At 43.1% G+C, this 71,111-nt stretch overlaps 3 protein-coding genes across 3 annotated transcripts; all 3 read left to right on the top strand.

Annotated features, from left to right (window-relative positions):
• The first annotated feature begins 6,064 nt into the window (after positions 1 to 6,064).
• On the top strand, positions 6,065 to 7,743 carry HOXD3 (homeobox D3). The gene is made up of 2 exons (XM_054380997.1): positions 6,065 to 6,560; positions 6,992 to 7,743. Exons 1-2 carry the CDS (start codon positions 6,065 to 6,067, stop codon positions 7,741 to 7,743), a joined length of 1,248 nt encoding a protein of 415 aa, XP_054236972.1.
• An 8,662-nt stretch (positions 7,744 to 16,405) lies between these two features.
• LOC128967175 (homeobox protein Hox-D1-like) lies at positions 16,406 to 17,268 on the top strand. Its single transcript, XM_054381219.1, has 2 exons — positions 16,406 to 16,832; positions 16,997 to 17,268. The coding sequence occupies exons 1-2, from the start codon at positions 16,406 to 16,408 to the stop codon at positions 17,266 to 17,268; spliced, it is 699 nt and encodes a 232-aa protein (XP_054237194.1).
• A 14,249-nt stretch (positions 17,269 to 31,517) lies between these two features.
• On the top strand, positions 31,518 to 65,941 carry MTX2 (metaxin 2). Its single transcript, XM_054381114.1, has 10 exons — positions 31,518 to 31,560; positions 45,196 to 45,245; positions 46,223 to 46,267; positions 57,371 to 57,443; positions 60,421 to 60,497; positions 61,209 to 61,301; positions 62,019 to 62,057; positions 62,414 to 62,539; positions 63,770 to 63,846; positions 65,459 to 65,941. Exons 1-10 carry the CDS (start codon positions 31,521 to 31,523, stop codon positions 65,667 to 65,669), a joined length of 831 nt encoding a protein of 276 aa, XP_054237089.1. The 5' UTR covers positions 31,518 to 31,520; the 3' UTR covers positions 65,670 to 65,941.
• Positions 65,942 to 71,111: the final 5,170 nt, after the last annotated feature.

The raw sequence follows: 71,111 nt of genomic DNA, 5'->3' as shown, positions 1-71,111 counted from the left end.
GGGAAGACGTTTATCCCTAGCCTTTGCCCAGTTTTCGGTGGTTTCAGAAAGGGAATTACAAATAAGCAAAGAAACAAGGGAGAGACAACTTTGCTAGATGCTCCCATTGCCAAAGTAAGATTGAGCATCGCTCTAATGCGTTGCCGTGGATAACCGGGCAGGGGGTAGCCGTGTTGATTTGTAAAGGGTGATTTAAAATAGGCTCATCGGTAATGTAACCCCTACACAGGGTCTCTTAAATATTCCTGCCAAATGCCTTCACGAACCTTTTCCCCTCGCTGTGCATTCGTGTTCCTTAGGGGCTGTTGTTTTCCTCCCACAGTTGTTTCAGTGTTGATATTACCGGTATGCTCATGCCTTCGAGTTACACACGCTGTTTGAAGCACGGTTTGATATTTATCTGCAGAGAAGTTTCTTGCCCTGCATTTGAGCGGTTTGATCAATAAGGCAGTGGAAAGGTGCCTGGGGGGACCGGTGCAGCTCTGGGCGAACTGAGGGGCTGGAAACGGCCACGCAGCCTTCCCACAAACATTTGCAGCTCAGCTCCCTCTTGGGCTGTTTGTACCAGCCCGTCTCTCTCAGGAGCGCCTGTTTACACTGACTTGTGGCCTGTCTGGGGCCCGGGTGAACTCTCGGTTATGTTTGTTAGAGAGCCCCCGCGTAAAGCTCTACTTCGTGCTGGCAAGCAGGAGTGTAGGAACTCTGTCTGCCCCGAGTCACTCGGGCGAGTCCTCAGCGGAGGCCGAGATGCCTCGCAGGAAACGGGACAGGGAGGTGAGGAGGGGAGAGAAAGTCGTCGTGGGATTTTTTTTTTCTTTTTACGTGATGCTCTGCTCGATCAGAAGTTAAAGGCAGCGAACATTTTTCTTAGCCGTATGCCTCCAAGCTGCTGGCCTGCCAAGTTAGTCAGCTGAATCCAATTACTGAAAGCAGCATTTCATTTGGCTCGATGGAAGCAGTCACTTATAACTTCACCTAAAATTTCAATAATACTTATATTGAGCCCATACCTAAATAATTCTAAAGATTTCCCTGGGCTTAGCTTTGGCAACTTCTTTTCGTAGACTGGATCTGCAAGAACGGCACTGGGAACAGAGCACAACCCTGGCGTTCCCGGGTTCCCATCTTTGCAGAAAAAAAAACTTCGGGGTCTATTCCTGTAGTTGTGGAAGTCTGAGTAGTTGACCAAGCTCTCGTCAAGTAAAGCATGTCTAGAGCAAGAAAACTATCGCTTGTGAGGCTGAGGAGCTGCTTCGGAAAGGGACGAGAAGTCGATAATTAATCAGGCACAAAATGAAAACTTACCGTGTTAATCAACATCAGCTAACAATGACTCGGTTTGCAATATTATGATCTCTTCGCTCAGGGGCTAAGGTGCAACCCAATTTACGCTGCCTTCATACACCCTGTAAAGTGCTATTTCTAATGAACTGTCTTTAAAAAAAATAAAGCACTTAAAGTTGACGCACGCCCACGTGAATGTATTATATAAGACGTTACCGGGACAGGCCCGGGCCAAGAACCTGAACGAGCATCATGTGTAATCATGAAGCTCCACTTCCCTGACTCCAGTTTGCCAGCATAAATTAAGATGATTTGGAGGGGGAATGTTGCATCCTACCGGGTTTATGTAGGGAGAAAGAAGACTTGGTGGAAGTTTGTAAGGTCTGTTATGTTGTGAGCTATTGGAGGCGCTTCCGTTGGTTGTTCATTAAGTGGTGAGTTATTGCTGTACGAGCCAAAGGTCATTTCAAAGGCTTATGGTGGCTAGATATCGTCTTTATAATGACCTGGTCTTCTTTGTGGGGGATTTTCTGGCACTATTAAGTTCGTAAAGTCCTGAGCCGACACGTTACATAGCTAAGTGGGAAATACTCATTTCAAGCCGCAATGTTTGCGGCGCAGTTTTAGCAATGGGTTTTCTTCGCTCGTCTTTCTCTCAGTTTGAAATGGGAGATGGGGAGAAGAAGGGAGAAAGGGTCCCGAGCTAGCTCCGTTCTCGTGGGCCGTGAGTGCAGGCGGCGGGTGCGGTGGTCGTGACCGATCGGGGCGACGGCAGCTTCCCTGCAATGGCGGTCTCTCCTCCCGCCCCGTGCGCTGCCTCTGCACGCCTCGGCCTGGGCTGGGCGTTCGGGAAGGCAGGAGCAGCTCCGCGGCCGTGGCCGTTGCGCGGGTTCCGGCAGAGCGGCTGCCTCCGGCCGCCCTGCCCGAATTCACAGCCCCGGACAGGGTGTTTTATTTGCTTGTTTGCTGCCCGCTTCTCTCAAAGAGCTATTAATAAATGAAGAGAAGCTTCTGCCCTTTGTCTGGTAAAAGATCTGACGTGGACGGGGAGACATGGTGAGGGGCTGCAGAGGAGAGGTGCATTTATTAACAAAGTCCTAAAGAAGAAAGTCCAAAACAAAGCAGTTTCCGCTGAGAATTCTCACTTCTGTTGCAGGTCATCCGCGTCCACCGATTTTCCTAAAGAACCTGAAGATCCTACTCACAGAGTTAAAGTCAAAAATCAAGAAAAAACATAAGTGTGGTGAGTTCTCTAAAATTCCTTTTCCATCCACCTTTTTCTTCCTTCGACGCCTGGGCCCTTCACAGGCAGCAAAGGCCCAGGCCCGCGGAGCAAGGAGCGCTGCCCGGCTCCAGCGCCGTGGACACTCGAGGTGCTGCTGCCCTCAACACCAAGTACGTAAAAGCCCGCGCAAAGCCCCTCGATAGCAGCCCGTGGACAGGGGGAGGCGAGACCGACTGGGGAGCAGACAAGCCCTGGACTCAGACGAGAGGAGCGGTTGGATCTCCGTGGGGGGCTCTGTAGCTGATTTACGAGGCCCCACGGCGGACAGCGCTCCGTGACAGAGCCAGCATCCCCTTCCACTCGTCTGTCTGCGGGGCCGTCCGCACTCTCCAGTGCTCTCAGCAGCCCGCCTCGGGAGCAGTCCCCAGGTGTGGTGGGTACCTCGTCTCACTCACGGGACAGAGGTTTCCCGTCGTTTGGCTCCCCTGCCCGGCGTAGCAGCCGGGGCCAGCGACGGCTCCAGCCCTTTCCTTATATACCGGGCTGGTCCGGGTCGGCCGCCAGGAAACGTGCCGAGCCGGGGATTCTTTTGACGGGCTCCCTCCTACGCGCGGCTGCTTTGCACTTCTGAAAGTGCCGGGGCTTGGGAAGTGTTTTCCTTTTCATTCCTGGCCGGAGCGGTTACTGCCACGGCACTAGTAGTCATAAATTTTGTTACAAACCGCAATGACAGGTGCATTGATATGCACCCTGAGAGCTCCGGCTGCTTTAATAACCGCTCCTCTGGCCGCTCTCACCGCCTCTTATTTATTCGGTATCATATTAGATATTGATCCCAAGCAGAATTAAGTGTAGTGGGAAGTTTTAGTAGAGAACTGCTTAATACGAAAGTATCGAGGGAAAAGTGACCGGCAGTGCCTCGGCTCCCGGCTGCTCTCCAGACAGAGCCGTGAGAGGGTCGGAAACCTCCAAAAGCGATGGAAGCAGTGGCAGGACAAAAAGCCCCATTATAGTGTGCAACGCCTAACAGTTCAGATGTGGTTAACCTTTCTGGAGAAGAGGAAGGGAAATCTGAAACACAGACGTGGATACTTTGCAGTTGCTACCCTCGGTGCCTCCAAACCCACCTCCCAATGCTCGGCCTCACCATTTGGATCTCCCTTTTTTTTTTTTTTTTTTCTTTTTCCCCACTTCCCTGGAGTCTGTTGCTGGCCAAACCACCAAGTGTTGAGACCCTGCTTTGGTGTTACCTAGAAAAACATCACCCCGGGCCTTGTACTCGTGGAAAATCAAACCCTGGAAAGCTCTCTCCCTCTTTCTCTCCCTCTCTCTCTCTTTTTTTTTAACATCTAAAGATGAGCCACCAAACAGTTGAGCATTGTCCATGTGATTTATTGCCCGTAGCCTCCTTTTTAGGTTCAAGCAGAGTTCACAAGCAGTTGGTATTTCAGAAAAAGAAATAAGGCTTTTAACAGCTTAACAGCAATATTCTTTCTTAAGATTCTGTGTATTCTTTTGGGAACTATATTTTACAAGGCACATAAAAGCCTACGCTTAAGGCAGTGTTGTGCTAACAAAAGTTTTCAGTCCAAATCATTCCCGAAAAGCTGGATGATAGGAAATGGTAAACGAGTGACAGAATTATTTTGCACAAAAATACTTTAAAAGGCTCGACAAGATTGTCACAGCATATTAAAACTCATCTGAATAGCCATAGTCCATTTCTATAGACATTTTTTAACTAGAATTTTACGGGAGACGAAAACAGATCTTTTCTCACTTCATTCAGATTCGATGATCATCCCAAGCTTTTGTTCAGAAAAGAAAAGGACCCAGGCGGTTTGTGATAGGGAATAAACCTCGAAGAGTGGTCACGGATAGCAGCTCGCTAAGGTTATCCTTAGTTATGCAGACATGTTTCCTGGTGAATTTTAGAAAACAGATCAGCGGCACCTGACGGTACCAATTGTTGAGAGAGAAAGAGCAGTACTCGGGTAGTATTGCTTCAGTATAGGCTGGAGAATGCTCATTATCAGACACTGTTCCAAAACGTCTAGCTACTCTTCTCTGGTACGTTAATGGGCTTGAATAAATACAACGAACTATTGAGATACGTTGAGTTACAGACTGACATTGCCAGGTGAAGTATGTACTAATTCACAAAATTAAAAATGTCGAAGAAAACTCGTATTTGATAAGAAAAATAAGAACATGGAATATTAAAAAGCATCAACAAAATTACAGATCAGTTTATATTTTGCCACAAGTGCAGAGAAGTTCGGGAGAGTAAGGGGAACGGTAACAGCACCCTGACCCAAAACATCTGCCCCAAGGGAATTGTGCTTTTTCAGTGTGAGCCGCCTGACCGGGGAACAAGGGAAGGCGGAGAGGGGAGCACCATGAGTCTCCAGGATGGAAAAATAAGAGAACCCTCTAAAAATCATCTCCAGCGGTTTAGGTTCTTTCTACCGGGGACAAATAACAGGAACGAGAAACGTCGAGCGAGGGAATTTAATTCATCACAGAATTAAAATAGGGGAGCTGACCTGCGACTTCCTTTATAGTGCAAAGTGAAGGGAGTGAATGGCGCCGGTTATATTTTAACTCCGGAGGAATCCAGGGCAAGGAGGAGGCCGGGTTTACAAAGGGGACGGGGTTTTTCTGCCTCTGCCCAGCCGCAGCCTGGGCTCCATCCATCATGTCAGCCTTGCGTAGCCCTGCGCACGCGTGCCGGGTGCGGAACGAGGGGCCGCGGGGGGCTCCCAGCCAGAACAGGCCGATGGGTCCCTGGGGATAGCAGCTAGCGCTGCCTCACTTGCTGAAAGCTCTGGCTTGGAACCGGGAGGGCCGATCCAGCAAAAGGCGTGAGGGAACGGTCCAAAGCCAAAACAAAGAGAAAACGTCCCACAAAACGCATAAAAAAATGCCCCCTGGGAATTCCCGCCAATGTGTCCCTATTTCCCCCAGCACCATCTCTCTCGAGTGGCACCTTCTCTGATGTCCTCCTGTCATACCCTACTGTGCCCTGCTCTCTCCCTGGTGTGCTCCAGTTTGCCCTAGATCATGCCTGGTGACCCTGCTTTTTTTTCTGGTGTCCCTTGCTCTCTTCCTGACAACTCTGGTTCTTCTTTGCTGTCACCTACTCCTTCTCTGATATAGCCTACTCTTTTATTGATATTCCCAGCTCCTTCCTTCTCTGACGTCCCTTGATCTTTTTCTTCTGTGTGTCTCCTGCTCCATCCTAAATGTTCCCTGCTCCTCTGGTATCTCCTGCTCTTTTTTTCTTTGATGTCTCCCGGTCCTTCCTTGGCGTCTCCGAGTCTCCCTCTGGTGCGGCTGTTCCTTCCCTACCGTTCCCTGCTCCCGCCCCGCTGCCCCCGCGTCCATTGGCCCAGCCGAAGCTTGCGGGTGCCGGGTTATGGGGCATGCCGCGCTCGGTCCGGCCGCTCAGCCGACGCCCCCGCACCGAAGGTCTTTATTGTGTCCCCTGTGTCCCCCTCCTTAGGTAGCTACGAGTGGCCCGGGACGACGACGTGAGGCGCGGGGCGGCAGTCAATGTTATTTGAGCGGGGGCCTCTGGCCTCGGCGATCGCAGAGCGGAGGATGCAGAAAGCCGCCTACTACGACAACGCGGGGCTCTTCGGGGGCTACTCCTACAGCAAGGCCGACGCCTACCCCTACGGCGCGGCCCACCAGCCCTACGGCCAGGCCGGTCTGGACGGCGAGTACCCTGGCTCCGCCTGCTCCGTCCAGGGCTCGGCGCCCGGTCGCGCCCCAGCCCACAAGGGCAGCGAGCTGAGCAGCAGCTGTATGCGGACGGCCGGGGGCGGCCCCGGGGGCAGCCAGCCCCCAAGCATCGGCGAGCAGCAGCCCCCGGCGCTGCCGCCCTCATCTCCGCCCAACCCCCCTCCCAGCGCGCCCCCTCCGAAAAAAAACAAAGGGGGCCCCAACTCCGTGGGCTCTGCCACCACCACACTCAGCAAGCAGATATTCCCCTGGATGAAGGAGTCCCGGCAGAACTCCAAGCAGAAAAGCACCTGCGCCCCCTCAGGTAGCCCAACACCGCCGCACCGGGGCCTTGCCCGCCCGGGCAGCCGGGCTGAACTCCGTAGCCCTGCGCCTTGTTCCCTGCTCCTCCAGCTGCCATCGCCCCCATCCCACGCTTGGAGGTCCCAGCCCTGCCGGGCGCTGCAGGTGGGGCTGGCCGGGGGCTTCTGCCCTCATTCCCTGACAGACAAACCAGCGCCGTCGGGCTCTGTTCCGACGGGTCCTGGCAGAGCCTGGACGGGGGGTCGTTGGGGATTCCTGGGGGAAGGCATCTGTGTACGCCGGGCAGGAATGGGTGGGAGGCCACCCCCGAGCCTTCTGCGCCCCGTCCCCACACGCCAACAGAGAGAGAAGGGGTGGCGAGACTTCGGACGACTCTGGGGGGAGGGGGCCTTTCGGGGGGAACCAACGACTTTTTGTGCCTCTTCCCTGCAGGAGAGAGCTGCGAGGACAAGAGCCCCCCCGGGCCGGCCTCCAAGCGGGTGCGCACAGCTTACACTAGCGCGCAGCTGGTGGAGCTAGAGAAGGAGTTTCACTTCAACCGCTACCTGTGCCGGCCACGCCGGGTGGAGATGGCCAACCTGCTCAACCTGACTGAGCGGCAGATCAAGATCTGGTTCCAGAACAGGCGGATGAAGTACAAGAAGGACCAGAAAGCCAAAGGCATCATGCACTCCCCCGTCGGACAGTCCCCGGATCGAAGCCCCCCGCTGAGCGGCCCAAACCACGTCGGCTACTCCAGCCAGCTCCCCAGCGTCAACAGCCTCGGCTATGACGCGCCCTCGCCCACTTCTTTCGCCAAGTCCCAGCAGAGCATGTACGGTCTGGCCGCCTACACGGCGCCGCTAAGCAGCTGCCTGCCGCAGCAGAAGCGCTACGCGGGCACGGAGTATGACCCCCACCCCATGCAGAGCGGCGGCGGAGGCTTCGCCAACCCTAGTCTGCAGGGCAGCCCCGTCTATGTCGGGGGCAACTTCGTGGACTCAATGCCGGCCTCGGGCCCCATGTTCAACCTGGGGCACCTGCAGCACCCCTCCTCCGCCAGCGTGGACTACAGCTGCGCTGCGCAGATCCCCGGCGGCCACCACCACGGACCTTGCGACCCCCACCCCACCTACACGGACCTCTCCTCTCACCACTCCTCTCAGGGACGGATGCAAGAGGCGCCCAAGCTTACGCATCTGTAGCGGGGCGGCGGCCGGCGGGGCCCGGTCTCCTCTCCATTACCTCACTTTTCTGAACGGACAGTGTGACTGTGCTCTCGAGTGCCAACAGTATTAGTGGATTTGTCTCCCCTAGCAGCTCCCTCCCTTCTTTCGCAGCCCCGAGTAGGTCGTGAGCAGGAGCCTTTCTCTTAGAGCTGTTCTAAGCATGGCAGTGCAATATACTGAAAACCGAGGGACTGATAAGCTGGTAATAATGTACTTGAAGGTAAGTCTTAGAGATGCTGTAGTGTTAGCAGCGCGTCATGCTGAGGTGTTTTAGACCAGTCGTGAGCAGTGGGAACTCGCCCGCACGTAAGCTTATTTCAGAGAAGTTAATTTATGAATTCCTCCGTAGCGTAAGGATCGCATCGGACTAAATGATATGTATTTATTATTTTAAGCGAGACATTTTTGTATCACTGATTATTTATCCTCGTCTTAATGTATTTATGTGGGTATTTGTAGAGTTTCTTCACCAATACTTCGGGAGAGCGATTCAGGTCCGTGGTGACTTACATTTCACCTATTTAGTATATTCGGTCTGAACTAGTTGAGAGAGTAGTCTTGAACAGTTGTAACAGTGGCTGGTGTTTGTAGTTTATGTAAGGATTAACTAAGACAGCAAGTCGTAAGTAATTAATAGAGTAAAACAAGCCTGGGCATCACACGAAGCGCCGTTAAAGTTTAGAAAAAAAGAAAACAAAACCATGGAAGTATGTTAAAAATATTTATTTCTAACTATGCTAGCCCTGCTGACGTGCTTGGGTGCCTTGGCTGGCAGTGGGCTTGGCTGAGTGAAGCCACCTTGAGCTGGAAGTGCAGCTGCTTTGAGGAGGTGATCTACAAAGCAGGGCACTTGGCCATCTTGCTTCAGATCAAATCCTGACTACAGAAACCTCGATGAGGTTAACGTGTATTTATTGACTGGGTATCTGTGGCACATATTACTATTTCGGTGGGCTATTTTTTTTTTTCCTATTTGAAATAGGAAAGAAATTAGAAGCTTAGAACACAAAAAACTTCAAACCAAACAAAAACAAAAGAAAACACCCCAACAACAAAAAAACGCAAACAACAACAACAAAACACAACCCCACCAAACCCTCTGGTAGTGCTAATTTCGTTAGGGTCTCCATAGCAATCCATGCAGCAGCTGCCGCCTCCTTTGTTATTCATACCGTTGCCTTTATTCTAACCATAAATCAATTTTTTAGACATCTTTGGAAGCCCGAGCTTTTCCTCTTGTTTTTCATAAAAATAAACTTTGAAAGAAAATTGACAATCAGATGCACATAGCCGAAGGGAGCCGCCGGGACGGGTGCAGGCACCGGCTGGGTGGTGCTGCCGCGCTCTTCCAGCCAGGACGGTAAAAAAAAAAAGGGAAAAAATTAAAAAAGGATGCTCTGAACCCTTGTCTTTCCTCTTCTCTAGATACACAGTTGTGTGAATCCCTCGCTGGAATTACAGAGACACTTCTTTTGTATATGTTGTCATTAAAGTCTCTTTCTGAGGGTACGTGTTGCTCTGAGAAGACTGTTCTTACCTCTTTTTAAAAGCAGCCAGTTAAAGATTAATCTGAACTTCTGTATTCCCCACCAAATCGTCTTGACGAGCCACTTCTCAGACTGACAAACACTGCAGCTCCTACTCCATCCTCTAATGACAAGACCTGGCATTCCTATTGTGTGAAATACTTTAACTCCTCCAATTCTGGTCAACACAGACAAGAGAAAACTTCAATCCCCACATTTTTTTTTTCCCTTCCTTCCTTCCTTCCTTCCTTCCTTCCTTCCTTCCTTCCTTCCTTCCTTCCTTCCTTCCTTCCTTCCTTCCTTCCTTCCTTCCTTCCTTCCTTCCTTCCTTCCTTCCTTCCTTCCTTCCTTCCTTCCTTCCTTCCTTCCTTCCTTCCTTCCTTCCTTCCTTCCTTCCTTCCTTCCTTCCTTCCTTCCTTCCCTCCTTCCTTCCCTCCTTCCTTCCCTCCTTCCTTCCCTCCTTCCTTCCCTCCTTCCTTCCCTCCTTCCTTCCCTCCTTCCTTCCTTCCCTCCGTCCTTCCCTCCTTCCTTCCCTCCTTCCTTTCTTTCTTTCTTTCTTTTTCTTTTTTCCTCCCTCCCTTCTTGCCCTTATTATTTTCTTTGTCCTCCTTGCTTTCTGGTATTTATATTTGGATGGACAGTAATGATTCAAAATACTTAGGATTTTATTTCCCCTCTGTGCGATTTTAACAATGTCGTGCTATATTAAGAAGTGTATCTTTTGTTAAATTTCACTTTTACCCAAGCAAATTTGGATATATGTGTTGTAGATCTGTAAACAAAGCCAGAACAGAATAAACTACTTTGTTTGGAGACATATTTTAACCATTTGGAACTCTAACATTGTTTTCTATGGAAGTTTTCACACAAATTACTTCTTAGAATCTCCATCCAGGAGTAAACAAAACATATAAACAATGCAAAAAGTAAGGCTAAACACTGCACATGAACTATACTTTTACAATATTCCATAAATATATTTATCTCCAAAGTTTTCTGTAATCAATGTACCCCCAACTGACATTGTCTATGTAGGATTTTTTGTGTAGAACATAATATATTTCACATCACCTGCTTGCATCTGTAAAAGGAACCACCATTTCTGCAAGGTATAAATCCAGTGTGTTTTTCCTCAGGTGTTACCCACCTTCATGCTCCGTGAGCTGTTCCTCAAAAAATACCTGATCTTCCTCACACTACTAATCTCCTTCATTAAATCTGTTAAGAAAAAGAAGGCTGTTTATAGATAGCCCTTCTCCAGAGGGTTTCAGAGGAACCCTGACCACAAACACGGTGTTACCGAGGCATATCGCTTTGCATTACTTTCATATTAGAGAAAGACAATGTTTGCAGACTTGCTTTCCAGTGGGGGAGGAGGAGGAACATGTGCAAGGGGGAATCTTCTTGTAAATAAATTCACTTCCTTCTCTGTGACTGTGGCAGAGATGTCTTGTTTGTAACAAGATAGAAGTTCATGACGATAACCTTATTATTAGAAGTAATGTTACTTTAGTGAGATTGCTAGCATTTTGACGATGGTTGTACAAGCATCAGCAATCTAGAGGAGAGACACTTTGGCACAAGCCAGACTTTTTCTTGGCCCATCATTTTAAACCTATAAACAACCCCCTTTCACACTCAGTAGGAACTCAGCTCCTTTGCAACAGTATCTGATGTGCTAAACTCTGTTCACCTATTTAAAACACAACTCATCAGCCAAGGCCAGGCATGGGGCTGATCTCAGACTTGCCTTTCTTTACAAATAGGAGCCGTAGCACCCCTTCCCCTCCTTCCCTGTCCTTTCCATCTGCTTCAGACTCATAAAAGGGTCACTGAACCAGGAGCTCTAAATGCTGGCAGCACCACAGAAGTATTAGGGATAGTGACCTGCCAACAGCAGTTCTCAGGGGTAGACTGAGCCTCAGCAAATCATGGGGCCACAGCAGTTTCCCCGCTGCAAAAAGGAGATGATGCTTTGTATTAGCTCTATAAGGACAGTGCAGGGCTGAGCTGCCCTTTTGCACCTTGTTCTTCTGCACGAGTGCTATCCATGCCCCTCTCTCTAGGGCCTGGTGAGCAGCCTTGGGGCAGGGGGATGTAGGTAGGCACAGTCAGGGGCTCCTAGGGATGCCCCTTGCTGATGCCACTTGTGTGGGGATAGAAAAACAAAGTCAAATGTCTCCTGCTCCATTAGCAAGTGCCAGGCATTAGAACTCCTGTGTTGAGCACTGCAGGCTCCAAACCTTGGTCCATTGGTTTCCAGGGCACCCCACATGGCTGTCACCACGGGACCATGCCTAAGTCATGTGAGACTGCAGACAACCTTATCCATGGGTGAAAGGGAGGCAGCTGGCTGCACTCTCACAGGAGGCAAAGACAGGCAGGGTTGAAGCTGGCTAAGAAACAAGGAGCCCACCAACATCAACTTGAAGCACCCTGACATTCCTGGGGACCAGATGGGTCGTCTGAGCTCCATGGCAAGACATCTGAAGGCAGGATCCACTCATCTGGTGGGTTGTGCAGCCCCCCAGCCCCCCAGAAAGCCCTACAACACAGCCTGAAGGACAGAAGGCACTGCTAGGGAAAAAAGGATAAAGGGGATAGGGCTGCCAGGCTACTCAGTACCTCATTGACAGCTGTTGGCTGGAAAGGGAAGGAAGGAACTACAGGTTGTGACACCATGATTCTACATGCCAGCCCGCTGCGTGTGCCCAGCAGCCACACACAATGGCAGCCCAGTGAAGAGCAGCATGCTGCACATCTGAGAGGCCCAGGCATCCAGCACTGCTGCTGAGGACCTGCCTGGGAACAAAAGCTGGAGCCAGATGGGCAGCACGAAGGGTCTGGTGCTGCTGGGGCAAGTAGGGCTGTGGTGGCTGGCTGGGCACAACGTGGTGTTGTATATTGATGAACTGGCTACCTCTGCTTTTAAAAGGTGGGCCAAACCAGAGCTCTGTTGGCTGCAGCCACTTTCCAGGGACATAGTAGCAGGTTGCTCTGTGAATGGGCAATGGCTCTCCATTCCCATGTGAGCAGAGGCAATGGGTATGTTATGGTCCTCACTGGGAGTGAGGCTGGTAGGGGAGGGAGGGAATTGCCTCTATTAAGGGTTATTAGTCATGTGATGAACACTTTTCACTTGGCTGCTTTGGGATGAACCTCAGAAAGGCTCAGTTGCAATGACCATAAACACCAAGTAGAACAAAAGTATCGTGGGATCTATACTCAGCAGGATGGAAATATTCCAAGTAAAAATACTCCTGAATATACAATTTGAACACCTGGTTCATTTTTCCTTTATTTGCTGATGCGCAGAAGATTTCTTGCAGAAGAAATTTTGAGAGGTAGCAAACAACCCCATGCTGAGTGAGGTGTGTAGCCTTGATCTTTCCTCCAAGGAATCTGGGCCACCTTTTAGAATCTTTGGGAGAAAGAAGGGCTAAGTGAAGCAGGAATCTTGGCTGACACCCCTTTGATACCCCTGTTTTGCACATGGCAGTATGGCCTAACTTGATACCTCTGGGTTATCAATGTGTAGTTTTTCTTTCCTGTCAAATTCACAGCCATGGAACAGGTATTGGAGCTTTACATGGCACAGGTGCCCATGAGGAGTCACTCTTCTGGGGAAATTCTTCACTGTGTTCATGCAGAGGACCTTTGTAGTTAATCTCACATACTGGAAGAGCAGATGCCTGGTGAAACTGTTCCAAGGGTCATCTGGGAAAGGGGAGCTTGTGTCAGGGAAATATCAGTGGTAGGGGGAAATGCACCTTCCTTAGGAAGAACATGAATTGCCCCATCTGCCTAGAAGGGACGTGCTTGTGCTGAAGCTAAGCCTGGCTCACTTGGAGTGGCAAGATGATTTCCCTTCTTTGTCCTGGGGTCTCTGTATATCCCTGGATGTATTCACATTGTACAAAATAAATTCTCCAGAGCTTCTTCTCCTTCTTCTCTGATAGACTTCTTCCCAGAGGCCTTTGATGGTTTACCTGTGTTAACAGGGCCACTGCTTAAATTATCAGTGTTAGCTTACCTTTCTTTGTGATGCCCACCCATACGCTGTCTTTCTCCACACCATGGATGTATATCCCCAAGTACTCCTGAGAACCAGCTCTCCCTGACTGAGAGTGTTGTGGCAGCAGAGTGGCAACGACAAGGTCATGCTTAAACCAGACCTTTCATATAACTATCTTGAGGACCTGGGAGACACCTATTTAATCTCTTGTGTGTTGATTACTGTGAGAAGCACAGAGGGTGAAGGCTTGCTCCAGAGAGGAAAGGGAACATGCCTCATCTCAAAATGGTCCCTGTAGTTTAGGGTCGCCATTGCCTTCAATGTATGTGCTGCTCAAGCAGCCTCCCCAAGGCACTGCTGGTTAAAGGTTTGCACCCCACATAGCTTAGGGTTTTTTGGCTGGGCTTGATCCTACATTGTCTTAATTTCACAGTGTCTGTCTCAGGCTTTGCAGTGGTCCACGTGTTTCCAGAATTGCGGTGGCACAGCCCTTGGTTTGGTCCATTGTTCTCACTGAGGTTTCTGCTGCAGCATTTCTCAACCTCATGCCATCACCACAGTGCTTGCACAGGTGTTCCTAAATCTCCCAGTCATTCTCAAATTGCCTTTGACAGCATCATATTCGTCCCACTCTTGTTTTTAACATTTTTTTTTCTTCATCCTTTAAATTCCAGGGACTCTTTCTTATTAGAATTCTTGACAAAAAGTAACTGTGGTGGTTCAACTTCTTATCACTGGAACACAGCTATTCAAATCTCAACACTGAAATTCAGGAGCATAGAGAATTGCATCTCTCTCAAAGGCCACAGCAGCAAGAGATTCTTTGCCTGTGCTTAGCTACTTATTTCTGCTTTCCTCATCCTTGAACAGTCCTGCAAAAGCAAACAGGTAAAGAACAAAAAACTCAGTAACAGAATCCATCTGGGTGAATAGAAAGATGGTATGTTGGTGTGGACATGGACAGCTCTTCTAGTGTTTAAAACACAGCTTTAGGTGTAATTAAACCGGTTGTGTTCTACAAACAGAAGATCCAAGTAAACAACAGCCCTCCTCTGGAGCCAGGGCTGTTTGTTTCACTGTGGGCAGGAGTGTTCACAGCAGGGGATACTGAAGAGCACAGATGCTTTCCTGCATGGACAGCCTTTCTCTGTTAAAGAGAAAGCCTGGTGTTCCCAGGCTTCCGTTTTTTCAGAAGATGACATTTTCCAAACTGATATGATTGCCATGGGCGTACTGAGCAAGTTTAACCTCTCCCTCAAAATGTATTTTTTTTTGACAAGCTGTATTTGATTTAAACTGTTCTTATATGTGCATACTCTGCAAATGGAAATGTGATACTCACACATCATCACCTACCGCTGCACACCATTATTAGTGAAACAAGTTAGCTCCTCCCAGAAGAGGCGCAAAGTCTGTATCTGGAGAACACCTAACTTTGGGGCTCTAGGTTTACAGCAAGTGATCCCTCTGTAGATTAAGTCCCAAGTACATTAAAGCAGACTACAGCCAGTCTTTGCTTTGTAAGAGTTGCTTTATGGTCTGGATGAGCTGGGGAGAAATTTGGGCTGAGAGGCCACATTGCTGGTCAGAGCCCATATGCAGAAAAGTGCTCCTGTGTCCTTACAGGCTTGTGTCTGCCTGTCCCAGGCATGAGTCCTCCTCATGGCCTCTGCAGGAATGAAAATCAGGCCTGTGCTGAATTGTTGTCTGGGTGTAACTGGGGCAGCTGGGGCCAAGCTGCAGAGCACAAGTCTCCATGGGAAAGGCTCGAGGCTGAGTCAGTGAAATGGTCTGATTGTGTCTCCCCATGGTGCTCCTTCTCTGCCACCATCTCAGCCTTCAGAAATCTGCAATAGACGCAGTGGAATTTTTCCTTCTCTGGGTACCCTTGTTGCCCTTGAGTGGTTAGCACCATGCCTGGGCCTCACAAAATTTGAGGCCTCCTCCTAATTACAGCAAGCAGTGTTCTGACTAAGAGCTTGTAGAGCTCTTTGGGCTGTTGAGTGGAAGGCACTGTATAATGGATGAAAGCATTTAAATTTCATGCTTTTATTTAGAAATAGAATATTTTTCTATAGGGCACCACCCTTGCATTTCCCAGCCGAGTCTACATATACCTCCTAAGACTTGGAAGGTTACATCTAATTGGAAACAGCATGATGTAGCCTTTCTTCATGTTCCTTGTCTGTGCAGTTCCAAGTTGCCAAAGCACAAGCATTCTCTGAACAATGTAGTTTTCTGTTCTGAAATACACTGACACATGGTTATTGGTTGATGAATTGGATGAAACCAATCATTACCCAAATCAAGCACAAGTGTAACTCACACTGGATGGCCAAGTATCTCTTGAAGCCATCGAGGGAAAGAGGATTACTTTCGCATTTCAGGCCTCACATTCTCCTTGTTTCTGGTCCCTGCCATGCCAGGAGGGTGAAAAGTAAGAGACAGTTGGGGGGTTCGGCTGAGCATTGCAACTCACGGCACTCTCTGCCAGCTGCAAATGCACAGCAAACAGTGCCAAATCGTCAAGGGAAAAATGAAAGCCCATTAGCAGGATGAGCCCGGGGAATCACGTTTGAGAGGCTGCAGAGCACTTATCTGATGGACCAAGACCATTAAGCACCGCAAGGTGCAGCAACCCGCCCCCTCGCACCGAGTGCGGACATGGGGGTGTCTGCCCAGCCCGCCGTGCACGCGGCTGCTCCGCTGGTCTGCGGGGGCTCCTGTGGGAACCTCCGGGGGCCTGGTTGGCAGCAGAGCAAGAGGAGGGGGCAGAGCTACCCTCGGACGGGAGCCCTGGCAGCGGGAAAACGTCGGCCCACCCACCCTCCAAACTTGCGGCAAGTGGCTTCGGCGAGCTGAGAACGAGTGTCCTGTCCTGGGGAGTCCCGACAGCACCTGCCCACCCGCAGGCCCGCACCGGCCCTGGGCAGCCGGGCGTGGGCAGGGGGCCCGGGACCCCCGGTACGCGCTTCCCACTCCAGGCTCCTATTGGCCGCGGGGCGGGACCTGCCGCCCCACTCCCGGCCCTACATTAGGGGAATATTGCCCCGGCGGGAAGTGGGGCAGGTGTGGGTGCGGTACTGCTCCGCGGGCTATGGACCTGGGGTACTTTCCCCTCGCCCTCCCGCCGGGACTGTGTCGCGGGGCCCGGCTGCCTCCCTGCCGGCGGGGGGACAGCGCCTTCCCGGCGCTGGGTACCGCGGCCAGCGCCGCGCCTTCCCCGCCGCCTGCGTGCGCGGAGGATGTGGGGTACGCGGACGCTTCGGCCGCGGCATCAGGCTCCAGCTACTGGCCGTCTCGAGGAGCCGGATCACCGGGCTACGCCACGTCCATCTTCCCGCTGCCGCCGCCGGAGTCCGGCAGTCCCTGCCCCTGTCCTGGCGCGGGGGGCGCGGAACTAGGACGACTCTGTCCCTGCCCCGGGCCAGCCCCAGCTCCCGGCTCCCTGGCCCCCTCAGCGGCCCCGGCGGCTCCCCGCACCTTCGAGTGGATGCGACCGAAGCGGAGCCTGCCCGGAAGAAGTGAGTTGGGGAGGCGAGGTGCGGACGGGGGCTGCTCTCATCCCGGCTCCCTTCATCCCGACTCCCCTCTGCCCCAGTCCTGTTCTGGCCCTGGCCCCGGCCCCGACCCTCGTCCTACTCCCTTCCCTTGCCCCGCTGAAGCGCGGTGTTTTTGTGCGTTGCAGGCGGCGCTGCGCCGTGCAAGGGAGACCCTCCTGCCTGTCCCACACGCACCAGCTTCAGCACCCGGCAGCTGACAGAGCTGGAGAAAGAGTTTCACTTCAGCCGGTACCTGTCGCGGGCCCGCCGCCTGGAGGTGGCCCGCTCGTTGCGGCTTCGCGACGCCCAGGTGAAGGTCTGGTTCCAGAACCGCCGCATGAAGCAGAAGAAGCGGGAGCGGGAGGCGCAGGCCGCCCCCGCCACGGAGCCCACAGGTGTTCCGGGAGGCTCCGCATGAGGCCCAGCCGTTCCCCACGGAGGGTTCTGCCGGGGACGTCGGGGCCGGGTTGGAAACTACGGCCGGCAGCGCCTAGGGTGTCCTTTCACGAGGGACCGCGGCGATACAGCTCCGTTGTTTCTCTTGTCGCAACTTATTTTATTGATGAGGATTTAGAGAAAGGCGCCAGCCTCAAACGCTGCTGCTGTTTTCGGGCCGTCCGAGACTGCGGGAGCTAACAGGTGCTGTTGCCAGCGCACGGCAGAGCAGAAAGCAGCTTTACCAGCTGGGGTGGTGGGTCCGCGAGGGGGGATTACCCCAAGCTACGGACCCCTTCTTCGTTTAGCATTTAAAAAGACAGATCCACAGCCTCAGCAGAGTTCATGCCTGCAGAAAAGAGGGAGAAATGCCGATAAGGTACAGAAGAGGTTATTTATGCTTGTATTTATTGTTTATTCATTCTCATTCATTTTCCTGCTGAGAAAAAGGCTTAAGAGAAGCATATCTTCCCATTCCAACTGCAGAGGTGCTGAGATTTTCCTTGCTGAAGCTCTGGGCTACATGGGACAGGCCAGCAGCTACTCTGCTGGCACCCAGCACCTCTTGTGTGTGTCTGAGCAAGGACAAAACAATATAAAGTCTTACAATGTCCAGGGCCAGACTCTCAGATCATGCAGCTCTCCCAGGCTTGATTGTATCTTATGGTTAAAGAAATGCACCACATTAAATCACTTCGCAACAAATTCTACCACATGCAAAACCTCAGGACCTGTTACGCAGAGAAAGATGCCTGGGTTTGATGACAGGCCTCTGCCAGCAAAAGACCAAGAAGATTCCTGGGTCTCTTACCCGAGGTATCTGTTAAAAAAGGATGACAATAACTGATTGCCCCATACTGGATTTACAGGAAGATGCTTTTATTTATTTGTGGAACAAAATGATTTTGAATAACTTTTGCTGCTCCAAATTTTTGTGGACTGTTGGACTCTGAGGTGAGGAACAATTTGTAGAACCAGGGAATGTGGATCTCAGGAGACTTGTAAGCACAAGATCCTGCCTGGAAGCCTAGACATCAACAGATGGTCTTTTTTGAATTCTTGCATATTCTGAAGCATAGAGAGAAGATGAAGATGGATGTCTCAAGTCAGAAAATCTGCAATGTAGAGGATACTTATTTTCTATACTACCTTCCACTTCCCAAAGTGCTCACATGCTTTCTTGTGAAGACTTCTGTTCTGCTGAGGGACTGGGAAGCCCCTGCCTATGGCAGCTTCAGCAGAGATTGGGGGAAGCCCTGGGAGACAGTGTGCTCCCAAAAGCTGGGTAGACACGTTGGGATGATGACACAGCAGCAGGTCCATGGCTGAGCAGGGACAGGAGGCCTCCTCAGCAAGCAGATAGGCCTCCTGCAGCGAGCGCCTAAGTGAGGGAACTTCCCAAGAGAGAAGAGTTTGGTTACACATCATATCCTGAGTGTACCTGGAAAGTACAATAAAGCTGGAGGCTTGCAGTTGTGCATGTACACAGGAACATTTTTGTTCTGTATGTGATGTTATGGTTCATGTCTCACTGGCTTGTTCATTTCATGACTTATCACTGACAGCTTCTCAGGATGGAAGTACTCATGTGAAACCAGTTGCAACAAAAAAATGTAGTTTGCAGTTTTTTATTAAATTAATGACACCAACCATGCATTTATGCTTCAGGCTGATCATTCATTAAAAAACAGCAAATAATATTTCTGCCACCAGTTTTTGAGAAGATAGTATTTAAACCAGAGTAAAGCAAAATCTGGTAAAATTAATGAAAATTTAAATAAATCAAATTTATTTTGCAAATGGAATATTGAAAGCAAGTCAGATTCTAACCAACCCTTTGCAGGTATTTTTAAGGTGCTCTTTAAACAAGTCTCCTGCTATTATTCCTTCTTTTTTTTAAATAAGCAATAAGCGCAGACACGTAGACAGAATAACCCATGTCTCTAAAAGCATATGGCTCGCCCACTAATGTTAGAAAACAGCTGTGTTTTCAGTTGCCTCCAAATTTGTCATGTCTGTGGGGTTGCCAGTTTGTCAGCCTTTTATTTCCCTAATGATTTTGACATTTGTACTAGGCACTTCAGGCCAGAGGAATGTTCTCCATACTGTTGACGTGCTCCTGCACTACCAACATGGAAAGAAAGATTCTCATTGATTGCAGTGGTGCTGGATCAGGACGTTAGAGTACACTAAGTCTTTTAAAAGGAATATTTTCATGCTGTATTTTTCCCTGAATAAATAAATACATGTACTGGCCTTGTAGCAGTGCATAGTTTTGTATCCATCAATATGACACATCCTGAATATACAGGAATTTACTTGCAAATTAAGAAAAAACCTTACAACTCTTTTATGGCAGTCTGAATTGATTTGCTGGTATGAACACAACTGTATTGTAATAACTGGTATTAAGTATTAAGTGTAATTTCTGCTCACATGACATGGCCATTTTAATAGGATCTTTTTTCTTCACAAACAGTTTTAGCTGTATGAGGATTAGATACTGCTCCTTTGCACCATTCATTCAGCAAGATACCCAAAGGAAGGAGCTAATGCAAGTTGTGTGCCAGTTCCTGAATAATTAAATAAAAATGCCTGTGATATACATGGATGCACACGAGTCAAATAAATGATAGATAAGGTCTAAGGTTCATTCATTGAACATTAATTCCAAGACTTGTGTCTCACATGTTGGATTTGATGCCTAGCAGTTGGAAACAGATTCTAGGTTAGTCAGATAGAGGTAAGAGCACAAGCTACACTTCTCATTGCAGTCCAAAAAAATATTCCAGAGTTGCCTCAGTAGATACACACCACCATACAACTATCTCAAATTATGAAAATATTATTTTCAGCTTTAATTTCTCTCAGACGTCATTAGCAAACACAGAAAGACCATTCTATTTCAGTTGTATACTAATTTTTGTCTGCTGATTATTGCTCAAAGAGCCATGGGCTACAAAGGGACATGAACAATTTTTTTTTTAATGTATTCCCATCAGAAAACAGAAGCATTGAATCAGAACAAAAGTATTGATTTGTAAGGCTTCCAACGAGAAAAAAGTTGTACAATTACTGTTTCTGAGCAGTATGAATGTCAACATAGAGATTTCATATCCTTTGCATAGGTAAGTGATAATAGAAAGTCACACCTCTGAAACCTAAGCTTAGGCAAGAACCCAGGCTTGCTTCTGCATGGGTATTTGGCTTCCCATGCAGAACTGAATATGTTATACCTTGCAAGTACAGCACAGGGAATGCTTTGCTGAAAGTCAAACCAGTGACTCCAGTTTATGATATAAGCTGCATATACAGGTTTATTTTGAGCATGAAAGAACACAGAAGTTAGCCAGAAAACAAAAATATGCAACCCAATCACCACATTATAATCTTCTTTTAAAAGTGTGCCATTTCCTCTATTTATTGGTAAAACCTGGAATGGTGGCTTATGCATAAAACAGTAAAGCTTATTAGTAGAGAAGAACAGACTGCTACCAGAGGAGAACAGACTACTACTTCTTAAGAAAAATTTTTGCAAGCAAAATTACAAAATGGAAAGACCTCCTTGTAGTTTCAAGCACTTGTCTCTAACAGCTAATAAATCACACTCATGATTGTCCTGCACTACTATGTTAGCCTAAATTCAAGGAAATGCTGAGAACATTTGAAAATCCTTGATGACCAAGCAGAAAGAGGTATGAAGAGAAAACCCAAACAAAACATATTTGTTACAAGTTTAAGAGGTGACTGAAGTTTAGGGGAAATGCATTGTTTGGTTTGGAGATAAATGGCTATATATAGCTAGATATATATGTGACTCATTCGATCTCAACAATAGTTGAGAAAATTCATATGACTTTTCCTAATGTCAGTGATCTAGAGGAGGTTTAGGCCAGAAAAAGATACCCTATTGAAAGAAACAAAAAGAGGTTAACCAAATGACAAATCATTCTGCTATCAAAACAATGTCTGTTATTCACCCCCTGCCCCAAAAGTATCTCTAAAACGCCCACAAAAGAGCTTTTCATAAACAATTTTGTTTGTCTTGTGTTTTTGTCTCCTCAAAAGGCAATAGGCCTTGGTGATTAGCAGATTGAAAACCAAGAATTTAAGTAAACAAAACAGTACAGGAATAAATACAGTCAGTTCCTTCTCTACTAGCCTCTCAGACTTCCCACCACCTGGAAAACAGATCTTTTTTTACAACACTTCATCAGAAAGCATAGTGTTACAAATAACAAACCACAAGAAATTTAAGTTTGTTCTGGAAACCAAGGATTTTTTACCAGGAGTCATATCATGCTTTATGAAAACGTTTAACAGATCTAACTCAAGCAGTCTGGCCCATGGCCCTGGCCTTAGACCGAGACCCCTACACTCACCGTCATGGGGGACGTACCTAAACTGTCTGCTTGTGCCCTTAAACAGAGAACAAAGACCTTTGCAAAGCATTGATCGATGTTGCTGTGGGTGTGCATAAACACACACCCACGTGTGAATTCAGTGGATAAGGAGAGTTGCTTTTGCTTGGCAGAAAGAATGGTTTCTTTTGCCCATACAGCCTGTGAAAAAACGCTGCTTCACAGTAACATGTTTTTGATGACATTAATACAGCAGGAGAACCTGTGCATTAAGGCTTCCTAGCCATTACTTTTCATCTTAATGGTTGTGATACACTAAATTTACATTCCTAATACCCCTTTTATGTTCCTTTAACAAGAAAGCTAGGTTAAACATGATGAAGCTTAGAGTGGTATTTGAAAACGGATAAAAATCCCACTAAATTTTTTAATGACTACTCAAATCAGATTTTGTCCAGTTACTGTTCAGATAATGCAAACAGCTTCTAATCCCATCAATCTCTAGTATCAGATCTGTATGTTAAGCATGGGTATTGGAATGATTATTTTTAAACTCCACAAATGTATAGGTTTATACATTATATCTTTTGTGTAGGGTGACATTTTCTTCAACATCTGATTGTATCAAATCCAACGATAATTACCAAACATTGCTAAAAGCCTATCAATAAAACTGATGTTTCTCTTCAGAAATTCTGTCAAGTAAAAGTGTGGTAGATACATGACACCGATGGGTTATCAAACATGTTTTTGCATGCTGGAGAGACTAGACCCCAAAGCACAGTGCATGCAACAAGGTGATGTCTTATAACAGGTTGAATTGTGATGAACACTGTGACTTTCATTTTAATGTAACCAGGCAGATAGTTAAAAAAACAAAGAGGACTGGACTGTTGAACATTCATAATGTCACGTCTCACCTTAGAAATGGACCAACTGGTGTTTCTGGTTGCTTTTCAAATGTAGTACCAAATCAAATAGACTTGATAATCTAATTTGGGATTTCACAGGTGTGAACTGTTACAGCATGAGCCATGCAAGAAAAGGACTATTACAACATCACAACTCAGGAGCTAATAATAAATATGAAAGAAAAAGAAAAAAAATTACATTGTGCCTGCATGTTGTCACTGTCATCTGTGATGCTGTTATGTCTGTCACCTGTGATCTAAGGCCTGCAACACAGCTCACTCACTCCAGAGACAGATGGTGGTGCTTTAGAGAACTGGGAGAGCATGGCTTTGGCTTGTTCTTCTGAAGATTCCTCCTAAATTTAAAATCCATTTTATTTAATAAAAAGGAGATGGCACGCATGGATGTTATCAGCAGTGGTCACAATCAGACAAGGATACTGAGATCTGCAGTTGCTGCCAGCCTGCAATGTTTTTTTCCTAAAGCCTTCATAGCTTCAGGTTAGCCTGAGCCTCACTGGTGGCTACAAGAAGTATAAACAGTGCCACCAATTGCTCATATTTGCTGGGTTTTTCAGTCTCAGGGCTTGTTCCATACTGGTCCTCTTTGCATTCTATTGTGTTGACACTTCAGACTTACCAGCCATCTGATTTATCAGTGTAAGTCCTCTGTACCAGAGCTAAGTCAAGCCCAGACATTAATTTTACTAAACACATTTAATTCTAAACATCTGACTAAGAAGGCTTCAGATCCTAACAACATTACACTTATAACTTTTGCCAGCCTTCAGGGAACTAAGAGGAGGTAAAATGGATCAGGGATGTCACACTTACACATGGCTGCTAGCTGGACTATGCTGGAATTTAGCTTGCCTGTGCTCTCTGCACACTTGGGGAAACTGAATCTGGCTCATGTGATTCAAAGTATTTCTCAACCAGGCATTTCTTTTCCATGTCCCAGTGTTCAAAAAGCTGCAAAGTGCATATTCTTTGCAAAATGTTCTGAAATTATTGTTGCACTACTTTTTATTTCTGGAAGCTTGGTCTTAAAAAAAGCCAAAGGAGACACCTAGGATTCTTCTCACATCCTTCTACTGGTGACAAGAAAAGAATCAATCTGATCTGCCAAATCAGAAATCACAAATCCCAGGAGGTACCCAGACTCACCAACTCATAGCCACTACTAAAAAGACCATATGCTTTTAATCTATATACATTCAAGTTATTTCAGGCAGCATAATCTTTTTTCTTTACCACAGCTGTACCCTGGGGAGAAACTATGTCAAGTATGAACATCTACAGCTGTAATGAAGATATGGCAAAGCTTTTCTTCTTCCTTTTATGGAACAAGACGATTTCTGCGGGAGTAGATTCAAATTCTGAAGTTTCTGCTATGTCACATCTAGTGAGTCAGTTCTGTATGGTCATCCTAAGTGTTTAAACTGGAAGTGTTGACAAACATAACCTAGAGAAAAGCTTCTTATTTATTAAACACGTGGGGGGAAATGAAATAGAAAATAAAGTCACTTCCATGTAAGCTTTTAAAAAAATATTTCCCATCTGGAGGCAAAATGTTTATAAAAGCTCATTCAGCATTTAGCTGTAAAAACAAAAACAGAATCGTCTTCTCTGAGGACCAAGTAATAAGGAGGAACCAGTTATGATTCCTCTGCTGAAGAGAGATGGACAGTGAAAAAAGCCAGGAGTTAAGCCCCATTGTGGCTCAGCAGAAACAGCATTCACTTGAGATCAGCAAGGTTCATGCCCCTGCTCCAGCATGTTGGTCTCCTTCCTAGAACAATCCTGAAGGACGTGGAGGTTGAATGGGGTGGTTTAGATCCCATAAATCCTCTATCAAACCTTTTTCTTAGGTGTTAAAATTTTCTGTTGGGATTTCATGTTGCAAGAGAGTCCTACACAAACCAGTTGTGATTTTTTTTTTTTTATAGATGGGTCTTGCTCTCTATTTCTAAGATCTTTTAAAGGGGGTTTGATTTTACCCCAATGTGGAAAATTAACGTATTTTAATCTCAAAAATCTTTTGGGCAAGTAACCCATTTCCTGACCAGCTCTACAATCAATCAAAACACATCCTTTTTACAGCATGCTACAGATAAATAATTTATTACAGATGTCTCTTCCCTCCATGCAGGGTAGGCAATTGTGATCATTCCTACAGGAAGAGGGAGGAAGTTAATTCTTTCTATGCTAGCCTCCAGAGAAGTATTTAGACCCTCTCACAAGGAGCTTTGATGAATTAATAAACCTCCTCAGTATTTACCACAATTGTCCAGAAACTGAGCTCAATTGTGGCTCCTTAATTTTCCAGATAACATCTTTAGAGTTTGAGAAGGCTTGCCTAACCAGTGCCTATAGTCAAACTGTGAACAAGTATTCTTACTTTTATTAGCAAGATCAAGATTTTTCTGCAGTGTGAGCTGTACAAATGTTGGGATGAACCCTTACAGCCATCATTACTGCAAGTTTGAGTCATGATTGCCTCTTTGACATTTGCATTATTTTGATGATGCACCTCTGATTCATCCTTTAAAAAATGATTTGTTGGTGTCTGGCCAGTTAGGGATTAAAAAAAGATAAGCAAGTGTGGAAGCACTCTGTTAACACAGGTTGAATCCCAGGGAGCCAAAGGCAGAGTTAGTTTGGCAGAGTGGGTAGAAGAAGGCAGTGTTGACTTGTGTGGTAGCAAGGGCAGGGAAATCAGGGCAAAGTCACATTGAAGCTGTTGTCTCCCTTGTGGTAGCTCAGGCTTGCAGCCCCCTCTGATCTGAGATTTTGTTTGAAAGTTAAATCCTGCTCCCATGCAGCATAACTTATGTGAAACCCATTACTCTGAATCCACCGTCTGCTTGGAAAAACGTGCTCCATGTGCAACTGAGACATGGCCAGGGCACTGGGGACATGGATGGACCTGACTAGTCCTACCTGAGACCCCTACCACACCCTGCCCATCAGCCTAGGGCACCTTTTTAAAGCTCAGCTCAGGGCAGTCACCTTTTCGGATTAGCTGGACTCATGAATTGATATTCTTATCGCCGTGGAGGTGTCTGATACTCTGGGCTGAGAGCAGTGGCTGTAGAGGCCTGGCCCTGCCCTGCCAATGAAAGTTCAGGTAAAGCTAGGAAGATCAATGTCTGACTTCAAGTCCTGAGGTATTTCAGAGCATGGGGAAAGCTTCCACAACAGCTGCTGTGAATGACAGGGATATGCAAGAGCCTGGGGGCTGGTAACACCTCCAGTGAGCGAAACAGCAAATTTGGGATTTATCAAGCACATGAAGCACAATTGCTTTGATGCCTGCTCAGTGCAGGTGCAAGGATGACAGATGTGCTAAAATAAACTTGGCACCCCTGAAAATCTGACCCTGTTGAATAAAGGAAGCCAAGAAAGGAGGTGAGAAAGGGAGAAGAAAATGATTCATCTAATGACTTTAATACACAGTTTGAGATCCCATGTTTCCTTTCAGAAATGCTATTTTTGTGCCTCTTAAAACTTTATGAAAACTCTTTCTATCCTCATGTGAGTTGTTGGAAATGCATCAGCATTAATTGGTTTGTCAATTAAGTATGCAGTATCTTCCGTAAGTGCAAAGTGGTTAATGTTAACACTCTGTCTATTGCATTTTTATAGAAGTATGTTTCTAGAAATTAGACTTTATCTTCTTTACACAACTATTAGACTGCAATTTGTACCTGCCTGGTTATGAAAATAAGGAAATATTGTCAGCAACATGCAATTAATTTTAACATAGTGTGAAAATCTATTGTAAGATATACCTAAACTGACATAAGCCCAACTTAATTTCTTACTCCATCATGGATGCTACCTACAAGGCATACACGCCAACTTCCCAGGCAAGTGCACAGGAGCTGCAGTTGTCAAAGTCTGGCCTCAGTTTTGAGATCAAGTTCTCATGAATACCGCCTTAGTAAACTCACAGGAATGTCTGTATAACTGGAAAACTTGCAACTTGGCTCATGCTTGGGCAATTTTGGCACCATTCCTCAGACTGAAGAACAATGGATTGCATTAAAGGCTGATAGGCAAATGTTTGCATTAAAGATTTACCAAATGTCTTGAGATCCACTTGATCACACTAGTCCACATCCATCAATTTATGTTTGCTCTGTGTACCTTGCTAGACTGTTTAGTGTACAGAGAACCTCTGGCATGAAGTCATGCTAAAAGCACCCTCCTGCTGCTGCCTGGCAGTGGATGTGTTGGCAGAGAAGGACACTTAAGTCTTCCTTCATTGCAGAGATTCCCAGCATCCATAACAGCTTTTTAAAGGCACTGACAAGCAGCATAATGCAGAGCAGCCCCCAGGATATCTGAAGTTACATCAGAGGGGCAGCCTGGCTGTGGGCCAGGCAAGAAGAAGGCATTGCATTGCTGGTTTGTTTGCTGTCTCTCACTACTGTTTTTCTTAAACACCAGCCGTACCACACAAGCAGCATTCAGAGGTTTCACTCATCAGTGAAATTTCCGCATAGTTCTCTTTCAAAAAGAACCATTCCTAATTGAATCTATGACTGTCAGCACACTTCCTGTGCCTTGGAAAGGCCTGACTTGTTGGAGACTTGCTCCATGGAAATGGAGAACAGCAGTTTGGGCAGAGGTCCCCAGCTGTGTGCTGAGAAAGTGCTCTGATGAGGTCTGCTGATCAGCATGTATCCCCAGCCAGCTGCTTGGGATGAAGTTTCTACTGTGACACAGAACAACTCTGCAGCATCCTATATCACGTTAACAGTGCCCCGAAGAGGAATGTTTGTTATCAATATTTGGTATACAATACTATTTTATCTACATTAACTCGGACTTACCCTACAATGTGCTTCATGAACCTGAGAACTGCAGGTGACACCGAGCAGAACCTAGATTTGAAGGAACTCATCCAAATGTCTCCGCCTTCTGGTGATTTGTTTAAACTTGTGTCCTGTCACGTGCTTAGACTGTAATCTGAATGGCCAGCAATAGTGAATGTTTTTAAGCAAATAGCTTAAAAAAAAAACCCACAGGAGACAAAGTCTTTCGTTGCTATCTCCCAATTCTCTCGTGATAATATTCTTAGCAATTCTATCTGTGAGGGATTTATACTGCAGGTATAGGTATGCACTTGTGACAGTCATACATTTCACTGAATACTAATATGGAACAAAAGAACAATGCAAATTAAACATACATGCTAAAAGCTGTCTAAAGAATATTAAGGGAACAAATAGGAACTTTATTTAGTGTGGTTTTTTTTTTTTTTTGTCTAGGCAGCAGATTAATTCTATTCAAATTCCATTCTATTTAAAATGGTGCATATTGATATATAGCCTAGTCCTGTTTCGCCAGCAGATAGTTTGATCCTAGCAATTAATAACTCACTGGTAAAGGTAGCCAGTGTGAAGAGAGGTTTGGAGAACACTGTACTCCATCTTTTGGGCATGCCTGTGTAAAGTGAGACCCTTATTAAGGCTTCTGCTAGATCTACTCTGGTTGACTTTTGGAAATACAAATTTGAAGGGACACCCTAATTCTGCCTTTTGATTTCCCTTGAAATTCTATTTGAAAGCGCATCCTCCTCTCCACACTGAAATCAGATGGACAGCACCTTGCTGTCTGCTGTTACATGTTTAAAATCTGTGAGAGCTGGGGAGCTTTCCATAGTGTGAATCAAGAATTACCAGCAAAAAAAAAAAAAAAAGTTAATTATGTGGCCAGCTGAAGAAGTGATTTGCATGCAGGCCCTGCAGGAAGCAAGGCTCAAAAGTGTGATGCCTTTCCTCAAAAATCTGGGGAAGAAGACAGGGATATTGAATAAGAGTGAAGGTGGTGATGAAGTGAGTTTCATTGCTAACACCTATCACCACTGGAGAACTCCCTGCAGAATTCCCTATGAGATACTCTGCCAAAACAGTCCTTTCAATGGGAGCAGGGAGGAGGACTGGGAATGCAGAAACAAAAAACACCACCTTGATCTCCTGTCCCGTAGAGGTGAGCCTGAGCATCTGTGTTCTGCCACGTGTCGGAAGGATAAGCTGAGCTCTACTCAGTTTTCCTCCTGTTTTAGCTAGTTGTTTGGATTTGTCAATAAATTTTTGTTGATATTTTGCTAGATTACTTCTTGATTTCTGTACCCTGACTTAGTTTGCATCTTAGAGCCTATCTCCAGAGAAACCTTCCTCTTTAATTGGGTGCTAATGTGGATTTGGCCTAGCTCATACCTAGGTTGCACTCTTCCTTATTAAGGCAACTTTTGTACCATATTTTGTGTTTTTATCCTTCTCAGTACTGTTGGTGATGAGACGACTCAGATGCGACAAGCCATTTTAGACTGTTACAATCTTCTAATACAAAGCCACTCAACTTCTCAAGACTGCTCAAAGTTTCTGTAAGTTTTGTGCTGTTCAACTTGCAACTGTAACTAGAAATGTAGATTTCATCAGCAATTTAAATAATCAGTCCCCTTCCACATCACTGTTTTCAGTCCTCAGTCCATTGTTCCAATGTAATGATGTCTACTTTTTCTACTGCTCTACTAGAATGCTTCTGCTCCTATGTGAAGAACATTTTAGCAATTATGGTTAATGATTCAATAGTAGGTTTCACATACTTTGCAGACATTAATACATTTCTATATTTGTTCAATATCTTCCAGTATTTACAAGATTTAAGATCTTGTAAATATCATTGTGTTATCCGTCCTTCACAGTAGGATAAGGACAGTTGATAAAATCAGATATTCTACATTCCTACTAAAGTGTGCCTAAAGAAATGAGGATCAAGAAGTCCTGTAGAATGGTAGAACAAGTTTTTCCACATATCCTCTTATCACAGAATCACAGGGATTGGAAAGGATCTCTAGAGATCACTGAGTCCAATGCCCCTGCCAAAGCAAGGTCACCTAGGGTAGGTCACACAGGAATGCATCCAGAAGGATTTTGAAAGTTTCCAGAGAAGGAGACTCCACAACCTCCCTGGGCAGCCTGTTCCAGTGCTCTGTCACCCTCACTGTAAAGAAGTGTCTCCTCATGTTGAGGTGGAACCTCCTGTGTTCTAGCTTGTACCTCTTGTTCCTTGTCATGTCACTGGGCACCACTGAAAAGAGACTGGCAACCTTTGTCTTGACACCCACCCCTCACATATTTATAGATTTTGATAAGATTCCCTTTCTGCCTTCTCAAGACTAAACAGTCACAAGTCTCCCAGCCATTCTTCATAGGAGAAATCTCTGCCATCTAAATATTGGATACATAATTTAATTTTATGGCATTTTCCAAACTTCAGATAGTCTTTATATTACAGAATCAAGACTAAGAAAATAATGGTTGTTTAAAGGCAAGGTATACATCTCAAAATGCAGAGCTTGTCTTCTGGATTCTTAAAGTCCCCAAGATACTTCATGAAGCATTCTGGTACGAGGATGTTAAAAAGAAGATATTCAGTATGGTCAACAAAGAAAGAACCTGTAATTCTCAAAACAGTCTCCTGCTAGATTAAATATTTTTATGCTCAAGTCCTCTCCTCCTCCTCCATAAGTTGTGTTTTAAAGTTCAGAAAAATAATGGCCCAACTCATATATTATCCTGAAACAACCCAGGAGACCAATATATTCCTAAGTTGTATAGCTGGAACTAACATTTTTGTTCCTGATTATATCAGGGAAGAAATTTAACTCGCAGTAAGTGAGGCACTTTCAGGTAGTTACAGGTTGGCCTTTTTACTGCCTCAGGCTCTAAACCATATGTAGCCATTTCTGTTACTTTTGCAGAACAAATGAGATTAGTTCACATTTGTCAGAGCTCCACATGGAGTGTCAGAGGAACTGAAGATATCCTGAGTCACCTTTCTTGGGAAACCTTAGAGCTGATTACAGCATTCCAAATAATTCTTTCTACACTCAATTAAAACAAAACAAAACAACACAACAAAAAAACCCCAAACCCCAAATACCAACACGAAACCAATAAACCCACAAAAAGAACAAACAATTCACAAAAATCCCTGTTATCGTTATTTCACAAAAAGGAAATGTAAAATAGTCTGAACTGGCATCTTTCAGCTCCTCGAGATACTGCTTTTAAGTGTCATATGGAACATATTAAACTAACTTTCCATTAAAAGCAGTTATTCCCTGTGACTGGTGACTTTGAATCACAGTGTGGTTTTTTTCATGTTGCTATAGTGATCCAGTGCAGCCTTGCCCCTGAACTCCTGTCTTTTAATACCACAGCTTATGTTGAAAAGCACGCAACACCAAGAAAGAGCTGCAATAATGTCTGCAATTATTCTTTGTAGATACTTAATTTTGCTACTAGAACAAAGAAGCGTCTGCAGAACTTCAGAAGCCAGCCATGTGTATACTGATGAAGGATCGGGCATCTGCTGAATTCAGTAAGGAGTGCCGCAGCTCCCACGCCTAGGCTTCCTACATGTCATCGAGGTAGGGCCGTGGCTGACATGGACCCCAAGAACCCATTGCAGTGACAGGACTCTCATCACTGCTCTCCATCAGAATATTGACTGGTGTTTCTTCCTACCATTTGCCAGGCTGCAGTTTCGTTTTCACTCCCTTTGTCATTATATTTTCAAGTTAAGCGAATTACAGCATCCTGGCTGAAAGTGTGGTTTACCTCTCAGTAACACTGGCACGAGATGCCAACTCAGGGGAGCTGTTCCTCAGGCCGCATGCCTGAAGAGACCGAGAGCGACTGCCCAGCACCGGCTTATTCTCACCAGCCTTCAGCGGCTTCACCCGAGCAGCCAGAGCGCGCTGCCCGACGGGTAACATCCCGCTCCCCTGTACGGGCAGCACGCACCAGCTCAGTAGCGGGCGACCGCGGGACCCCGCCCGCCTGGCGGGGGCGGGGCGGGCCCCGGATGCAGTTGCTGCCCCGGCGGAGCGGCGTCCAGTTCCTGTGCGTGTCCTCGGCCTGTCGCCGCTCGTTGTCTGCGGCATGTCGCTGGTGGCGGAGGCCTTCGTGACTCAGCTGGCCGGTGAGGGCGGGCGGGTGACGGCGCAGGGAGCTGCGGGCGGCCGGGCGGGGCGCCGCGGGCCGGGCCGCGCCGCGTCCCGGTCCCGCCTCGTGTCAGGAGCTACGCTGCAGGCCACGGCCTGTGGGTGGCGGCGAAGCAGGAGCCGCCCCGCCGGGCCACGAGTCAAACACTCGCGGTCTCCATGCCCTGGGTGACCCCTCAGGACGGGGTTGGGGCGCCGCGGGAACGAGCCGGGGATGCCAGCCTCGGGGAGGGCGGCGTGGAAGGGTGACGGCGGCCGCGGGGTGAGCGGTGTGCGCAGAGCTCGGCCCTGGCGCGTTTTCTCCCGTCTCGTCCGCCTGGCGCACTGAGGCGAGGGCAGGTCACCCTGCGCAGCTGCCGCGGGGCGTAGCCGTGCAGGTTTGCTGGGTCCTCTCTTTTATGGCGTCCCTAATCTCCAGCAAGGCTACGACGCATGTTTACTTTGGTTTAGTAACTGACTTCAAAATGGCTTCAGTGACCCACAAAACCCCATCGTATTTGTAATTTCAGCAGCTGGAGTTGAATCCTCCACTGTGGGAGAGCTCAATGAGATGCCGTCCTCTCTCTTCTCCCTAGGGATGTATGCCATATTTCTTGTGAAGCTGAAAAATGTAACAGTGCCTTTGTCGCTTGTTAGTGTTACTGTGGTCTGCTGCAGCTAGGCCAGGTAGAGTGGATGTGAGCGTTGTCCTAAACCAGAAATGTTTATTGCTCTAGAGTTACTTAGGAAAATATTACTAACCTACTCTGAAGGGGGTAAAAAAAAATCCCAAAATGATAATCCTAGCTTGTACCTCAGGTTGAAGTTCAAAATATATTTAATGTGTTGCACACTGAAACTCAGTGCATTGGCCAGTGTCTCCTTACTTGTTATTCGCTTTTCCTGATTTCTTGCTTCTGCATAAGCTCACAAGCAAAAAGACTGCAGGTGAACCACATTTTAGTTGCTACTGACTTGTTGAGGAGGAAGGTGGTGTAAAAGACAGGGAGTCTTCAGAGTTGTCTTCTGCCACTCAATAGAGGCCCTGGTGTAAGAGTCTGAGCAGGATTCTGTACTATGAGTACCCAATTTACAGAGCAGATTTGCCTCTAACTGGTAGGTAAAGTGAAAGTGATGGATCTTGCATCTGGGTGTGTGCAGGTGTGCATTGAACAGGCTTGAAAGTTGCACTGGGCTTTTGGGTTGGCATTCATTAGTTCATAGATGTTAGCACAAGTCATGCTTAGCATTCTAAGGGCCAGAGCCCTGGTTCCTCAGGATATAGAGAATATGGTCATGGTCAGCATTGCTTCCTGTCATTTGCTAGCCTTTATTTTCTCTTTTGTATATTTATAGTATGAAACACAGTGATAATGACATATGCGAGTAGGTGCTGATTCTGCTGCTTTCCTTTCTCTGTGACCTTTGTGAATATTTTAGAGTGCCAGTTTACTGATACTTACTTCTTTTTCTTGGGATTACAAATACAGGCTCTAAACTATACCGCATATAGGCAACTCCTTGCATTCTTATTGAAAGTGCTCTTGATTCTTGCAAGAAATTCTCACTTGTTAGCAAATTGTAGTAGAATATGTCCGAATACAGATCTGAATTAAGTATGGTATAAGGAAAATGTGTGTTTGAAAAACTGGAAACAAGAAGATGTGACTTTCCCTTTTTACTGAAGAGGAGAAAGTTCCTGAGGAGATACTTGCCTCCCCCTCAGGGTAGTTACACACTGCTTATACTAGTCTCAGACTCTTGTATTAACCGGTGTACTATTAAGATGGTGCTTTGATGGTATCAGAGCTGCTCAAGCACTTCTGGACTCTCTTACAATTTAATAGGCTTAAGCCAGTAGCACCTTATCTTTTACTTTTCAGTCACAGGTTAAGTGATGCTCATTTTCCTTTTATAAGCAGAGCAATATGTAGGCATTGAATAGAAGAGTACTAGCAATACTTGTTTTTGAAGAGCAGAAATGGTTGGTGCTTATTTTATTGATCTTGTACTTCTGCTGGATAGGTAGCTACTTACTGTGACTTAAGGAACAGTGCAAATCTTTGCTGCAGACCTGTCCATTGAATCATTCTCTAGAACAGAATTATGTTTTGCTTTCCCAAATGCAGTGTCAAAAAGCAGTTACTTTTCCATGAAAAGAGAAAATACCTCTTTCAGTGGGTCATATCTTTCCGAGCTTGTCTGAAGCTAAATAATTACAAAATCACTCAATTTGTTCATATGGAAGAAGCTTCTCCCTACTATGAGGATCTTAGAGCAATTGTGGAGTCTCCATCCTTGGAGATGTTTAGTATCAAACTGGAGATGGCCCTAGGCAACCTGATGCAGCTGACTGTGTATCTCCAGAAGTGCCTTCCAACCTCAGCTGTTCTATGACTATTAGTTGCCAGCTTGCACTGGTGCAGTAATTCAGGAGCCTCTCTGTGCAATGTGCATTCACCTCAACATGCTGAGGATAGCCTGCTGCTGTAGTTCATTCATGATTAGATACAGAATGATGACTAAATCATTTATGTGGAGTAAAACACTTGCTTTAGGGCCATTCAGTTGTTTTCTTATTCAGAAATACAGAGGGGTTGATATAGTGTCTAAGAGATTAAATCCCAAATATTTCCATAGCTTCATGAATCGCAAGCATTTTATATCATGTTTGAAGTCATCTATTTCTCAACTGTAGAAAATATTAATTGGACAATATGCTAGAAAATTTGTTTAGAGTAGCTAGCTCAGCATCAATCACATATTAATGGGATAGGAAATGAGTGTTTATACTGCAAGAAGAATTAGAGTGCCGGATTTCAAGTGGTCCAGAACATTAATCTTTCTAACTCTAGTAGTTTTGAGAGGCTGACTGCTCAAATCATCTATAAAAAATTATTGAAAAGATGTTTAATTGATCACTAAATTACTCAAAATGCTTTACTTATTTTTTCTTTCCCTAAACATTAATTTTAGATAAGTAATTGAGAGAGAAAGTAATATTTTTGTTTATCCTCTGATCTCTGGAAAATTACTTCTGTTTATTGCTGTTGAGTTATGCCTAAGAGTCTGAAGACTAGTTTTACTAGTAAGGGAAATGAATGAATGGAGTTTGAAAACCAGATGCCCTTCTGCCTGTATATATTTTGCATTCTTTGTGAGGCTACCTCCAATGTGACATGCCAGAGCAAAAATAAATCTCTGACATGCATGTTTTATGTATTGAGACAAGCTGCTATTCATCTGAGAGCAAATACACAGGGAATAAAACCTGACCACCTAAATTGTTCCTGCACATAAAGACTTAAAATTGAAACTGAGTACGCATTTTGTGCATCAGAATGTGCATAGGTAAATGGTAACATTTCCTGCATGTGTAAGGTGAAAAATGTGGTTATTCTTGCTTAGTAATAGATGTCCACAGCACAGATTGTTTAAGCCTGTTGCAGAGATGCTTGTAGTCAGAAAGAGGTGGCTTGAAAATATCAAATTTGTCATGCTGTATGATTTTATCTTAGAGTGATCTTTTTCTTTTTGGTAATCCAACTAAAATGAATCATTTTAACTCATGTTTAGTTTCAATGAGTCTCTTACACTACTCTTGCTAACTTGTGCTCAGACACATAGGTTTTATGACTTGATTTGAACCAATACTTTGATGGGATTGCCTATCTAATATTTTTTTCTGGTCAAAGAAAACACAATATTCACAATTGTTATAGTACCTTACACTTTATAATTTTGAGATATTGTTATTTCTTGTTTTTAAGAAGCAATATGATTACAGTTTATAGTAGAGTGTACTTCTGTAGTTGGTTCTGACTTCATTAAGATTAAGCAGTCTTTCTTTAATCAGCGTTTTATTGTTACATGTTTTCCGCTTAAGTAGTATCTTTTTTCTCATGCTGGAAATGACGTTGCTCTAGAAATAATGGTAACAAAATCAGTAAACAAAGAAACACGTATTTTGATGTTGTCCAGTTTGATTTGCAGCTGAGCTTCCATCAGTTGTAAACGGTTCAGATCTGAATGTTGTTTAGGAGCCTGGGTTCCTTGTGTTCAGGTCACAAGAGGTCATAGAAGAGCAGCTTCGGAGGGGTACCAGGTTTTTCTTCTCTTTCTCCTTGGGCACTCTGTTCTCTGACTGCTCAGATGCTAACCTGGACTCCTCTTGTAGGTTTGGACCCTATGAGCTACTTCCTTTTCAAAACAAAAACTAACAAAAGAGCTTGGCTGTTGCCCTTCTTTGGTCTAGTCGAACAGGTGTCACATGTTGCTGTGCTGCTGGGCATTTTTGTCTGTCTCTTCTGAAAGTGCAGGTGCCTGCAAGCCATGGGGAGGACAGAGAGAAAGTCCACACCAGGTTCTGAAACTACTATTTTAAAATTCTGGTCTTCAGTTAAGATGACATAGATGTCACCTGAACATGGATATTTTAATACAAACTGGAAGAAGTTACATGTAGTAGTAAAACCTATACAATGTGTAGGAAGAATTAGAAATATTAGAGGAAAAAACTTACAATGGTGCTGCAATGAATACAGGAAAAATTGTTACCACTCTAATTTTTTGGGAAAAAGCCCAACCCAAAAACTGGAATGTGCATGCTGAATTGGAAGGTGAAAATACTGAGAGATGGGAGTTTTAACAGCTCTGCCTTCTAGCTGTTGTATAATGAAATTGAAGCTAATGTAATGCTTGCATGCCTGGCAAGAACTTTCAAAGTCCAACTGCATGTCTTGGGGTTTTTTTAAGCATTTGAATGCCATATTGGAAATCGTCTGGATGCATTGGAGTTTGTTCACTGAAAGCCTTGGAAAAGAAATGAGGAAGACTGTGAGGATATGATTAAGAGAACAGGATAAATGTTTTCAGATGTCGAAGCAGGGAGTCTGCAGTGTTTCCCAGAGGTGAGGAAGCACACAGGAGATGCTGTTGGGGTTACCATTATCTGCTTTGGGCTGACTTAAAGGACTGTGAGCCCTAAAGCAGCATCTGCCCACTTGCTAGCAAGTGGCAGTGCTTGGCTGGCTGACTGCACCAGTGCTAGCTGCTTGCAGAGCTCTCCTGCCTATATATCTCAGCTCTTATTGCCCCTTTGGAAGACTCTGGCGCAGAGTCTGTATTGCCATTGCTTTGTATCTCCTGGTGCTGCTGTGCTCAGGGCTGTGGACAAGAGAGGAAAGAGAATAAAGGAGAGTCTTAATGAAAAAACAGAGGAGCCAGGGTTGGGTGAGCAGAAATTGCATCTGTGGGGAGCAGCTTTTGGAGCAAGTACTGAATACTGAGGTCCTGTCTGGTGGGACAGGTGTGTAGGATCTCTGTTGTGGATCAGAGGTAGGGGTGCTGTGGATGAGAAAACAGAGTTCCATGGTGCTCTTTGCCAAATTGGTGTTCAGACTGCCAGACATCAAGGGAGGGAGTTTGGGCTATCACAGGGGAGAGAGGATCTAAATCTAATTGAGCTTTAAAAGAACGGATTTAAAGTATACAAGTGTAGATAACATGGCTAAGAAATTTCTTAGTCCAGCAAGGCACTTAAAGCATGCGTAAGTATCATACCTTCACTGTTCCACTCTTCACAGCTCGTAAGTTTGAAGTTTCACCTCTTGAGTCAAAGCCAAAGAGGGACAAAGGACTTAAGTAGCACAATGGGAAGGAATTGATTTGGAGTTCTATACAAAGCTATAATTAAGAATTACAGAGCTTCTTTGAGATGGTGAATATATGCTGAGTATCAGGAATAAGTAAAATAGCTCTAGCTTGTCAAGATTTTATAAATAAATCTATTGAGATAATTTAGCTGGCACACTCTGATTTTTCTGAAGAAATCCAGATGTTGATTTAGGAACAACTTTTATTTACGGATTTGAATTTGTTGAGATTTTTGGCCTCCTTTCATGCTGGCAGGCATGATTCTGCAACTGGGGAGATGCTGAGCAATCTCCCTCCTGCGGGCAGCCCCAGCAGTGAGAGTGCTGAACACCCTGGAGGACTAAACAGCAGATGTGTATGCTTTGCAATGTCAACTCAAAGACAGTAGCAGAATTAGACTAGGGCTTAAAACCATGCAATTAACAGCTTTCTTGGAGTATGAAGCAGCAGATTGTGTCATGCTAAATGACTGCTGCAGTGATGTCACACGCTGACTTTCTTAGTGCTGTAGCCACAGGAAGCTCAAGTTTGAGAATTGCTGCTGAGATTGAGTCTTTACATCGACAGTCTGCTTGATCAATAATTACTGAACAGTCATGATTTAGCTGAATTGTAATATCTCTACAAAGGTGGCCTGGGAAGGATTTAAGCAAATGATGTAATTATTTGATACAAGATTTAATGCCTACTGTTTAACTTGTGTGAAAGTTGGCTTTCATTTGGCAAGGCACTATGATCCTTTGTCAGCAGAGCCAGGGAGCTGCTGATGCTTTCATTTTTATCTTGGCCCTTGTTAGTTTACAGAATCAGGCCAATTACATGAAATGGATCTGTACTCAGTGTGGGTGGGTTAATCTGTTGGGTCTTAAAGTAGCTAATTCACAACTTTCTGATACTTCCATTATTGATGCTAATGTGCAAGATGTATATTTTTAACTGCTTTGGTTCCAACTGCAGCTTCACTGTATTCATCAAAATACACCCTTCCACTTATTTTGTATAACAAGAATATAGAAACATATTATTTCATGGCATTTTCGTTTTAAACAATGCATTGCTGCTTGAAAATACAACCAGTTTGTATTATGGAAGGAGAACGAAGTGATCATTTTCTTCTGTTTGAGGCAGTTTAGCATCAAGTGACCAATAATCCTCTTTCCTTGTGGAGTCTGTGGGATAGCTTTCCCTGTGGTTTTCTTTGGGTTGGCTACATTTAGAACATAGTGAGCAGCAAGTCCCCCCATAGCATAGTTTTGGAAAACCAAGAAGAGTAACTTTTCTTGCTGATGGTTACGTTTGGTGCATAATATTTGGCGACTTGTAATTAATGCTGGATGTGGATGTTGCTCGGATGTGAGACTGAATTTCTTTTTAGTGTTTACTCTTGTGAGAAAACGGTGTGGAGGTATCTCATTATAATTTAATCAAATTTGTATCTAAGGAGAGGCTGAAAGAAACTGTGGAAATAATGTGTAAGTTAATCTCTCCAGCTGTAATACTGCAATACAGTGATTCAAATTAATGCCTTTTTTTTTTTTTTTTAACTGGGGGATATCTTGACTCTTGGCTGTTTTAACAGGTCTTTAATGCCATGTGAACCAAACTAGTAAATAAAAATGCTTTAGCTTTCCTACTTTTTATGCAAGTTTAATATCAAAGTGTTTAAGAAGAATAGAAAGGAAACTGATCCATGCAAATTTGGTGACTTGAGAAAGGCAATAGCCTTTATTTCTATATGAACTGTAAACTTCTTAATTAACATTTCAGGAAATTGCACTGTTTGAGAAGGTCACATGTTTACTGGCCAGATCTTAGCCTCACCTACATAGCAGCACACAGTCAATTGCATGGAAGAGATTGTTAGTCAACTGAGTAATTCCATCTACAGAAGCAGAAAGAAAATATCAAAAGATAAATTGGTGGCATGCCAAGACTTCAGTACATTTTAGTTTATAGATGACTGAGGCAGAAATTGTCTTGATTTACTTCTCACTGTATAGTTTCAGTACTTGAGAAATAATCGATAGGATCGTAACTTTGGTGTTAATTCTTTAGCTGTGATTCTGATTAGGCTAGTTTTACAACAGAAAATTATTCCTTGTTTGCATTGCCTTTCAAAAATGTTCTTGCCTCCCCAAAATGATAGCCTTCTGTGAAGTTATGACCAAGTGGGTAGATGAGGGAAGAGCAGTGGATGTCATATATCTTGACTTTGGTAAAGCTTTTGATACTGTCTCCCATAACATCCTCATAGAAAAGCTCAGGAGATGTGGCATAGGTGGCTGGTCACTGAGGTGGATTGATTGATGCTCCACAGCAGAGTTCAGAGGGTCATCATCAGTGGCACAGAGTCAACTTGGAGGTCTGTGGCAAGTGGTGTCCCTCAGGGATCGGTACTGGGTCCAGTTTTGTTCAATATCTTTATCAACGACCTAGATGAGAGGATTGAGAGTACCCTCAGCAAGTTCACTGATACGAAACTGGGAGGGTTGGCTCACACCCCATCAGGCTGTGCAGCCATCCAACGTGACCTGGACAGGCTGGAGAGCTGGGAGCAGGCAAACCTCATGAAGCTTAATAAGGACAAGTGCAAGTTCCTACATCTGGGGAGAAATAACAACAGGCACCAGTACAGGTTAGGGGCTGCCCTGCTGGAAAGCAGCTCCACAGAGAAAGACCTTGGAGTGCTGGTGGACAGCAAGTTCTCCATGGAACAACAATGTGCTCTTGTGGCCAAGAGAGCCAATGGGATCCTGGGATGCATCAAGAAAGGTGTGTCCAGCAGGTCGAGGGAAGTTCTTCTACCTCTCTACTCTGCCCTGCTGAGACCACACCTGGAATACTGCATCCAGTTTTTGGCTCCCCAGTTCAAGAGAACTGACAGAGAATTGCTGGAGAGAATCCAACGGAGAGCCATGAGGATGATTAGGGGACTTGAGCATCTCACCTATGAAGAGAGACTGAGATCCCTGGGGCTGTTTAGTCTGGAGAAGAGAAGATTGAGAGGGGATCTGATCAGTGTGCATGAATATCTGAGGGGTGGGTGTCAAGTGGAAGGGGCCAGGCTCTTTTCAGTGGTTCACAGTGATAAGACAAGGAACAATGGGTTCAAACTTGAACATAGAAGATTTCTCCTCAACATGAGAAGAAACTTCTTTACAGTGAGGGTGACAGAGCACTGGAACAGGCTGCCCAGGGAGGTTGTGGAGTCTCCTTCTCTGGAGACTTTCAAAACTCACCTGGGTGCATTCCTGTGTGGACAACCCTAAGTGATCCTGCTCTGGCAAGGGAGTTGGACCTGATGATCTCTTGAGGTCCCTTGCAACCTCTGATACACTGTGATACTGTGAAATGTTATGGTATTGCTAAGAGCAGGGTACAGCCCAATTTCAAATTGAGTGTTCTCCTTAAAAATCCCCCCACTTAACCTGTTGATAACTTCATTTCCCATGCAGGGGAGAACATCTTTATGCCTGATTCAGAGGTCTCTGACATTTGTCTGTGGTATTCAAGAATGCTGCACTGACAAGAAGTGTGCTAAACGAGTGAGAAACTAGCAGGGGCAAACCACACCACACCACGTACGCTACTGCTCGAAACTGGCTATTCATACTAGACTGCTGAAATCGCTAAATTGTTGATTAGCATATTCCACAATTTAACATGCAAAGTATTTCATGCCTTCTCATTTTCACAAAGTCTTATTTTTTTAAATAACAGGAGTAAAGGCATAACTGTAAACCACTTATTTCATTACACCTCTTTCATCATTGAGAAGCTGCTTGGGGAAGGTGGGTGAAGATGTGTCTTTCCCCCATCCATCCAGGCTGCACCAACACAGGATGAATAATTTCCCCGTAATTTGGGGTGTAGGAGCTGAAACTGAGTTTTGGACATTCAAAGATACTGAACAACTTGGACAAAGAATTGGTGGGTTGAGGTGCTGTAGAACATCCTGGGAATGTGGTGCTTCCTCTTGCACAGACTTCACTGGGGGAATGTTATTGCAACCTCTCATTCTTTGAATTAAAATCCATCTCTCCTATACTCTGTGCAAGTATAGTATGTCCTGTTTGGAGGGTGGTAGTTGGATCTGAGATGTGCGGAGGCCTCAGGTGTGATGCTGATCCCCTGCTGATAGTGGGGTGCAGTGCTCTTAAGTATCTCTTACAACATATGTGCATTCTTCTCCTTTGCTGTCCCAAAAGTATTTGGGTGGATAAAGTCTTATTATTGAAATAGTCTGAAACATCTGGAAACATTGAAATCAAAATGCCATTTGACTCTGTGTCTGGCCTTAATGTTGCTCAAGTGAAACATTTACCACGAAATCTGAAAAATGCACCTAGTGCAATACATTTTTAGTGGGAAAGGATTTGACATGACTGTCAGGACTCATTCTGTGCTTTAGAATTTTTTTGTAAGAGCAGAAATGATGTATTTCCTAAGGTATTCTTTGACATGACAAGCGAGGGGTCTAGGAATCTGTTTTAATAGATAGTTACAACCCTGAGTAATTAAAACTCCCCTGGGAACACGCAGCACACCAGTTCACAGAATTTCCTTCTGAAAGTCTAATTTGACACCTCAGAACCATATTAACACCTTAAAAACCTGCATTTTCTATGCTAAACTGTTAATAACTAAGATACTTTGACTAACAAACATGTTGAGCTTAGTGAAATTTTCATGCGTTTTTAGTCATCCACAAACCCAAAGATTTTATGTAGATTGGTCTGTTTGCTGTTTGACTTCAGTTGTGAAGCTGCCTAATTCTCAGCTCCTAGGATAATAAGGCTTCTGCATCTACCTAATTCTCAGCTCCTAGGATAATAAGGCTTACGCAGTCATGCTTTCTGTGTCCATCTCCCATTAATCCTCACTTTCCAATAATCTTGGAACTCAAGCTCATTGCAGATGAATTTACAGGGAAGACTGATCAGGCAGATGCTTCTTTACTCCAACTAGTATTAAAATGGGAAGAGAAGAAGTAGAGAGTATGAGGTTTACTTGTCCTGAACAAACAACAGACAATCCACATGAAAGACCAAATTATCTGAATTTGTAAAGCATGGGAAAAGCTCCGGTAGGGTGGGAAAACAATGTTCTCTAAAGACTGCAAGCCTGAGAGACCAGACCCATTGAAAACCACACAAGAGTAATTCCTCTGATTATGGAGGCAGAAGGAAGAACCAAATAGTTCCTTATTCTTAAGATATGTAGAGAAGCTATTCCTGTAAGGCATACTTCCAGGCAGTTATTTCATCCTGTGACCAGCTAATGATAAAAATGTCTGTTGCGTAGGATCTAACACAGGAATGTCATTCTGTGTTGAAAGCTTCTGAAACTGAATTGACATCACATTTGTTAATTTTTCTCTTTGTACACTCAGTGCCACAGTAGCCCTGGTTAGCAGGGAAACGAATGTCTACATACCAGAAGATTAGAGTTGCCAAAGGATAAACTGGATTTGACTTCATTAGCGCACAAATGATAAGTTTGTGAGGAGTTATTATAGCATTAATCAACTTGATGGATTGGAAATATGACAGAACTGAAGCAGTGTGTAATATTAGTGCCTATTATTCCACAAATTATGTCTTCACCTGCATTCATAAGGCAAGAGTCATTGCTGTACATTAGAGATGTAACACACTTTCTCCTCTCGTGGGGGCATGTGATATCCCTTCAGTGATTCCTCCTCTTGCTTACCCCAGTGGGGGTCTAGTCTCCCTTAGCTGCATGTTTTCACCTGACAGCTTACTGAAGGTGGCTTGGGAGCTGGTACTTGAATTTAGCTCACACCTTACAAACTTGGACCTTTTATGTAGCAGGGTGTACTTAAACTTCTTGCTCTGTCAGAAAAATTATTTCATGCTTGAAACATTTTAGAAGAAAGAGAGTAGAAAGTGGAAAATATGGGACAGATAGTGACTGGGTATTTAATTCTTTAATTTCCAAAGGATTGCACAGGTTTTGTGTATGCACCTCTGATATTGTTGAACGTGATCTGCAGTATGCAATTCTGAATGCATGCTGCAGAATGTTTCTTTTCTAGTGTATAATACATGGATCTTAGTGGGAAGTTGGTTGTTTTAAAATGGTGACTGTAGACTGATATCAAAAGCAATTATCTTTTATCTGGTCTGTTTAAAAAGTACTGAAGGTTCAAGGCTCATGAGCATATGTCCACCTTGTCCAAACATGGTTGGGATTGTCACCTCCCTCTAGAAACTGCCAGGTGCCAAGTGCAAGGGGTAATACTCAATTTTCTTGCAAGTGTTGAAATTTAGAGTTTAAGGTGCCCTAATAATGAAGGCTGAGAGTTTCATGTGGCTGTTTGTCCTCGTTTCATGGCATGGATATGTGTGTGCTAAGAAGCTGTTACACAGATACGTGCAGAAATTACATATATATCTATATCTCCATGGCTGTGTATACCTTAGTGCCAAGATTAGGCTGGAATTAATATTTGAATTTCTTGAAGTATACTTGGATTTTTGGTTGGAAAATGAAAACTTCACTTAATTTTTGTGGGACTGAAATATTGTAAAAATAGGCGATTTCTAGTTTGGGTTGGAATTCAACAATTAGACACAAATACGACATTGCAGTCTGAAGATGGTCAGGTAAAAATTTTTAGTAGAAGCACACCCATACAATTTGAAGTTCTCTGTACCATTTTGGGCATGTAAAAAGAATGTTTTCATTGGTTGACTGGAATATTTGCAAGAGCAATGTACTTTCATGGCATGGTTACTTCTGTAAGTACCTCACAGTCCAACATTGAGTTTGCTAAATTTCCTCATGCCATTTGCTCTTGCAAGACTTCAGTGGACCTGAAGCAATGTGTGTTATATAAATTATTTTAAACAGTTAAGGCTGTAGTACTGTAGTATCTTAGTCTCTTTTCATTTAAAGAAGTAAATGTACCTCAACCTCACGAATTTTTACTCCAGGGCAAAACTTTAATGGAGGGGTGTAAAACCAAATAATTGCTACAATAAAATGTAAAACATTTTTTCATGACACTTAAATGTGATTAGTTGCTTTCTCATGCCCATACTAGCATTGCTTTGGTCTTTGGTAGGCTCTGTTCCTTAATATTAGAGGCAGTGATCTCTTGAAAACTCTGTACACTGTTAGAAGCTTTATGATTCTGTGTGACTTCCATAACAGTTAATCCAAGTATCCAAGAAGAATAGTCAGAAAATTATGCATTTTTTTCCTTTGAGTTTTAAGGATAAAGATGCAAAGAACGACCTTACTGAAGCCAGTGGCATATGTCTGTTTGAACCACACATAGTTATTTAAAAGCATGTTTTTAATCAGACATAGTAAGGAATGCAATGGAGACAAAAAAATGTGATGACCTGCTTATCTTTATGCTACCATGAGCAGTAAATCAGTACTGATTATTATTTTTGCCTTCCCATAAATTCAAGTGGTGTATGATTAATTTAATGCAACAGTTCTCAAATGGAACATGTGATTGTCTTTTATTTCCTTGCTTTTTATTTTGTTTTTAAAACAAATGTTCAGCTGTTTTGAACAACTGGTGATGCAGATTTTTTTTAATGCATATTGACATTCCCATTTTAGGGTTGGCCAATACATCATTTAAAGCAATAGACAATCCCAGTCATCCTGGTGGGTGGGTTTCTGGCGTGTCTGAGCACCTGGCTTTGTGGGTATCATACAGGATCAGTGAGGACAAGGCCATTGTGTTACATAGCTTGAATTTTAGCTTTTCTTGCAACATTAAGTTTTGGGGCTTCATTTTCTGCTCTGTGTTGTCCCTCTGTAAACAGGATAGTACAGGAGAAGAGAGTGGTGGTGAAACATTTTTAGGGCAGGTTAAATCTTGCATCAGCATTTTTGCAGTTTGAGTTCCTATTCTAGATAATATTTGTATTCAGTTAGCATCTGCAAGCACATTGTTTTTTGGCTTGCTTAACTAATTCCTCTTCTTTCCACAGCTGCAGAGCCTTGGCCTGAAAATGCTGCCTTGTATCAGCAACTGAAGGGTGCGTACACTGTTTTTTGCAATTAATAATTATTTTTAGAAGACATGTTAAAAATGCACTAAAATAATTAACTGCAAGGGAGCATAGAAGTTGTCAAGAGTCCTTTTTGTGTTTGTCTGGTCAGAGGTTTTAGCTACACTTGCATCTGCCAATATAAACCAGCTATTCATGGCCTATAAGGTCCTTGGTTTATTATTGACTCATTATATTGGCTGCTGTAGGCAGTGTAAAATTATGTGGTTGCAGGCACAGTTGGCAGATTTACTGCACCAATAGCTGAGGCAGCAGATTTTTGAAGTCTTGTGGTAAAGTGGGTTCTCAGTAAAAAGGAACTGTTAAAATGTATAGGCTAGGATGGTTCAGGCTCCCTTTAGCAGCTCTTCATATATCATCAGATCACATTATGGCCCCCATTTGGGGCTCAGCAGCCTGCTACAGTTGTCAGAAGACTGCAAAGTAATGAAGACTAATAGGTAGCAGCCCTAGTCTTCTAAGCATGGAATTTTTATTGCAGTGAACTTGTCATCTTTCTTTTGTGTGACAGACCTAGACACAGTGTGCAATATTAACTGCAAGCCACTTTTATAGGTTTCTCAATGCTTTTACTTTTTAGCTAGAGGAGTTATGAAGATGTGGTTTTATTTAACTTTGATTAGAAGAAGAGTAATTGGTGTAAAACTCAAGCATTTGGTTTTAAGTTGTGAGTGTTTTTTATTGCATGTTGGTAGTAATTATGATAAATGCAATTACATTTGGTGAAAAAAATGGTATTCCCTTTTTTAAAAAAATTTCTTTCTTTCCTTTTTTTTTTTAATATTTGTATCACAGGTTTTCTAGTCCAGCTGTATAAAAATTATGTATGGATCCCTTTGTTTTATGCATAAGAAATGCAACCCAGAATGGCTTACAGTTACAGGTCAGTAGCTAAATGGGCACTGTTTTTTGTAATTGTGTTTTTTGTTTTATTCTTTCAACAGAGGAACAAATTTTGCTTTCTGATAATGCATCTTCCCTTGCTGTTCAGGTAAAATGTCATCTTTTACAAACTAAACATGTTGAGTTGATTTAATTTTTTTTTTAATCTAGCTAAGTGTTTACTTAAATAACTAATTTAAGAATTATTTCTGTCAAAATCAATGACTTATTTCCTGCATCTGGTGTGTTTTACATTTTTGTTGAAATGCCAGAGCCTAAAGGACAGGAGGATTTTCAGAGTTCTGTATCAAGTGCCACTGCTTGTGCTCATATTTATATTGGTCTATGTTGGTACAGTATCTGCTTGTCTTTCTGCTCTGGGAACTGTGCATGGTTCCCATCTTTTGTCACTTGGTATGCTTCTTTGTATCCTAGTATCTTGCATGATGCTTGCTGGTTATTAAATTCTCAACACTAACACTGCCCCAAACTTGAGGTGTATTTGCTTGGTGCTGTGGGCATCAAATCTCTATATATCTGGTAGGCTTTCTTAACTTTGTCATGTATACAGAGCTGACGTCCAGTGTGCTCTTTAGAAACCATCCATATAATTGACAGACTTGCATCTCTAATTGACTTAAAAGCAATGTGTGACTTTAAAGTCTGTCAGTGCTCTGAACCCATTAGGCTTGGTAATCCTGAATCTGAAGGGAATGGTTTTCCCATTAGCAGAGAAGGCTTTGCTATCAGGAGTGGTGGTGAGTGGGATGTCTGTGTGGTTCCTGTTCTTCAGAACAACTTTGCTGCCTCTTTGCATAGTATGGAGTTGGTCTGTTCCCTGGCTTCTTGCTTTTGGTATGTGGTCTAGCTCTGAGCAGCTAGGACAGCAGTCTTCGAGAGCTATCCAAAGAGGTCACACCTCCTTTAGCCAAAGTGGAAAACTTCGAGTTTGTAACTGATGTTACAGGTAAAAAGGTTAGGATCATTTGATCATGGTAATTACTTCCAGAATCTTTAACTTTTTTCTCCCAGTCTGGCAATATTGGAAATACCCCTAAGAGTACATTTTGTTATAGGAAGAAGATTCCTTTATCCTTTGCTGGAAAGAGGAGTCATCTTTGATACACCAAACAAATGGGGCAGTGTTCGTTTGTTTGATGTGTTTTATATTGCGCCTCACAGTAATGCAAAAAAGTGCCCACTTGATCTCAGTGTTCCTTTTTACTCCAGCAACTGTATTTTTTTGGCAGTTCTGGTGAATTTTCTTACCATCTAACAATACCTAGAGGTGTGACTTGTATTTAAAACATTAAAAAAAGAAATGACATAACCCTAAAATTTCCTTTTCTAATGAATCATTTTGTTTTACTGTTTCCATTCCATTATTATCCTACACATGTCACTTAGATGATAAATTAACTATAATATATTAAAAATACTTGGTTTTCTTCAATAGTCTGTAGCTGGACAGCTGATAGTAGCCATGACTATAAATATGGTTCTGGTAGATATCTGATCTTAAACTTTATAAAACAATTTTATATTGGGAATCATATCTGTTTTGAAGAATCTGTGTAAAATGGTTGCAACTGCAAAAGAATAGCTATCCTTGGTGTCTTTGATCCATTTTGAAATGATATTAGGATCTGTAGTTATGTATTACTAGCTTAGTAATAAAGAAAGCTTTAAATATACTGGTGTGTTTTGCATAAGGAAATTGCTGAGATCCTTTGTTTTAAATTTATGTTCTGCTCTGATGAGAGTCTGTTTATCTTTTTACTGAGTATATTTTTGCTGGGTGGTATGTTTGTTGGTTTGGGGTTTTTTGTTTGTTTTGTTTTTCTTTCATTTTTGTTTTGTTTGGTTGGGTTTTTTTGGGATATGTGGGTATATGTGTGTTCTTTTCCTGGGAAAGAAATGGGAATGGAGGATAGTAGAAGAAATACCTGGAATAGGCTGCCTGGAGAGGTTGTTGAGTCTCCTTCTCTGGAGACTTTGAAAATCCACCTGGATGCATTCCTGTGTGGCTTGCCCTTGGTGGCCCTGCAGGGGGGTTGGACTCAATAATGTCTAAAGGTTTTTTCCAACCCCTAATATTCTGTGATTCTGTGAGAAACAGGAGCTGGTACCTGACTTTTTCCCACACTATTCCCATTCCTTTTACCCCTGTTAACTGCTTTGGGACATATGAATATTACCAGAGCAGATGCATAGCTCATTCATGTCTTGTTGAACTGCCATGTGGTGAAACACATCAGAATTTTGAGTCCCTCTGAGCACAAGCAGTCAACTTCCATCAAGGCTTTAAGGAACATTATTTACAAGAAACTCTAAATGTGCCTGGTCCTTCAGATCTTAAAATCTTGCAGCACTTCTTCATACTGCTGCTCTAGGATAGCTCTCACAGGACAGATATTCAGATAGCTGCATATAAAATAATAACTATCCGATGCCATAGTAAGTAATTAGAATAAAAACTGACTGACTGGAAATTGATGATCCTGTAATGTAGATGGCATTTCATGTAACTTGTCAAAAGAGCAGATCAAGCAGACAGCAGAGCAAGCTACTTTCAGTGTAGGTGTAACAGTATATTGCAGGCATTTTGTTTGATTTAATGAGTATGGAGGGCTGCAGACTCAACATGGGAAGTTGGTTGAGTCTTGCCATCATAATAATGACTGGACTTATGACTTCTCATTGTGCAGTGAAATCTGGATTCCTGACTGCATGTCAGGTAAGAGAGGGGGGAGGACAGAGTCTTCTGGGAATTGTTAAGGAACTGTGATGGTACCTTCAATAGTAAAAACTCAACAAACCTAATTAAAAAAAATCCCTCTCATCTTGTGGAATGTCTCAGCTGACTCTATACTAGAGTTCTTTTTTTTGTTGTTGTTACTCCTGTAATTCCTTCTTTTTACTAATTTTTCTTGGAAACAGACGGAATTAGCAATTCCTTAGTCTTTCACTGGGTTCAGATTCTTTGTTGAAAGTGCAACATAACTTCAATGCTAGAGCATTATTTCTGGTATATCTTAGTCCTTCTGCTCCTTTTTTGTTAACTTGAAGTAGTGCATTACACAGCCCTGTTGAAAGTGAAGCCCATCTGATGTGAGGCTGCAAAGTCTTGATGTTAAATGAAGTTTTCTTTTCATTGCAAATGAATTAAAATCAAGAGAAAATACTCATCAGTAATGATTATTAAAAAAACGTTGTGCATACAATGAAGGCTCTGTTCTTGTGAGATGTTCAGCCCTCTTTCCATTGCACTTAATCCAGACTCATACACCTCCTGGTAACACACGACTCATGGTTAGAACCATTATTGGTTTATTTGTTGTACAGCTTTTATTATACAGCATTTCTGCTTATCAGCCTTACCAGAGTAAAAAAAGCTACCAAAGCCCAGAAGTGAACACACCACTGTATTTCAATAACAAAACAACTCCACAACTTTAAGGAGGAGAAAGTGAAGTTTTAAATGGATTAAACCTGAATTACCATGGGAGAGTATGTTTCAGTCTGAAGCAGGGAGCGTCTTCAGGCCCCATCTCCCTCTTGATGCCCAGTGGAGGTAAATCCTCTTTGTTTGGTGCCTGGGTGGAGTAGTGTGGCTGAGTAGGAGGGAGGGGGTTAATACAGCTGTGCTGTGTCAGGCCTCCTGCCTCTAATGGTAGCCACTGTTCCAACTTGTTGGGAGGAGGAATGTGGATGTTGAGACTGCCTCTGTTGTTACAGGTTCTTCTGAAACCTTTATGTAGGTAGTCTCAGAATCTTGCTTAAAAGGCTGTCTAATGTGTCGAAGATTTTGGAAATTGTCTTATCTATCCTGAGGTTACAGAGCCTACAGCTCATTATGTTAAGATATGTATTAATTGCTTGTGCAATTGATGTCCTTGTAAATGGTCTTAATATATTGCAGGAAAGTGCCTTTAGAATTGTCTGTTCTTAGTCCTGAATGACAGAGGGATGTTTGGGCAATTGAAAATTGTGTTACACAGACCAACTGCTTATTTACTTCAACAAGTAATCAAATAAATGTGTAAATCATGCATGATTAATTGCCCTTGACAGATTTGTAGGGGTTTTTTTTGTGTGTGTATATGGACTGGGGTTTGTTTTTTCTCTAGATAAAACATTAGCAGAAATTCGAACTTGTTGCTGAGGCTTGAACAAAGGCTTAGTACTGAAATGAAAATCTGACAGTCTCTTTTTTTTTTTTTTTAAAGAGAATAAAAGCAGGAATTCCTCATGATGAGAAATGCAGTATCAACACAATCAATCTAGCAGCGTTGCATTGTAGCTAAAGACATGCTTAAATCCCAAGCCATACAGGTACTGCTTGTGAGTGAAACGTCTTCCATGTAGTTCTAAGATGAAATTACCCCTGAATGAATAACATCTTCATTTATCTTCAAAACCTCTGTGCTACCGCTGAATCTACTCTCTGCATTCTACAACAAGAATTGCATTATACCATTAGAGCAGTGTTGTGCTGCAGTGTAAAATAGATTGTTTTGAAGAATGAATGTGGCTTTGCTATAAATTAGGTTCACAGGTACAAAGGAATTTGTAATTTCGTTTAAAATAGTCACAAATATAATTAAACTCTTAATTTATGTTAAACTACAAATGTGGCCATTACCATAACTGAATTAGGAATTTAATCTGTCACTCAAAGAATGATACTGAACAGTTTTCATTTATAACCTTAGACACACTATTTCAGTTACAGGATCTGCAGCTGTTTGATATGAACACTGAATTATTCTGTAGATCTGTTCATGGTTTTTAATTTTAAAGTGTGTTCTTGCAATAAAGTAGAGAATAACTCTTCAGTTGTCATCACATATTGTCCTTTGTATGCGCATGAAATAATGTAAAAATGAAAACAGAAAATGCCTTTCACTCTTTCTCCACAACAGTGTTGTGTGAGTGCTTTTAGAAGTACTGGTGAATAAGATGGCTTGGAATGGCTTGTTCTTTATTAAAAACTAATCATGAATCTGCCTTCTTCAAATGAATCCTGCAGTGTGCCATCTGAAAGTAGTGTTCCTCATGTGGCGACTTGAGTTGTGAAGTATTTGAGTCTTGGCATAAGTAATTTCATTCTTGCCTCTGATCTTAGAAACTCCAATCTGGATATGATTTACGTTGAGTTGTAACTCATTTTTAATGAGTATATGTTTACTCATATGTATTATTCTGAGAGGAGATTGTAGAGAAAGAGGGAGACTGGAGAGCGTTATAATGGAGATCTGAGAGGGTGCTTCTCTGCCCAATGTGTGTTGTTTCCAGCTGTGTCCAAACAGCCCTTCTTTAGCTGGGGAGGGCATACAGCAAGGAGAGCAATGGCACCTAAAACACTTAACTGTAGGAGTAAATGCAAAACTACTCCCTCCCTTGTCTTTTTGCTTCCCGTTGTATTTCATGCAGTCATTTTCTGTCCTTGACATAGGAAGACACAACAAAATTCTTTTCTTGCATTGTTTCAAGGGTGGCAGCAGCAGTGGAGATGAGAATGTCAGCCATGTGATAAGAGAAGGAAGGGGAGGGTGGAGTGAGTTGTCCCACGGCTGGCTGTGGTTTCTGGGCTTTTGAGCTGTGCTAAAACAGCACAAAAATGATTGCTATGATGATTCTTTTTAGATAATTGAAACCCAGCACACCATCTACGTTTTGAATTTGAAGTCTGGAATAAGAGAGGTAGTGTTGCTAAAAATATATGGTTCGTATTTCTCCCTTCCCTTGCAGGTGCTGGTACAGGTAAAAGGGCTGTAAGAGTGTGAGAGGGAAGTGCCTGCAGGGAAGAGAGGCAGTGAGCATGTGTGGGAGAGAAGCTGACAGGTCCTCCTAAGCCAATCTTTTTTTAGATGTCTTTGTCTGTTTCTCACATAACATTATGCAAAGAAAGGACACATTTTGTTCCAGAAGTAACAGAGAAAAATGTTTTAGCAGATGTTATATTGAAGATAAGTTATTTGCTAAATGGGACGGTTTTCCAGGCATCTGCTTTAGTCATTGACCAATACTGGTACTGCACAAGAAATCAGGCCCTTGCTTTTAAAATTACAGAAATGCAAATAGTCAGTGGGAGGTTCAGATAAAGGAGGCACTCCTGCTGATACCAGGGGAATAAGTGTGGTTCTTCTGAATCTGAGATTTCATTACCCTTGTTTTATGCTGCATTAGCCTGTATGAGCCATGAAATTGCTCATTCCTTTTAAAAGCCTGAGAGTTTCAGTTTCATGTCCTTCAGTTATAGTGAATTTTATATGTTTGTGCTTGAATGGAGTTTCCTTTATTTTTGTAAAGTCTATTGGGCAGTTATCTGTTGATCTTCTGTAACAAGGGGAAATAAGCATGTCAATCCCTCCTCTTTATGAATTGATCCAAATAGTTAACTCTTTGGGTATGTGTTAAGCATGAAAGAATAAGTTTATTCTTTCCAACAGGAATTCAGTTCTCCTTTCCCTGGTTAGAGTGTGTTTGGATGAGTTGTTTTCAAAGTGTCCATTAGAATTTTCAGTGAATATTTTCACAATTACTTTGGACTGGAAAACTGTAGATGAAATAAGATATACCAACAGACATCAGAGCTAATGATTTTTATTTTTAACTAAAGAACTGCAGCTGCTGTAGTATAACTGCATGAGACTTCTAGGTGCTGGAGGAGATCCAGGTTGTGGCCCACAACAGTCACCCTGCTTATTCTGTTAGTAATTTGTTTTTTTTTTCTGGAAGAGGAAAAAGCAGGAAATTTAATGGTGGTGTTTGGAATTACAAGCATGTTTACAAGGTATGACAGGCTGTGCTCAGTTAAGTGTCTTGTTTCTAGTTTTGCTGTCACTATCTTGCTTGGCATTTTTAGGTGAATTTTCACAAGAACTTGATTAACCTTATGTATCACTTGACATTTGGTTGGCCCCTTTCAGTCTTTTTTAAGTTGATCAGCCAAATTTATGATGTTAACAATAGTCTCAAATGTACTAGAATAAGCCTGGGCCCTTGATCTTTCAGATTACTCAGCTTTTGATGCCAGTGTCTTTGAAGGAGTGTTGATATCTTCATACATCTCGGCAGAACTACTCTGGGGTGGTTTCAGCCTTCCGTCTCTTGCCCTTCACTCCAAAAGCATTCAGTGGAGCTGAGCTCACTCCCATTTGTTGATGGTTTCTCCTGCAAGAAAGGCAAGGCTTTTCTTGTATCTGTGAGGTATCCAAAGGGAAATGAGATGCTTTGAGCTGGAATAAACAGAGTTGGAAGCTGTGGTGGTCTGATACCATCTGCACACCAAATGTGCTGGTTCTTGACATTCTGCATGAGTGGTCAAAAAAGGGAATGAATCCTCCCTTGATCACTGGACTCAAGTGTTAAAGACTTTATCCTATGTTCTCTCTGTAGGATTTCTTTGATCTGTGCCTATTTTGATCTTGATCAACTCTTTTGGTAATAGTTCATGCCACTTATTGGCTGACATCAGTTATTGTCTGAAATGTAATTTATGTTTGAACGCATAAGAAAAAAAAGATATTTTCTGACAGTGGATATTTATAAGAATGCGTTGGTCATGATCTTTGTTCATATCTTTTCCTAAAAGAAACCATAATTTCCCTAAACACAGAATATATTCACTGTGCTGCTGAAGTCAAAACCACCTGTGTTGTTAATGCTAATGATTTCTAAAGCCTGTCACTTACATTAATGAAAGAATGTAAGTACTCTTACAGCAATGCAAATTGTAAAGCTTGTTTCTTAGGCTCAGCCCTCATAGTTGGGGATAGTACTGTCTCCTTTCATCAGCTATGTGTCTTCTTAGTCATCTTGAAGGCTGTCCAGTGGGACATTAGTTAGGCTGAATCAAGAAATGATTACATCTCTGGGTAATGATTAGTTCAGCAGTGTAGATCCAGTAAAGATTAAACTTCTCTTACACTGTGGAGCTTTTGTTCATTTTTCTTGCAGAACAATATTTAAGGAGTACTTAAGGTTGAATTCTTTGGATACAAATAATGGCTCAACACACTGGTCTCTTAGTTCCCTGTCTGCTATCTTTTAAAAAAACATCTTTTTTTTTTTTTTTTTTAGCCCATTAAAAAAAAATTAGATTTTTTGTATGGCATTAAATGATTGTTTTCAACTTTTTCACTGGTCTGTTGTCTCTCCTTTTTTTTTTTTTTTTTTTTTTTTGTTTTGTTTCATTCATATTTTGTACTCATCTTAAAGCCAATCCTAAATATGAAGAAAGATTGAGGTGGAATAGGTGTTGGCACTTGATGCTGAAGGAGGTTGCTGGGACAGGCCTTGTAAGGTTGCAGGAGAGGCAGCTCCAGTGGTCAGTGTTTCTGAAGCTTGCAGGAAGACTGCTGGGGTGAACACAGAACCAGATGGATTTGCCCCATTCTAATTTTGAATCACTCTCCTACTTGTTGAGCTCAGTCCTGGTCTCCAGTCTATAAAAAGTTCACCAGAACTTAAAATGCCTATTTCAGGGAAGTTTTCTCAAGTTTTTGGCTTGCTGTTTACTTTAGGTTTACTTTTGGTTTTGTTTAGTTAATTTTTTTTTTTAGCCTCACTGAGAGTAGACTGACTTATTTCTCAGCTACTGAAGTCTGTGCTTTGTTATGCAGAGCAGCAAATATTATTTAGTTAATAATTATTCCCACATTAGAGCTCAACTCTAGTACAACCTCCTCTTTTCTTTACAAAGTGCAAAAGAGGCAGAGGGGCCCAGCATGTTAGCATTTCTGAGATGCCAAAACGGCAATGTATTCTCAATCCGCTTTGCACCAGAACACAGTCTGAGGTAGAATTTCCCTGCCAAATATAATTAAGGTTGATCTTCCTTGGTTTGTGGATGTTTATTGAAGAGAAGGGGAGAGAAAGGTCAGATGCAGATTTTTGATGGAAACATAGCTGAACTCTTTACAATTAAAAGATTTTATTTGTAGTTTAGCCTCTATACTGAGGACTGTTTTTCACAGTCACAGGTTTTGGTAGAAATCTTGTACGGTGTAGGAGCCAGTGTACAATATGATGTACAGTAGGCAATAATTTGCTGAAGCATCTCATGGTAACCTAAGTGTGCTGTGCCAAAGTGTCTCATTTTTGACACGCTGGTATGAAAAAGTAAACCAAGTTAAGTGATTCACCTCCTTTTGCTTAAACATGTCTCTACTCACAGGCTTTCCAGTTACTCACGTGTTGCCCTAACTCCAGTGCAGTTCAGATTTCTATTCTTACGAACTTGCAGTGAGAATAGTACATGGCAGTTATGAAATTCATCTCCAGCTTAATGTAGAATTGCAGCGTTCATTTAGTGCCTTATTGAAGAAAAAAATAAAATTATTTGGTAAGTCTGGACCAAATGAAACATCACATGCTCTTGAGACTGAATTCAACAGCCCAGGATTAAGTGGAATGGTAGAAGCTCTCTTGCACGCCTCCCACCCAAAGACAAAATTCTTCAGAGCTGTTGTCTTATGCAATCAGGTTCTGCTGCAGCAAAGTACTGTTGAGATGGTGCAGGATATATGTTTTTGGTGGGTTAGGTTGCGTCCAGCAATGGCATAGCAACGTGTATGTAATCTAAACCAAAGTCCCTTCATTCTCACCTCTTAACTATTTCCAGAGAAGTTGCATTTGAAGCCCCGGACTGGGCAGAAGACATGATGCATGTAGCAGGAGCTGGAACAGCCTGGACACTGCTAGATCCTGTAGAGCCAGCAGATAAAGGAAGAGATCTAAGACCAAGACAGACCAATTCCTTAAATTCCTGTTTAAGAATTAATCCTTTGGGTATTCTAACTGTTTGCATGGGGTTGGGGAACGCTAAGACAGCAAAAACCTGAATTTTTGGTGAACTCTGATGGATGCATAGACTTAGAAAATGGAGTGGTGTCAAATGTGGCCAGTGTCTTGTGTTTTCTTTATACTCTTTGGAAGTAATAGAGTTTCTAGTTGAGATGAAACTAGAGAACGCTGTTGCTAAATAGTGGAGGATCTGCAGTATTTGTCTTATGCTGTCCTGGATTGGATAGAGTTTGAGAATAAAGGACTTGAAGAACACTGGGGAGAGTAGAAAGGCTGTTGGTGACCGTCATTTGTTTGTTGGATACTACAGAAGCCACAAAGTTAGGAACAGGGCCTGTGCCAGTGTTAGTTCATACCTTATGGTTTTGTTACAGTGGAGCAATCTCAAGGTTAATGTTTAGGTTACTTTGTTGTCTGTGATAAGGATCTGAGCGTTTAAAGCTGTGGGAGTGCAGTTTACTGCTAGATCCTGCAATCTGAAGAGCTAGGAGAAAGCTTATGTAGAAAGTGCTGTTTTGCAACAGCTTTTTTTCTTCATGGTGGTAGCCTTCTTGGTGTAGGCTTTTTTTGCCTCAAGCCACTGTGGAAAAATAGGTCTAATTTTGGAATCTGGAGTTGTGACCTAATTGCAAAACCAGAATGAATGATAGGACTTATCTGAGTTGTGAGAGACTCTAGAGATTAGTAATTTCCTTATTTGCTGAATTCTGTCCAAATGGCAAATATTTTTCCTGATGTTTTGGTATTTCAACAGAAACACACTAAGGATTTTGTAGTGATGGCAGGTGCTGACAAAATCAGTATCCTACTGAGAATGCTTTGAATCTAAGGTTACAGATAAAAAGAAACATTAAATCAATCACTTATGCTTTCCATGATTCACATAAATTAAAGATAATAAATACTTCCTCCTAAATCAGACTTGTTCTCTGACAGTATCATGGAGTAAAACTTTTGGCAGCTATTGTAAATCATGTGGGAAGGTGCTATGTGTTTGTCATCTTACACAACATGGTTAGCTAGCTTTGGCCAGAAGAAGCAAGTACTGTGTTTTTCAAGAGGGGGAAAATGTCACTTAATTTTGTACAGCTGCAGCATTAATTGGTTTGCCAGAAACTGTCTTTGCCTGTCTTGAAAAAAAGAATAAAAAATGGATGAAACTTAATTAAAAGAATTCAAATCAATGACTGGATAATAAACAGCCATGTAAGGCAATTGAAAAAAACCTTCTCTTTTTCTTTTACCTAGCCTTCTTTGTTCCTAAAAGCAGTATGTAAAGAGCTGTACTTCATAGGCGTGTGCTAGGAGCCAGCTAAAGCATAGTCAGATGTATTGAGAAAAACACATTTGTTTGTCACTGATGTATTAATGCATTTTAAACGCAACTCTTTGTTTCCAGGCCTTTTTGCAAATGTGCAATCTGCCAATCCGGGTGGTTTGCAGGGCAAATGCCGAGTACATGTCCCCATCTGGTAAGTGTGGCCTTCATTTAGATTACTACGTTACACCTCCATTTTGATACCATGGCAACTATGCCTTGTCTTGCTGATAACGTTCGGTCAGTGCTGCTGTGTGTGGGTTGCCTTCCCTCCTCCTCTCCAGTGCAGTCTCTCCTCTGCAAACAATTAAAATGGTCAAATGCAAAGTAACATCAGCACAGTGCATTAACTGTGCCTGTGAACGCAGTACCTATGGAAGGCACTTGAACACTTCAGGTACACTGGTGGGTAGCCTTCTCTCAAAGGCCCCAGAGTGGTTGTGTCCTGAAGCTGACTTGCTTTATTCTGCATCTAGGGAAAATATTCCAGTGAATGGTGTTATGTTTTTTCCATTGCTGGAGCGTGACAATGCTGGAGAGAGATTGTTTTGTTAGCCTGTCTGGGAGATGATCGCCAGGATGATGATAGAGAAGACTGAAGAGTGCATTGTCACTGTTAAGGGTGACAGATGATTTTAAATCTTCCTCTGATCCATGAGACTGTCTGGACAAAAACCAAACCCACCAATAATAAATTATTAGAAATTACAAAGCCTATCTTTTGCTGGGGATGACTTGCTGTCCAGAAACATCCAGAGGACGGCTTCAGAGAATTGCTGAGTGCATGGCACAAAAGTCTGGTAGTCCTCACACTCTCCCAGATTTTTGTTGTGTGAGGAGGTACTTACTTACCGAGTACCTGGCTCTGGCTGATGACTGCCACATGGAAGTGCCTGTCGGTACATGTCTGCCAGCTATATGGGTTCTGCTGCTCCTATGAATATTTTGGTTAAAGCAGTGGAATTATGCTGTTTAAAAGAAACCAAACATTTGCATGGCAGCAGTGAAAAGATGACAAAATGTGGAAGCATGTAAATTATTTGTTAATAAATAAAGGTAGTTTTGAAATGTGGAATCTATGTAGAGGAGCATCTTCCCTGCATGGAGGAAAACTTTGCATTTTCAGGAGTAGGACTGGGCATAGCTGCTTGCTCCCACTTCTCTGCTGCCTATACCCTATGTCCATGCTCAGTGGCATCTGAGGTTGTAATTTGTGTCTGAATATTTCCTTCTGCTGAAAAGAAGGAGCACAAGAGGGAAAGTGACACTGCTGCAGTTGTAAATTTTTGCCCTTATTCTTGAAGTCATTATTTTTATTCACTTGCCCCATTTCCTTTCTTTATATTTGTTTTTTAATGATAATTCAGACAAGGTTTTCATTTGTTCTCTTTTCCCTCCCCACCACCCTCTGTCTCACAGCGTTCTGGGGGAAGGTTTTTTACCTCCTAGTTGTAGCGATGAAACCCCTTCTGAGGAAGTCAAGAGTGTGATACCAAATGATTGTCTTGGTCTGTGAAGTACAGTATGACTGAAACCACTGAATTCTGCAGCACTGAGAGACTTGTGCTTTCTTCCACAACATGCTGTGTGTGGATGCAGATGAAGTCTTTGTTGGTGTGATGCACTTCATTTATTACCCTGAGGCTGACTGAGGTCTCATGATAAAAGCCAGGACTGAATTTGCTGTTAGTATGAACAGGCCAACAGCAAGTTTGTTGTGTTTCAGTGAGAAGAGTGAATGTGCTGCTAATAATATATTTGGAGTCAGGTGGGTACTGGTCTTTCTCTTTGGGCTGTCTACTGAGAGCAGTTTGCCCACAGTGAGAAGCAGGAAGGTAAAAGGGTGTTGTGCCCCACTGCACTGGGCAGACTTGTTTACTGTCTTTGGGCTTGAGGATGTTTTCACTAATTCACAGAATACATCAGGTTTGAAGAGACCTCATCTAGCATTTTACCTGCATTTTATGGATTATGTCAACCATGTGAATAATCCTGAATGATTTTGTCTTAAATATAAGATATTTATAATTATATAAATATAATCTCCTGGATGGAGATTTGCAGGATATGCAATCTGGTTAGGGTGGACTACAGGAGAAGGAGCTCTCAGCTTCACATGTTGAGAATTGAGAAAAGCGACAGACATAAGGCAACTTCTTTCATGCTTCATGGCTTACCATAACAGGACTTCCTCTTGTATCTCTGCCTGTCTTAAAGATTTGTCTCTGTTCTGTGTGTAAGAAAAGTTACCAAGCAGGGAATGTACCCTCTCTTTGTACCCTGACAAGTTCTACCAGTGACACAGTTATTCTGTGGTCATCTTTTGAGGACTAGCTCTTTATAGCCCTGCTCAATGCCAGACCCTCAGGGCTCATCCTCACAGACTGAATGTTGAGCCTTTCTAGTATTAATTTTTAAGCCCATTTTGCTTTCATGGTGAAGAAGCTCCTTCCCCCTCCCAATCCCTGCTGATTGTGAAACTGTGGGTCTCATAATGAGGACTTCTTCCTTGACCCCAGGGCCAGAGGGGCTTGAAAATGCCAGCTCAGAGAGTGAAGACTAGGGCAGCCAGCAGGAGCTGGCTGACCCATTTGTTGGAAATCTGAGGATTTCCCTCCTCCCAGAGGAGGGAGAGTTGAAGGCCTGCCTTGCTGAGTGTGCATTTGCACTTCCCTCTGTGTGCTTTCCTGGGCGTAGTGCCACATCTCCCATCATTGTTTCAGCAGCCTTTTCCCCACCAGTGGGTTAGAAGTGAGGGTGGGAACATGTTGGGTTGTAAAACTGGCCAAGGGCTGTGTCTGCTTTCCTGGGATTTCCCAGCTGTACTTCAGAGAAACATTGAATTAAGTCTTTCCAGAAAAGCAAAATCCATTATTAAAATACAAGTCTACAGATCTTCCTCAATAGTGTTGAAATACACAATTGCAAGTGTTGCACGTGGAAGAGGTTCTGGAGGTGGAAGATCAGGAGGAAGATGTTTATTATTACAAACATTTGTTGGGTGAACTATGTATGCTAGAGCTTTATCTTTTCTCATTTGAAAAAAGCCCCACTGATGTTCAGCTGTAGCTGCAATATTGAATTGCTTTGAAATAAAACTGCCTTACTAAAATACACTTCTTGTTTTACAGGCAAAGTGCCCTTTATTCACGTGGGAAATCAAGTGGTATCTGAGCTTGGTCCCATAGTCCAATTTGTAAAAGCTAAGGTAATAGTACATTGTTTTCATCAGTTAGCGAACACCATGTTAATCTTCTTTAGCATTGTGCTGTTTTGGTGTGCTCCTCTGGAATGTCACTTATTTGTTAGAACAGTGTAGAAATCTAGTGCCATTTTAAAAGGAATATATCCTGGAATGGGAGCTTGTTGGAGCGGAGATGTTTTTCTTTGTCACTGACTCAAATTCTGGGAGTACATTCTATGCAGGATAGCTGCATAGCAGTGCCAGTTTCTGAGACTGTTTTTCTGTGTGTCTCAGAGCTCTTAAACAGCTGACTGGCTTAAACCCTGAAGTGTCACATACTGTTCAAATCTGCCTTTGCCACCCCCCCCTTGTATTTAAAAAAAGGCACTTTTCACTAAGCAGTTGATAAAGCTGTATGACAGATGTAATTTGTGTCTCTTTCTTATTGCAGAGATACACTAACCAGGAGGCTATGTGCTGAAACTATGTTCATCTATAACTGATAATAGTCTACATTTCTTGTAGATTAGCTATGTTACATTACCATGATTTCTTTTTCATTCTAAAGGGTACTGTATGTAAAAATTGCATATGTAATTTGTTACAGAACGATGTAAGAGATCAGGAGCTGAGCCAAGCCTCATTCATTGACTTAGAGGTCCTGGGGTCAGGCATTGCTGAATATTCCAATATCCTTTCTTACATGTGTGTCTTTTTGTCTTTTTTTCCCATTAGGGCCATTCTCTCAGTGATGGGTTGGATGAAGTCCAAAAAGCTGAGATGAAAGCCTACATGGAATTAGTCAATAATATGCTCTTGACAGCAGAGGTACAGCAAGCCATAGTAACTGCACATGTTTACATAAGTGATTATAGCCAAGAAAGCTTTAGGATTTTTCCCTGTATTGGAAATACTGCTTGCTCTTAGATTAGATTATGAAATGTTGAGGTGAAAGGAGGCAGGAATAAATTTTCTGTACCCTATGGACTGCTTGCTGAAATAGTCTTGTAGGCAAAAGCCACATGTATGATTCCCCTCACTTAACTAAAGTGTGTCATATAGCTGTAGAAGTAATGGAGTGGAAAATGCCAGTGTTCCTGGAATCCTAGCCTGACCCACAGCTGGCCAGGCACCCTGCTGTCACCTCCAGTGTACATACTCACATGCCTGGTGGGAGGCTGGGATCCCTCAAGTTTGCGTTTGTGGCTGGTTAACATGGCACAGCCCCAGCAGGAGAACAGTGATGGAAACACTGGCAAGCTGCAGGTGCCGAGGAGCTGAGGGTTGGTAACCTGTGCTCCAAGCTGTGTGCAGCATGGGCAGTGGGAGCAGCCCTTTGGTCTTGGCTTGGTCCTGGTGCTGGTGGAAGTAAGGACTAGCAGCTGGGCTGCCTTCCAGTTTTAATTTCTTTTCTGCATTCAGAAGTCTTAACGGAAGGAATGAGATGGAAATCTAATCTAATACAGAAAAGAAAATTTTACTAGTGAGAAATGATTGTATTCTCCTTTATTAGGAAGTTTTAGTAAGTGTTCTTTCTGTTCCCAGCTCTATCTCCAGTGGTGTGATGATGTTACAGTAGAGGAGGTGAGTGGTTCTGCGGCATTTATCTTAATTAAAATTTAATGAGAAAACACTTCTGCTTGCAATTGCAAGTCCCTACTCATAAATGAAACATTGAGTTTTATACCATTAATGATGCAGTCTTTTCACTGTAATTTCACTTGCCTGTACATTTTAGGAAGCTGTGTCATTACTGGTGGTGGCTGACTGCAGAACGGGTATGGGTTTGGTGCCTCTCAAGTGACAGTTTTGTGCTGCAGACCATACACACTGCACAAACTGAAATACTGATTGAAATACTTGAGTATTAGCTACTTGTGTGTGGAGGTATCTGTATTTTCCTATGTGATAACACAGTGTCTTTCTGTTTGTAAACAAAGATCACTCACCCGAGGTATGGCTCCCCTTACCCCTGGCCTCTGAATCGCATTTTGTCCTATCAGAAGCAGTGGGAGGTAAGGCGAAAGATGAAAGCCATTGGATGGGCTGGAAAGACACTTGAACAGGTCAGTATGAAAAGTGAACCTTACTTCCTTACCCTGTTTTATTTTATTTGTTTGTTTATTTTTAAAGGCTCTGGAGAATAACACTTTCTTGAAACAGATGTTGGAAAAATTATATATTCTGTACTTAAAACATTATCTGGAGTCAGATATTTGACTTCAGCAGCAATTAATCCTAAAGGACTTGGGGGTGTCAGTTGATGAAAAACTCAACATGAGCTGGTAACCTTCACTTGTAGCCCAGGCAGCCAACCATGTCCTGGGCTGCATCAAAAGAAGTGTGACCGGCAGGATGAGGGAGGTGATTCTGCCCCTCTGCTCTGCTCTCATGAGACTAAACCTATAGTACTGTGTCCAGTTCTGGTGCCCCTGGCATAAGAAGGGCATCGAAGTGCTGGAGCAGGTCCAGAGGAGGGCCACTTACAGAGACAGGCTTGTGTAACTTGGAGCTCTTCAGCCTGGAGAAAAGAAGGTTCTGAGGAGACTTTACAGCAGCTTTCCGGTACCTGAAAAGAGCCTACAAGAAAGCCATGAATGGATGTTTTACAAGGGCTTGTAGTGATAAGACTAGAGGGAAGGGATTGAAGCTTGAGGAAGGCAGATTTAGACTAAGTATTAGGAAGAAATTCTTTACAGTAAAGGTGGTGAGACACTGGAACAGGTTGTCCAGGGAGGTCATGGATGCCTCCTCCTTGGAGGTGTTCAAGGCCACATAGGGTGAGGCCTTGAGCAACCTGGTCTAGTGGAAGGTATCTCTGTCTGTGGAAGGCAGGGTTGAAACTAGATGATCTTTAAGGTCCCTTCTAACCCAAACCATCCTATGAATCTATGAAAATTAAGTGCAACCTCATGGGATGGGAGGAAAGACATTTTACCTTGAGTGTACATCTCTAGTGATGTAGGCTGTAGACCTGACACTAGGTTGTTAGGCTTTGCCAGGATTGCAGCTTCTCTCGTCAGAGGTCCTAAAAAAAAGGCAATGGAGTTTTGAGGTATAAGTTAGTACCTCTCGTGAAACTAAGTTATAGATGTTATGGGAAGCACTTTATCAGAATAGCCTGAAGTAACACTTACCAAGCTGCCTACTGTGTAGGTTTGACTGACTTGACAGCTTCCAACGTCGTATGCTCCTTGTTCCCACCGTCAGTGCAACTAGAATAAGAAGTGTGGGTTTTTTTCAGTGTTGGTATTTCCTGACATTATGATCTTTTGTCTCTTGGGTGTTTTTGATAGGTGCTTGAAGATGTTGACCAGTGTTGTAATGCTCTCTCCCAGAGATTAGGAACACAACCATATTTCTTCAATAAGCAGTAAGTTACTCCTTACTGAAATATTACATCCAGGAATGTGAGAGAGATATGTATGGAAAACTTCTGTTTTAATGCTGCATGATTAGTTGTGGAAATAACAAAGGAGTGACTGGAATAGAAACATGACATTTTAGAAATAAATAATTAAAGGTTTTAAAAGGAAAATTTCTGTAAGTTTATGTATTTTTTTTCCTACTTATGATTTAGTTTTACTCCTGCTTGCCTTTTCTACACAGTCTACCACAACTTAAGCAGGCTACAAATGTACAACTTCATACAGTTAGTTTCTTATTAAAAATTATATATTTAAAGCTTTACTTGTATTTCTTGGGTAACATTCTCTACTAGGTACAGGGAAGTGAATGCATATCACACTGTCCTCACCAGGACAGCTCATCTTGCTCTCAACACCAGGGGCAGTTCTGGATGAACTGAATTAGGATGAGGGTGCCTGTGAATTGAGAGCTGGGTGAGAAGCTAGCTCTGTATCAACAAAGGATGAGTTGCAAAGTGAAAACTAAGATTCACATTCCCAGGGGACAAAAAAGGAACAACCTGGCCTTCAAGGGATATCCTCTTGTTTTCACCAGTTTCTTCCAGTTGCAAAACATCTTTTTGTCATCTTTATTTTTCTCTCCTCCTTTTAAGCTTTTTTTTTTTTCATCCTTTAAGCTTTTCAGCTGTCTGAAATACTGCTAATAAAGTATTCTTAGTCCAGTGTGTGTTCTTAGTCCAGTGTTTGTCAATCTGTGACTTCTGTGAGTCTGTATGAGATAAATAATAAAACCAGCCTGTTGTTGACAGCTATGAGTTACACAAGGTCCACATCTCCACTGGGGAGTTCTTAGTGATCCACAAATAGAAAGGCAAGAAGTTGATCAGTTAGAAAAAACCTCGTGCTGCTTACATTGAATACTGGTAAAGAAGGATTTAAAATAATTAATGTATTTGGAAAAAAACTAGTTTTATTTGCACATGGGCTATTTATATGCAGAAGTTGAAGACAATTCAGAAGGCTGGTAGCTAAAATAAAGAAAAATAATCAGTAGCCCACTGTTTCCCGAAATACCTGTTTTCTTCTGTGTAGTTGCCTTTTAGAAGAGAGATGTGCCCAGCTGCTGCCACCCTGGAGCTCCTTTTCTTACTGGTTGAATAGTTCCTGATTGACAAAACGCACAAAGAGGGAATAAGGGGTTTTATGCTTTGTGTTCCCCCTGCTCCTTTTTTTTTTTTTTCCCTTGGCATTTGTGAGATAATAGCTGTATTTTAAGTATACATCTACAGAGAGAAGAAGGATCCCAGAAAGACCTGGTAAGCATTTGCCTTTATTACAGAACTTAGTTTGATATTGGATGAGTAACTCCAAAGCTTCTAAGAAATATTTCTACATTTGCAAGCCACTGAAAACAGAGGAGGATGCCATACTGAGAACTAGCAGTATGCTTCTATACTGTATACACAGTTTTCATGCATTTGCTAAATTGTGTTGTTTGATTTCTTCCCAATTCTTAGATTGCCTGGATGTCTAATATTAGATAGCTTTTCTTTTCTTCCGTGATGAGGACTTGCCTTTCAAAATATCTGTTCTTTTTTTTTTTTTCTGTTTTTACAGACCGACTGAATTAGATGCTCTGGTGTTTGGACATCTGTTCACAATCCTTACTACTCAACTAATCACTGATGAACTCTCTGAAAAAGTGAAAAACTACAGTAATCTGACAGCCTTTTGTCGGCGAATAGAGCAGCAGTACTTTGAGGGTCACGATAAAGACAGCTCTACAACTGTTGCAGCCCAATCTGCTAAGAGGTCCTTACTGAGATAAGGGTGGTGGTTGGTGATTGCTATGGATCGCAGTTCAGTTTTGGATTTTGTTGTTCAATTAATTGATTTTGAGAACTGAAATGTGTGTTAGCTTTTTAAAGCTGCCAAATCATTCTCATTTTCAGCAAGAAGAAACTCTAAATGCAGTTCTTGTGTCATAGAATATAGAGAGCACGTTTAACCTCAGATGACTGTATGGGCACTTCCATTTTAGTGGCCTGTATGCTGATTACTATAAAGTGACCTTGGAAAAATACTGTATCTGTATTAAAAGAAAAAACAAAAAACTTAAAAGTTTGTCTCTGATCTTTCCAGTCATAAATGGTGTTCCCCAGTGTTCAGTTCTCTTTAATATCTTTATCAATGATCTGGATGAGGGGATTGAGTGCTCCCTCAGTAAGTTTGCAGATGACTCTAAGCTGGGAGGGAGTGTTGATCTGCTTGAGGGTAGGAAAGCTCTGCAGAGGGACCTGGACAGGCTGGGTGGCTGGGCTGAGGCCAGCTGTATGAGGTTTAACAAGGCCAAGTACCAGGTGCTACCCTTGGGTCACAAGCACCTCATGCAATGCTGTAGGCTTGGGGAAGGGTGGCTGAAAAGCTGTCTAGTAGGGAAAGACTGGGGAGTGCTGGTTGACAGCCATCTGAACATGAGCCAGCAATGTGCCCAGGTGGCCAAGAAGGCCAACAGTGTCCTGGCCTGCATCAGGAATAGTGTGGCTAGCAGGAGTAGGGAAGTGATTGTGCCCCTGTACTTAGCACTGATGAGGACACACCTTGACTACTGTGAGAAGTTTTGGGCCTTTCACTACAAGAAAGACCTTGAGGTCCTGGAGAGAATCCATAGAAGGGCAATAAAGCTGGTGAAGGGTCTAGTGCACAAGTCTTATGAGGAGCAGCTGAGGGAACTGGGGTTGTTTAGTCTGGAGAAAAAGAGGCTGAAGGAAGACCTCATTGCTCTCTACAACTACCTGAAAAGAGAATGTAGTGAGTGTCAATCTCTTCTCTCTAGTAACAACTGATAGGACAAGAGGAAATGGCCTCAAATTGTATCAGGGAAGGTTTATGTTGGATCACCATCCCTGAAGATGTTTAAAAAACACAGAGATATGGTGCTAAGGGACATGGTTTATACCGGACTTGGTAGAGTTAGACGATGGTTGGACTACATGATCTTAAAGGTCCTTTCCCACTCAAACAATTCTATGATTCTAAATGCCTTTCTTACTAAGTTTTATGTTTATCTAATTAATGTCTGTGTAGTTAATGAGTTGGCAGGACACCTGGAAGACAGTTGCATGGTAAATGAGTTAGACTTATTAAGATGGGAATGAAAGGACTCAATAGAGATCTTAAGTTTTCCTGCCTCAGCCAAAATTAATTCAAGCACAATAATCCCACAGTAAATGAATAAATATCATTGTGATGTTCCAAAACCCTGGCACTGTGGAACTTTTCAAGGGAGAGTTCTGGCCTGTAGGTAAGGACTTGATCTGACTGGTCTTCAAACATATTAAATGCCATCACTCTCTTCTGCTGCATCAGTTGTACTTGGCACTTTTCCAAAAGCATAAACCACTCCAGAAATATGGTCATGGCACAAACAGTCCATGTGCACTTGGGAAGTCCTGGACACAACTGGGAACCATCTCAGGCTACTTGGCTTGTTAGAAGCAATGTGTTTTCTATGTCTGAAATAGATTCTTTTGACTATACTCCTCAGTGTCAAAATACTTAATGGCTTGGACTGGTTATAATCTTCAGATTTTTGTCTGCCATTCCTTTCTCTCAACTGAACAGAAAACAGCTGTGTACCTTGGACTGGCTGGGTCTTCCTCAGCTATGTGGCTCATGAACCATTGCTTGCTTACTCATTCCTGTTGTCAGCTTGGCTGGGAAGACTGAGCTCAGTTCCTACTGCCTGCTTTTTGATACAGGAGTCATACTGGAGTCAAATCCCCTTACACATTGGTCTTGGTCTTTTATCCAATTACTCTTACCAGGAGAGGAAAATCACTTGTCTCGCATTTCAGTGTTAAAATTTTACATGTGTATATTGAATACCTTCTCAAACTAAAACCCATCAGCTCTTGATTGTGTAGTGACAATTTTTGTCACCAAAGTGGCTGGTAGCTGACAACCCAGGTATTTCTTTCAAACTTGCTTTTCTGCATTAATGTGACTTGTAGAGAAAATGGGAAAGAATTCATTGTGAGCTTTTTTCTTAATTTGCACTTATTCAAGGCCAAGTAAAGGGGACTTTCTATTGGTCTGAGTGGCCCTCTAGTAGACAAGGCTGTGTAAGTGCCGTATGTGAGAATTTTACTCCTAGGTTGTGGTTTTTTTGCCAGAAGATCTCCCATGACTGAAGCACAACTGCTGCACTAGAGATAGGAATCAGGCCAGGAAGGCCTATGGCCTGTTTCATGTAGCATGTGTTTCATGTGGGGATGATGATTTTTTTCTCTAGCTTTCAAGCTCAAAAATCCCAAGATCCCAGAGGTTATTTTGGGTGGAACTGGAACATCTGGAGTTTCCTGAAATTAAGGCAAAAATTAGATTTTTAACAAAGAATGGCAGGAGCAGCTGCACCATGGCTGAAGATACGTCCTCTGAATATGCCTCACCAGGAACTGCAGGAATCACTCAACCAAAGCTATATATGAAGTCATAAAAGCACTCACAACTACAAGTGAATAGACATTAGTGAGTCTGAACAATGTACTTCCCCATGATGGTTTGCTTCTTGCAGTTTTGTTCTACAAATTAATAGCTTCAAGTGGAGATGCTCAAGTTGACCTAAATGCTAGCTGGAGAGCAGCAGATGCATTCCTTGCCTGGTAGAACTAAAACAATTGCAAGAGTCCTGGTGAAAACGTGACTGCTCCTCTATTCCAAGATGTTTCTGTTGGCGTTGTGGAAGGAACTAATCTTGCTCAGGCCCCACTCAGCACAGTTATCCAGTTGTGCCTACAATGAATTTTGGTGTCTGCTCCTATCAGAAATGTGTGGTGCCACTCGTGGAGGTCTAGTTTGCCTGACCAGCACAGCATTGTATGCATAGCTAAGCTGTGGATCTCACGTACTCCTGTGTCACTGCATGTGCAGCACAGAAAACCGAGCAATCATCCTGCTCCACCATGGACTGTAGCAAAACAGCTTGTGATCTGAAGGTGGCTAGGATTGCAGCTGTGGTTAATTTATAGTAATGTGTCCAGCCTTCCTGAACCCCTGGTTTTTGTGTCCCTCTCTGAAGAAATTGCCCTTTGACTAGGGAGGCTGTGATGCTACATAGATTTCAAGACAGATGTATGCGAACGAACTTTGGTGGTAGCAGCTTTTGCAAGTAATCTATCACTCTTCACATATCAGTTAATAAAAAGTATAATACTGAGTAGTGGTAATGAGATATTAATTTGCTATTTTCTCTGCCTTTTATTTCCCCTCCTCCCTGAGGGAAGAAAAATAACCTGGCATTCTCCTGCTTCTCAAACGTACTTAAAGCTCAGTGTTGTGGGGAAAAAAGAGCCTAGCACAGACCTGCATATGGAGAGTGCTGCTGAGCTGCACTTAATGATGCCTCTTAGGATCAGCTGTGCTGCTAGAAAATGCTTCATTTCCTGTGGCTTGCTTTCTTCACAAGCAGAGTGCAGCTCCAATGGCTCTCACAACAATTAGCACCCACTTGTTCTGCAGGTTTGAAGTTTTTTGCATTAGTCTGGTTGAGAAATTCATGGTATTAATCATGACTGAAGTTGTTATTTATCACCTGCTGGGTGAGAAATAATAATTTTGGCACTACTGGGGCAGCAGGCCAGAAGTACCAAATTAAGTAAAACATCTAAACACTAGCAAGGATCATTTCTCTGATTAATGAATTGTTACAAAGAAAAAGTGCTACTTCTTATCTGATCTTAGGATAAAAGTAGGAGTTGGAAGTAGAAAACATTAGCAAAGTCAGGGATGTAGTTTGAAACTTGGTTGATCACTTTTGTCGTTCACTCACTGCTAACGTGTTTGTGTCAGAGGTTTGCAATACTTGGCTGGTAATAACTCTAGCTTTGTGAAAAAGAAACACTTGGCTGGGAGCTCAAGGCCTATTGTGTAATCACCTCATAAGAAACACTCACATGACTTTAACCTTCTAGGGCTTGTCTGGGCCTTGTCTGGGCTGGAAGGTTTTGCCCATAGGAACAGTCACCAGCCTGGAAAAACACCATTGTGTGAAAGCAATAATAGGTGTGCAGGAAACAAAATCAGCAATGTCAATAAATTAAAGTTTGCACCCAGATAACTGTATCCACACTGGGGCCATTAGTCACCTACCTATGGGATTAAAAGAGCCTACAAATCTCAGCCACCTGATCAGAATCATTTCACATGCAAAGACAAAAGAGGTTGGCCTACACAGAAGTGGTTATGTTGAAATGAAGTCTGCGTGTGCTGTTGCAACCCTAAGCCACCAAGTCAGTGTGACATTCCTGCGGCACCACTGTTGGGAGCTGACTGCGTAGCAATGCTCACAGAAGTGGAGATTCTGGGTTCATAAATGAGATGTAAAAACTGACTGTTAGCCTTGAATATGGTTGAACAACTCAGGCCTGGAGAGAATTATCACTGGAAGCACACAGAAACATTGGGTCCAACTTTGGTTATTGAGGCTTACAAGGAAAAAAAATAGAGATGTTTCTTGGTTCCAACTAATTCATTTGTGGGAAAGAAGGAACAGGCTTTTTCCACACAGAGCATCAACCATTCCAATCTATTGCAGTAGAGTTCCAAGTATGGTACTGGGTGAGGTGAAGAGCTTCCTACTGTTGACACAGACTGCCCCTGCTGACGTGTGGCAGCCAAAGTGATTCCTGTCTACTAAGCCATGCTGACTTGAAATAGTGAGCTGACATGAGAGGTCAGCATGAACTCATGCCTCTCCTGTTTGGCTTAATCTTGACAGTAACACAGTTTGTCAATAAAGAACTTTTTGTAAGCAAGGTTTATGTCACATAAATGCTATTTTCTAGATTTTTTCCCTAAAAGTTTATTCTGCATTTAAGAAGAAAATTAGGGATCTTGAAGATGCAGGGCATGACAATTACCTTGCCTACAAGCACTGCTCAAATCATTGGTCTTCCAGGTTTTGTGACCTCTGTTCAGTGACAAACACTTCAAACAATAATGAAAAGTATGATCATTCATAGAAAATAAAAGCAGGTGCAGAGGGCTTGTTGCAAAGAGAAGACCATTTTCCTAACCTAAGCAGGGAGAGGGTATCTGAATGAACCTTGTTGCAGGTGCTGTGGGGATGAATCAGTGCAGCTTAGCCACGATAAATACTGCAGAGCTGGAAAGGAGGCCAGTCATCACCCAGCTAGTCTGGTCAAATTACAACATGACCCAGTTCCCAGAGCATCTTCTTCTTCCAAGTTTGCCTTCTCTCAGCATGCAT

Source organism: Indicator indicator, chromosome 5 (assembly GCF_027791375.1).
Source record: "Indicator indicator isolate 239-I01 chromosome 5, UM_Iind_1.1, whole genome shotgun sequence".
NCBI lineage: Eukaryota > Metazoa > Chordata > Aves > Piciformes > Indicatoridae > Indicator > Indicator indicator.
Note: the sequence above shows the minus strand (reverse complement) of the source record. Positions and strands in the feature narration are given on the sequence as shown.

Coding starts and splice junctions, on each gene's coding strand:
- HOXD3 (XM_054380997.1), top strand. CDS start 6,065: ATGTTATTTGAGCGGGGGCCTCTGGCCTCGGCGATCGCAGAGCGGAGG. Junction 6,561..6,991: donor AAGCACCTGCGCCCCCTCAG/GTAGCCCAACAC, acceptor TCTTCCCTGCAG/GAGAGAGCTGCGAGGACAAG.
- LOC128967175 (XM_054381219.1), top strand. CDS start 16,406: ATGGACCTGGGGTACTTTCCCCTCGCCCTCCCGCCGGGACTGTGTCGC. Junction 16,833..16,996: donor GCGGAGCCTGCCCGGAAGAA/GTGAGTTGGGGA, acceptor TGTGCGTTGCAG/GCGGCGCTGCGCCGTGCAAG.
- MTX2 (XM_054381114.1), top strand. CDS start 31,521: ATGTCGCTGGTGGCGGAGGCCTTCGTGACTCAGCTGGCCG. Junction 60,498..61,208: donor TCCAATTTGTAAAAGCTAAG/GTAATAGTACAT, acceptor TTTTCCCATTAG/GGCCATTCTCTCAGTGATGG. Junction 62,540..63,769: donor CTGGAAAGACACTTGAACAG/GTCAGTATGAAA, acceptor TGTTTTTGATAG/GTGCTTGAAGATGTTGACCA.